General features: G+C 41.3%; 1 protein-coding gene across 2 annotated transcripts; it reads right to left on the bottom strand.

Annotated features, from left to right (window-relative positions):
• Positions 1 to 48,394: 48,394 nt before the first annotated feature.
• Positions 48,395 to 71,819, bottom strand: LOC132896424 (histone-lysine N-methyltransferase PRDM9-like). 2 transcript variants are annotated; one of them, XM_060937241.1, is made up of 7 exons: positions 71,634 to 71,819; positions 71,149 to 71,224; positions 70,836 to 71,022; positions 63,959 to 64,230; positions 63,400 to 63,467; positions 63,055 to 63,245; positions 48,395 to 51,148 (listed from the first exon to the last, which is right to left on the bottom strand). In XM_060937241.1, exons 2-7 carry the CDS (start codon positions 71,215 to 71,217, stop codon positions 50,070 to 50,072), a joined length of 1,866 nt encoding a protein of 621 aa, XP_060793224.1. In that variant the 5' UTR covers positions 71,218 to 71,224; positions 71,634 to 71,819; the 3' UTR covers positions 48,395 to 50,069. The 2 variants fall into 2 exon arrangements, with proteins under 2 accessions (XP_060793224.1, XP_060793225.1); XM_060937242.1 differs by having other exon boundaries at positions 70,857 to 71,022.
• Positions 71,820 to 72,089: the final 270 nt, after the last annotated feature.

The following is a 72,089-nucleotide window of genomic DNA, read 5'->3' as shown; positions in this document are numbered from 1 at the left end:
AAGAGGCTGCTATCCAAGAAATAACCCCCTGCTCCAAAATTGACACCTTCAAGCTTAACTAAAGTTTGAAGCTGACCACACAGACAAAGAAAAGGCCTTTTGGAGTATAGCTGTATGGTCAGATGAGACAAAAATTGGGCTGTTTGGCCACAATGACCACGATGTACAGAGGGACACTGTACTAGCTGGTGGTGGTGGTAGGATCATCATGCTCTGGGGCTGTTTTGCTGCCAGTGGAACTAGTTCATTGCACAAAGTGGATGGAATAATGAAGGAGGACTACCTCAGAATTATTCAGCATAAACCATCAGAAACTTGAACATGACTTGGGAGTTACAACAGGACAATGAACCCAAACACACATCAGAGCTGGTTGTGGAGGATAAAGCAGGCTAATATTAAGCTTCAAACAAGTCCTGACTTCAGCCCTATTAAAAATATATGGACCATGCTTATAAGTCGAGTCCATGGCAAGAAAAAAGAAATAAATGTAATTGAACTCTACCAGTTCTTCCATGAAGAATTCAATGAATTTTTTTCTTGGCATGGACTCGACCAACTGTCTGCTAGCTGCACAGAGTCGTCACTCAGGGTCCACTACATCGAGACTGTGTCTGTTCCCCGAGCTAAACAAAAAAGTAGAAATGCCCAGAGAGTTTGTTCCAGTAACCTAATCAATATAAAATTAGATCATACTGACTGTACAGCTGCTGGCAGCACCTTTGATCTAAAGGTGGGGCTATGAAATATTAGATCTCTTACATCTAAAGCGCTAATGGTTAATGAACTTATTACTGATCAGGAGTTTAATGTACTGTGTTTAACAGAAACATGGATTAAGCCAAATGAATATATAGCATTCAATGAAGCTAGTCCTCCTGGATACAGTTACATACACCAGCCTCGTCTAACTGGCAGAGGAGGAGGCGTCGCGGTTATTGATAATGATTATCTAGGTGTAACACACAAACCTGGTTATAAATTTAATACATTTGAAGTTCTTCATACTAATATAATGTATGTAGCCTCGAAAAATAGGTCTACCGAGTTAATTACGTTACTTATTATTTACAGGCCCCTGGGGCCATATTCTGAGTTTCTTTCTGAATTTGCAGATTTTATCTCAGACCTGGTTATTTCCTTAGACAAAGCTTTAGTTGTCGGAGATTTTAATATTCACTTCGATAACCCAGAAGACCCTTTGAAAACAGCATTTGTGTCCATTTTAGATTCAGTAGGGGTTAATCAGAATGTCATAGGACCAACCCATAATGGTGGTCACACCCTCGATCTAATACTAATATTCAGGATAAACATAGAAAATATTGTCACACTTCCACAGTCTGAAGTTATCTCAGATCATTATCTCATCTCATTCAAAATATGTCTGAGTAATAATATATACACCTCACCACACTACTGTATTAAACGTACATTCACATCAACTACTGCACAGAGCTTTATAAATGATCTCCCAGAGTTATCAACTTTGATTGGGTCACTGTCAGCCCCTGCAGAACTTGAGCAGGCAACTGAATGCTTAGAGTCAACATTCCGCTATACTTTAGATCAGGGATGGGCAACTTGCATGATAAAGAGGGCCACAATTTTTCATCACCACCATCAGAGGGCCACATGACCACACACTTCAACTAATCAGATATGAGAGAAGTTACAAAAGAATTTTAAATAAGAACAAAATATTTGTATATTCTTATATCTGTATGTTTATTTAACCAACATACATTTATTTAATATTTTCCACACTGAAATGCATTAACATAATGCTCATCTTGTTAAACGACAAACACAAGTTTGTTATAAAAGAAACAAGGTGCAAAGGGCTCACATTCAATGAGGCACAAAACTAAAAAAACAGCGGCCCAACATTAAGTGCAACTCAATGAGATAGGCGCACAATAGACTGGATATCAATGTCAATCTTTGTGCATCCAATCCTCATCAAATGAAAAAGAGTATCATCCGTGAATCTGTTCCTCTCTTTTGACTTAATGTGCTTCATTGTTAAAAAGCTGCTCTCACAAATGTAAGTGCTCCCAAACATGCTGGCCATTGACAGAGCAAAATCTCTGAGGAGTGGAAAACGTGCCTCTGGTAGCAGTCTCCAAAATGAAATTCCCCTCTCATTGCGCTTTGCTTGAAAATATGGATCTGACTGCAACTCGCAGAGTTCGAGCTGCAGTTCTGATGGTTGCTCGCTGACAGCAGCAGAGACGGGGTCCGTGAATAGCATAATGCGTGGTTTCATCACATGAAAATCTTGGAAACGATCATTAAACTGCTCCTGCAATTTTTCGATGTCGGCCCTATACTTCTGAAGTAGTTTCTCGCACCTGGGGTTATCTTTTCGCATCTCCTCACAAGCGGGAAAGTGTGCCAAATTTGGACGATTGGAAGAAAATCCTTCTATGAATAGGTCGAGTTTACACTGGAATGCGGTTATGTGTGCATACAGATTGCAAACAGTTTGGTCTCTCCCCTGCAAGTATGTGTTAAGGTGGTTGAGATGTGAGGTGATGTCTGTCAGAAAGGCCATGTCGCAAATAAACTGTGTGTCTTTGAGTTTTCTGCAGTAGGTGTTTATATCACCACTAACACTGTTCTCCAAAAACACTGGTAGTTCAGAGCGCAGCGCAAAAAAATGCTCCAGACACTTTCCTCAACTCATCCATCTTATCTCAGCGTGCATTTGTAAATCCCCATATGCGGCGTCCACTTCATCCAAAAAGGCAATAAACCTCCTGTGACAAAGGGACCTGTTCCCCCCTCTGATGAGATTTGTTACTTTGGTCACTAAATCCATAACGTGGCTAAAGTTCAGTGGCTTCACGCAGAGAGCTTCCTGGAGAGATAAAATGCATGGCATGTTAAAAAAATATTTTTGTCCTGCCATGTCAAACTCAGGCCTACATCTCACAGTTAATATGAGGCTACTCACCTGATGTATGATACAGTGCAGTATAGGGCAGTTTACCCCGCTCTGTCGGAAGAGCCCTGCGAAACCTCTGTGTCTTCCCTGCATCGCGGGTGCGCCATCCGTAACAACAGTTGACAGCTTGTCAAAGCCACCATATCCACTTGCAACACTGTCAGCGGCGTTGAATATATCGGTGCCCTTAGTCGTATCATGCAGAGAAACCAATTTTAATAGCTTCTTCTGCACTTCAAATGAACTGTCAATAGTTCTCGTAAAAATCAGTAGCTGGCTAACATCCATCACATCTGTACTCTCATCCAAAGCCAAGGAGAAGTACTTGCAGTCATGCATGACTTTTCTCAGCTTAATTTCGACATGATCGGGAATGTCAAAAATTCTGCGCGTCACTGTGCGTCAGGGCAAAGAGATCGTTTCAAAGTGTTTAACCATCTTATCGTCACCAAAAGCTGATTCCTGCGTAGTTGTGGCTCTGTTGTTGGTTTACTTTTGATTTGAGGTCGGCTACGACAGCGGCCCTTGCAGCTCCAGTGTACTTCTCATATTTAACTTTGTGCAAGGTGTTGTAGTGGCGATTTAAGTTGAAATCTTTCATGACTGCTATGGTTTCTAAGCAAACCAGACACATGGGTTTGCCTTTGAATTCTATGAAGAGATCATCTGCTTCCCATCTTGACTGAAAGGTATGGTTGTCTTGATCGAGTTGTCTTTTTTTTGCACTCTCTCGTCTCTCTTCCTCGCTGAAGGGGGTAAGGCCCAGGGCCCCGATATTGTTTGCATAGGAAGCGCCCTCTATCGGTCAACAGTGTAATTACAACTGTAAAAAAAAAAAGGCTGCAGTTATTTTTTTTTCCTGATAATTAATAAATGATCTACGGGCCGCACTGAGTAAGGAGGCGGGCCGCATGCGGCCCACGGGCTGCCAGTTGCCCATCCCTGCTTTAGATAATGTAGCTCCTCTTAAAAGGAAAATGATCAGAGAGAAAAAATTAGCACCCTGGCATAATGATGACACTCGCATGTTAAAACAGACCACTCAAAAATTGGAACGTAAATGGTATCAAACAAAATTGGTAGTGTTCAAATTAGTATGGAAGGAGAGCTTTCTGAAGTATAGAAAATCTCTTAGTGCTGCTAGATCAACATAGCTCTCCTCCCTAATAGAAGATAACAAAAATAATCCTAGATTCCTATTTAATACTGTAGCAAAATTAACCAGGAATAAATCCACTGTAGACACATGCACACCTGCAGTATGTAGTAGCAACGACTTCATGAATTTTTTTAATGACAAAATTGAGAATATCCGGCAAAAAATGCAAACTCCTAATTTAAGGTCAGACAATGTAAGTGACCCTGTATTTAACAATATAACTGTATCACAGGGGGGGGCACGGTGGTGTAGTGGTTAGCGATGTTGCCTCACAGCAAGAAAGTCTGGGTTCAAGCCCCGTGGCCGGCGAGGGCCTTTCTGTGTGGAGTTTGCATGTTCTCCCTGCGTCCGTGTGGGTTTCCTCCGGGTGCTCCGGTTTCCCCCACAGTCCAAAGACATGCAGGTTAGGTTAACTGGTGACTCTAAATTGACTGTAGGTGTGAATGGTTGTCTGTGTCTATGTGTCAACCCTGTGATGACCTTTGCGACTTGTCCAGGGTGTACCCCGCCTTTCGCCCATAGTCAGCTGGGATAGGCTCCAGCTTGCCTGTGACCCTGTAGAACAGGATAAAGCAGCTAGAGATAATGAGATGAGATGAACTGTATCAGATCAGCAATTAGAATGGTTTACTCCCCTGAGAGAAATTGAATTACTTTAATTAATTTCCGCATCAAAAGCCTCAACTTGTGTACTTGATCCCTTACCTACACATCTATTCAAACAGATAATACCTGAAGTAATTGAACCACTTCTAAAAATAATAAATTCTTCTCTTAGGATTGGCTATTTACCCAAATCCTTTAAACTAGCAATTATCAAACCCCTGATTTAAAAAACCTGACCTTGATCCCTGTCAGCTGTCCAATTATCAGCCAATATCAAACCTCCCCTTTATCTCCAAGATCCTTGAAAAAGCTGTGGCACAGCAGTTATGCTTATATTTACATAGGAATAACATCCATGAAATGTATCAGTCAGGATTTAGACCTCATCATAGCACAGAGACAGCTCTAGTTAAAGTAGTAAACGACCTACTGTTGGCGTCTGATCAGGGCTGTGACTCGCTGCTTGTGTTGCTTGATCTTAGTGCAGCATTTGATACCACTGATCATTCCATTCTTCTGGATAGACTAGAAAATGTTGTAGGAGTTAAGGGAATGGCCCTCTCTTGGCTCAGGTCTTATTTAACTGATCACTATCAGTATGTTGATGTAAATGGTGATTTTTCTAGACATACTGAGGTAAAGTTTGGTGTTCCACAAGGTTCTGTCTTGGGTCCACTGCTTTTTTCTTTATATATGTTACCTCTAGGTGATATTATTCATAAGCATGGTATTAGTTTCCACTGTTATGCTGATGACACAGTTGTATGTTTCTGCAAAACCAGATAAGAGACACCAGCTTAATAGAATTGAGGAATGTGTAAAGGACATTAGACACTGGATGCTTATTAACTTCCTTCTGCTTAACTCTGACAAGACTGAAGTACTTGTACTAGGACCACACACAGCCAGAAGTAAGTTTTCTGATTACATAGTAACTCTGGATGGCCTTTCTGTTTCTTCACATGCAGCAGTAAAAGACCTTGGAGTGATTATTGACCCCAGTCTTTCATTCGAAAGTCACATTGATAACATTACCCAGATAGCTTTACTTCATCTCAGAAATACTGCTAAGATAAGAAATTTAATGTCACGATATGACACAGAAAAACTAGTTCATGCTTTCGTTACCTCCAGGTTGGATTATTGTAATGCCTTACTGTCTAGATGTTCCAATAAGTGCATAAACAAGCTCCAGTTAGTTCAAAATGCAGCAGCAAGAGTCCTTATTAGAACTAGAAAATATGACCACATCACCCGTCTTATCCACACTGCATTGGCTCCCAATCAAATTTCGTATTGATTATAAAATCCTACTATTGACCTTTAAAGCACTGAATGGTCTCACACCACAGTACCTGAGCGAACTTCTGGTCCTTTATGACCCGCCACGCCTACTTAGATCAAAAGGTGCAGGCTATCTGCTGGTACCTCATATAGTGAAGGCTACATCAGGGCGCAGAGCCTTTTCTTACAAAGCCCCACAGTTATGGAACAGCCTTCCATGTAGTGTTTGGGAATCAGACACAGTCTCAGCGTTTAAGTCTAGGCTGAAAACATATCTGTTTAGTCAAGCCTTTTGTTAATGGTGTTTATGAGGTAAAGGTGTAGATCTGGAGGGTCCTCAGACATAGTGTTTTGGTAAACTGGGATGTATGGATGCTGTCAGTCCCCCACTCACTTGCTCACTTGAGTTTGTTGACGGTGTAGTGGCTGGCTACTTTATGTCCCAGGGCTCCCTCATGCCTGTGTTACCTTCTGGCTCTCCCCTTTTAGTTATGCTGTCATCATTAGTTTTGCCAAAGTCCTTGCTTGTACTCAGCGCAAAATGTACAGCGCAAAAATACCTAAAAACCTGTGTTTTCTCTCTCTCTCTCTCTCTCTCTCTCCCCCCCCAAAAAAAATCTGTCCCACTGAGTTACATGTCAATCCTGGGATCGAGGTGCTGACCTCTTCTGTTCCTCAAGGCCTCTGCATGCTCTTGCGACAAGGCTTTTGCAGATAGCTTTTCGCAGACAGTTGTAATTTATCGTTGAGCGGGGAGTAATAGGCATGCACGATGTTATTCACCGCTACAACGCAAGGGGGTGCGAAGTCGCGAAATCGCTAGGAGTAGTTGGTGGGTGTGGTTAGTGGAGTGTTTATCCTCCGGTTACTTATAATGACTAGAACTGGAGTCGTATAGATGTACGTACTTCCTCACTTCCTCGATCAACCGCTCTTCGTGCTGCTCCATCTTCGCTCATGTTTTTAAAAATGGCGGTAGTGAAAACAAAACAAACCAGGAAAGTAGGGAAGCGGAAGTGCGTGTACAGCGGATGTAGAGTGGACCAATCAGAGCCCTCTTGTCTGCGACGCTGTCTGCGGTGGTCACAATTTTTGGGAGGTGCGCGCAGAGCGTCTGCGAAGGGGAGGGGCTTCGCAGACGCCATCTGAGATGCCATCTGCGAGGACTGGGTTGTCAGCATAAATTGGCCTTCAGACCTGCCTGATCCATCCTGATGCCCTATGTCTGGTTGGAGTATCATCACATCACTCCTGTGGAGGAAGTCCCCATATGGACAGTTGGAAGTCACACTTGGAAGATGCTCTGGATACTTACAGTAATGTTTTTATGGCTGAGGACTACAGTTGACTTGCTAACTTTAGGACTCCAGTTGTCATGAACAGTTTTGCACTCAAGTTTCCATTAATGAAGAGTTATAACATCAACGAAACTGATTTCATGTTAAAACTGTTAATGTTATAGTCATGTTGTCTGTTGTTGTCCAGGAGAGGATGGGTTCCCTTTTGAGTTTGGTTCCTCTCGAGGTTTCTTCCTCGTGTCATCTGGGGGAGGTTTTCCTTGCCACCGTCACCATGGACTTGCTCATTGGGGATAGATTAGGGATAAAATTGGCTCATGTCTTGGGTCATTTAGATTCTGTAATGCTGCTTTGGGACAATGTCTATTGTTAAAAGTACTATACAAACAAACTTGACTTGACTTGACCACCATCAGCTGGTACAGTGTTCCTCTGTATATGGTGGTCATTGTAGCCAAACAACTCAATTTTTGTCTCATCTGACCATACAGCTGTCCTCCAGAAGGAATTTTCTTTGTCCGTGCGGTCAGCTTCAAATTTTAGTTTAGCTTGAAGGTGTCAATTTTGGAGCAGGGAGTTATTTCTTGGATAGCAGCCTCTTAGTCCATGGTGATGTAAAACTCATTGAATTGTAGACAGTGATCCATCAGCTTCCAGTTCATGGCAGGGCTGTGCCATGGTGGTTCCCAGGTTGTTCCTGACCAACCAAACCAATTTCATTTCAGCCAAGGGTGACAGTTTGGGTTTTCTTGAAGCAAAGTGGCTTGGCAAAATGACTACACCTCACAATAACTTGCATACAATTGTTTGAACTGATCTTGGAATTTGCAGTTGTTTAGAAATGTCTCCAAGAGACATTCCAGAGTTGTGTACATCTGCAATCCTCTTTCTCAGATCCACACTGAGCTCCTTGGACTTTCCCATTGTATTGTGTGTTGGTGAATCCAATGAGTACTGTAAACAAACCCTTTTTATGAAGGCACAGAGAAGCTACCAGCTGTAGTCAATCATGATCGCTAACAGGAAGTTAAGAGACCTCGGCCATGGCAAGATAAAAGACATTTTGGAAGTTTCAGCACCTTTGAATTAATAATCTAAGTGAGGGTATGTACATTTTTGACCCTGTATGTATAATTTTGACACTGTGTTGATTTCAGAAAACCCAAAGAAAATTAAAAAATGTGCACCAAATTCTAGTGTTTTTTTATTAAAGATGTATGCTGTACAATCATTCTGCCACAGAAAAAGAACAGTTAAAAGAAATTACTGAAAGCCCAAATATAGCCATAACATTCACATCCAAGATGGCATTCATGTCACTGTATGTAAACTTCTGACCAGAGCTGTAAATATAATATGTAATTCTCAAATGTAAAAATGCTACAAGATATAAATAATTACAAATAATAAATATAGCTGCAAGCGGCGATGAGGGACCCTCGCACCTCCGGTTCAGCGACCCATCAGATATGGTCATCATACAGTGCACTGTATGTATGCACATATCTGAGATATGTAACAAAAGCCTGGGTATCTGATGTGTGCACCACCAGTGATGAGATTTTAGGCAATGGAGTTATTTCTGTCCTGTCTAGGACAAATGCATGTGCAAAGTTCCATAAGTTTTTAGCCATAATGAGCCCCGCAAAACAACAAGGGAAAGTTTAAAAATCCCACATTCTATCCAGCATGACTGACTTCCTGTTGGCCGGAGTCAAATACAGCCAAGTGAACTTTGTTCTGTATCACAAGAGTATCAGTCACACCAAATCTTGTGGCCATCCGAGCAACTTCATCTCAACCATGGCTTGTTATTGGGGGTGTGAAAGAACAAGGGACTGGATCAAGCCCAGCCCCTTGCTCAATGTACCTTTGTGCTTTTACGCACATTTGATCAGTGTACCAAAATTATTGAGTTTGCAAGCATCAGAAGTGCCTCAAAAATGAGTTGGCATGTGGAGAAAACAATAATAATAATAATAATAATAAGAGGAAGAAGAAACCTGCTGAAAACAATAGGGCTCTTCACCTGGGGCCAAGCCTCTATCCCTCAGTAGCAGTGGCCAGGATTGATGTGTGTACCAAGTTTCATGAGTCAGAGTTTTTCGGCAATGGAATCATTACTGTCCAGGTCCAAACAGTGGCACTACACGAGAGGCTCACTATGGGCATGGGGATATCATCAGAACCCTGATGTCTTACAACCTGTGAAGTTTTAGCTCTATCAGGCAATGCATGGTGAATTTATGACACACTTCCTGTTTGCAAGGTGAAACATACAAATTTATTGGTTTACCATTTCAACATCATGCAAGATATCGCAAATCCTGTTGCAAGTCGATTAGCTAAAACAATGTGCATTTCAGTTTTGTTCACCTTGGGACACCCTACACACCTAAAAATTTTGATGCAGATAGGTATATATACTGGGCAGAAGAAGTCTCAGTGACATGTGGGGGTGCTATGGAGTCCTCTGGACACACCTGGTGTCAAGCCTCTATCCCTGAGTAGCAGTGGCTAGGACTGATGTGAGAACCAAATTTCATGAGTCAAAGTTTTTGGGCAAAGGAATCATTACTGTCCAGGTCCAAATGGTGGCGCTATACCAGAGGGTCAAATTGGGTATGTGGATATCATCAGAGCCATCATATCCTATAACCTGTGAATTTTTGCCATATAAGGCAATGCATGGTGAATTTATGACACGCTTCCTGCTTATGTGGTGTAACAAATTTATTGGTTTGCCATTTCAACATCTTGCAAGAAATTCCAAATCCCTTCAAAATTTAAAATCAGCAACATCTTGACATGAGGTAGACCAAATATGGCATGAATCCAACAAACCACCTACGAAGAGTACATCAAAATGTAACAGGTATTTTGGCAATGGAGTCATTCCTGTCCATGTCCAAATGGTGGCACTATACCAGAGGGTGTGTTTGGGCACATGGATATCTTCAGAACCATGATATCCTATAACCTGTGAAGTTTGAGCCATATTAGGCAATGTGTGGTGAATTTATGACTCACTTCCTTTTTGCGTGGCATAACGTATAAATGTATTGTTTCGCCATTTTAACATCTTACGATATATTGCGAATCCCTTTGGAATTTAACATCAGCTCAATTTCCTTTTTCTTTGGAAATTGAGTTGCACATTTGGGTCAGCACCCTTACATTAGGAATTATTTAAGAGTGAAGCCTGCTCCAAGTAGAAAAAATAATTTAACATCAGCAACATCTTGACATGATGGAAACCAAACAATCCAACAAACCGCCAAGGAGGAGTTTGTTAAAACATAACACGTGTCGAAACGCACAAAACCAAAAATACCTTACTTCCTGTTGAGTATGGCTGATGCAATGTATATTGCAATTTTGTTCGTCTAGGGGCACTCCACACACCTAACAAATTTGATATGGACTGATATGTATACCAAATTTCATGAGTTTTTGAATATTTCTAAGGTGTCAAATCTGTAATTATAGAAGAAGAAGAAGAAGAAGAAAACCATGCCGAAAACAAGACAGCACAATCCCTTCGCAATTTAAAATCAACATCTTGACATGATGTGCACAAAATATGGCATGGATCCAACAAACCACCTAGGAGGAGTTCGTTAAAATGCACAATGTGTCAAAACGCACAAAACCAAAAATATCTCACTTCCTTTTGAGTTTGGCTGAAACAATGTACAGGCAATTTTGTTCGACTAGGGGCACTCCACACACCTACCAAATTTGACACGGATAGGTGAAACTGTATACCAGGTAGGAGTCTCAATGTGGCATCCAAAGCTATAAATTTGAATCTAACATTTTAGGGGACGCTATGGTGTCTTCTAGCCTCACCCAAGGCAAATAACCCAAGAATAATAAACTTTTACCCTATTTTCACGAGTGCACAAAATTTTTGAGTTTTCGAATATTTCCAAGGTGTCGAATCTGTAATTACAGAAAAAGAAAAATAATAATAAGAAAAACACATATTTGGTATATGTGATATCAAGATCTTGCTGACTTTGAATTGCGAAGGGATATGGGAAAACTGGCAAGCTCTTGAAATGGCGAACCAATAAATTTGTTTCACCACGCAAACAGGAAGTGTGCCATAAATTCACTGTGCATTGCCTGATATGGCTAAAACTTCACAGATTATAGGATATAATGTTTTTGATGACATCCTCATTCCCAATTTGATCGTCTGGTATAGTGCCACCATATGGACCTGGACAGTAATGATTCCATTGCCTAAAATCTCTGATTCTTGAAATTTGATACACACATCAGTCCTGGCCACTGCTATTCAGGCATAGTCTGGCTAACGCAACAAAGCTCTACGAGCTATTGGTCTGGCCAAGATATTAAGCCCAACCGTTTCTCAAAGTGCGTGCTTGACCCGCCTCCCTGAAATGCCTCAGTTTGCTACTGGTCGAAGCCAGAAAAGGCTGTGACAAAGCTTAAACCAATCACATCACTCTTTCCTCTGACGTATGTGACGCGACGGGGCTAACTGGTAGATTAAACTCTTACCGAAGCCGGTCGGGAGCAAGGCGAAAGCGTCCTTCCTTTCAATAAATACCTCCAGGGCTGCTCTTTGCTCCGTTTTCAATGAGAACGTCCCGTTGAATGCTTTCAATACAGCATCTACCGCTGTGTTAAAGGCTTGCCGCTGCTCCATGTTCGTGATGTGAATGAAGCGCTTCCGGCATAGATTCTGTAAACAATCTATGGCTTCCGGTCGCAGTTCTACTACGTCAGTGCCTTGAACATGCCTCTACCCAGGGCCGTTGGAGATGCTCAAAGTTGATTGGTTCCCGATTTTTCGGGAACTTGGAAGAGCTGTAGATAGCTTGCCTGGCCAGACTAAGCTTGCAACAGGCCCTCGTGTTGCGTCACGCTTAGGATGGGCAGGCCCAGGCTAATTCAGGCATAGAGGCTTGGCCCCCACATGACACTGAGACTTCTTCCCAATATATAGTTTCAGCTACCTGCTTCAAATTTGGTAGGTGTGTGGGGTGAACCAAGATGAACAAAACTCCAGGATTCATTCTATTAGCCATCCTCAAGAGGAAATGAGTTATTTTTGGTTTTGTGCATTTTGACGTGTTACATTTTGACATACCAAACTGCTTTGGAAGCATGTGTTCATGCCGTATTTGGTGTACATGATGTCGAGATGTTGCTGACTTTGAGTTGTGAAGGGATTTGTGATACCTTGCAAGATGCTGAAATGGTGAAACAATAAATTTATATGTTACACCACGCAAACAGGAAGTGTGTCATAAATTCACCATGCATTGCCTGATACGACTCAATCTTCACAGGTTATAGGATATAATGTTTCTGATGATATGCACATGCACAAAGTGACCTCTGGTATAGCGCCACCACTTGGACATGGACAGTAATGACTCCATTGCCAAAAAATTCATCACCGGTGGCACATATATTAGATACCCAGGCTTTTGTTTCACATCTCAGATGCATGTGCATTGTTTGATGAGCAAATGTAATGGGTTGCGAACCCAGATGTGCGAGGGCCCCTCATTGCCGCTTGTGGCTATATTTATTACAGCCCGAGCACCATTTGGTGCAAAGACTCTATTGTTTTTCGAAGGATTATTAGGGCCTGAGCACTGTTCGGTGCGAAGACCCTATTGTTTTTCAAAGGATTTTTTTTTCTGTCGCGCATGTCTTTTTTTGAGGCAATTCCCATGCATGAAAACTCATGAAATTTGATACACACATCAGTCATTGTAACCGTTTCTCAGCCACAGATGTTTGGCCCCGGGCATGGCCCAGGGACTTCATAGTGCCCCCTAATGTCATAGAGTCCTTGGATTGGCATATACAGTGGGGCAAAAAAGTATTTAGTCAGTCACCAATTGTGCAAGTTCTCCCACTTAAAAAGATGAGAGAGGCCTGTAATTTTCATCATAGGTACACTTCAACTATGAGAGACAAAATGACGAAAAAAAATCCAGAAAATCACATTGTCTGATTTTTAAAGAATTTATTTGCAATTTATATGAATTTATATGGTGGAAAATAAGTATGTGGTCAATAACAAAAGTTCATCTCAATACTTTGTTATATACCATTTGTTGGCAATGACAGAGGTCAAATGTTTTCTGTAAGTCTTCACAAGGTTTTCACACACTGTTGCTGGTATTTTGGCCCATTCCTCCATGCAGATCTCCTCTAGAGCAGTGATGTTTTGGGGCTGTCGCTGGGCAACACAGACTTTCAACTCCCTCCAAAGATTTTCTATGGGGTTGAGATCTGGAGACTGGCTAGGCCACTCCAGGACCTTGAAATGCTTCTTACGAAGCCACTCCTTCATTGCCCGGGCGGTGTGTTTGGGATCATTGTCATGCTAAAAGACCCAGCCACGTTTCATCTTCAATGCCCTTGCTAATGGAAGGAGGTTCATCTCATCTCATCTCATTATCTCTAGCCGCTTTATCCTTCTACAGGGTCGCAGGCAAGCTGGAGCCCATCCCAGCTGACTATGGGCAAAAGGCGGGGTACACCCTGGACAAGTCGCCAGGTCATCACAGGGCTGACACATAGACACAGACAACCATTCACACCTACGGTCAATTTAGAGTCACCAGTTAACCTAACCTGCATGTCTTTGGACTGTGGGGGAAACCGGAGCACCCGGAGGAAACCCACGCGGACAACATGCAAACTCCGCACAGAAAGGCCCTCGCCGGCCCCGGGGCTCGAACCCAGGACCTTCTTGCTGTGAGGCAACAGCGCTAACCACTACACCACCGTGCCGCCCTGGAAGGAGGTTTTCACTCAAAATCTCACGATACATGGCCCCATTCATTCTTTCCTTTACACGGATCAGTCGTCCTAGTCCCTTTGCAGAAAAACAGCCCCAAAGCATGGCGTTTCCACCCCCATGCTTCACAATAGGTATGGTGTTCTTTGGATGCAACTCAGCATTCTTTCTCCTCCAAACACGACAAGTTGAGTTTTTACCAAAAAAGTTCTATTTTGGTTTCATCTGACCATATGACATTCTCCCAATCCTCTTCTGGATCATCCAAATGCTCTCTAGCAAACTTCAGATGGGTCTGGACATGTACTGGCTTAAGCAGGGGGACACGTCTGGCACTGCAGGATTTGAGTCCCTGGCGGCATAGTGTGTTACTGATGGTAGCCTTTGTTACTTTGGTCCCAGCTCTCTGCAGGTCATTCACTAGGTCCCCCCATGTGGTTCTGGGATTTTTGCTCACCGTTCTTGTGGTCATTTTGACCCCACGGGGTGAGATCTTGCATGGAGCCCCAGATCGAGGGAGATTATCAGTGGTCTTGTATGTCTTCCATTTTCTAATAATTGCTCCCACAGTTGATTTCTTCACACCAAGCTGCTTACCTATTGCAGATTCAGTCTTCCCAGCCTGGTGCAGGACTACAATTTTGTTTCTGGTGTCCTTTGACAGCTCTTTGGTCTTGGCCATAGTGGAGTTTGGAGTGTGACTGTTTGTTTGAGGTTGTGGACAGGTGTCTTTTATACTGATAACCAGTTCAAACAGGTGCCATTAATACAGGTAACGAGTGGAGGACAGAGGAGCCTCTTAAAGAAGTTGTTAGAGGTCTGTGAGAGCCAGAAATCTTGCTTGTTTGTAGGTGACCAAATACTTATTTTACAGAGGAATTTACCAATTAATTCATTAAAAATCATACAATGTGATTTCCTGGATTCTTTCCCCCCATTCTGTCTCTCATAGTTGAAGTGCACCTATGATGAAAATTACAGGCCTCTCTCATCTTTTTAAGTGGGAGAACTTGCACAATTGGTGGCTGACTAAATACTTTTTTGCCCCACTGTAGTTTCAGCTACGCATACCAAATTCGGGACGTATGTAGTTCGTCCCAAGATGAACAACTGTCATATATACATTGCATTAGCCATGCCCAACAGGAAGTGAGGTAATTGGGCTTATATGCGTTTGGACACATGGTCATTTTTAACGTACTCCTCCTAGACGGTTCATCACATTCAAGTCAAACTTGGCAAACATGATGCCAAGATATTGCTGATATTGAATTTTGAAGGGATTTTTGATATGTTGTAATATGTTGAAATGGCAATATTATGAATTTTAATACTCACCACATAAACAGGAAATGTGTCATGAAGTCATAATACATTTAATGATTTGGCTGAAATCTTTCAGGTTATTAGAGAATATGATTATTATGACATCTAGATGCCCAATATGCCTGTCTGGTATAGCACCACCAACTGGCCAAGGAAAGAATAGGGTTTTGAATATGTGTGTTTTGACACATGATGAATTTTAACATACTCCTCCTAGATGGTTCATGAGATTCATGTGAAATTTGTTATACGTGATGCCAAGATGTCACTGATATTAAATTGCGAAGGGATTTTTGATATCTTGTAATATGTTGAAATGTCCTTATGATTTTAATATCTTGCCACATAAACAGGAAACGTGTCAGAAAGCCTCAGTGCATTGACTGTATGGTCAGACACTTCTTACTTCAATAGACATTATGATTATTATGATAACCTGACGCCCAATGGGCCTGCCTGTTATAGCGCCACCACCTGGCCAAGCAGGAAACGTGCCAGAAATTGGCAATGCCCTAACTGATTGATCTGACACTTTACAAAATATTGTGTATTATGCTTGTGATGATATTCACATGTGTAATTCAGATGCCTAGCAGAGTGCCACCATCTGGCCAAGCAGGAAATGGGGAAAAATGTTCAATTCATTGATGGATTGATCTGAAACTTTACAAAATATTGGATATCGTGAGTCTGATGATATAGCATATACAATTCTGTGCACACTCATACACACACTCACAGTCATATGCATATTTATGCATACACTCTCTCACAAGTATACACTCACATGCGCACACACATCTATGAGCACACGCTCTCTTTCACACACACACCTTCTCTCTCTCTCTCTCTCCCTCTGACAAACACACACACACACACACACACACACACACACACACACACAGGAAAGCTAAGATGACTTAAGATTACAGTGTGAGATGGAGATAAGGAGGAGACATATGTATAGATTTGTACATATATAAATGTACATTTTCACACCACAGAAACACACACACACACACACACACACACACACACACAGTCTTTGTCTGTCTATCTCTCATCCGTCAAGCAGTCATGGCATTTGCAACATGCACATCACCTTTGAACATTTGATGAATATATGACATGTGACTGTTTTGTTGGGTGGCGGAATGTCCTGGGTTGCAGAACCACATGTGCAAGGGCCCGTCAAGGCCGCTAGCAGCTTTAATTATTATTCTTATTATTTTTCTGTCGCACTTGGCTTTTTTTGAGGCATTTCCCATGCACGAAAACTCATGAAATTTGATACACACATCAGTCATTGTAACTGCTTCTCAGCCACAGACGTTTGGCCCCGGGCATGGCCCAGGGACTTCATAGCGCCCCCTAATGTCATGGAGTCCTTGGATTGGCATATAGTTTCAGCTACGCATACCAAATTCGGTACCTATGTAGTTCATCCCAAGACGAACAACCTTCATATATACATTGCATTAGCCACGCCCAACAGGAAGTGAGGTAATTGGGCTTATATGCATTTGGACACATGGTCATTTTTAACGTACTCCTCCTAGACAGCTCATCAGATTCATGTCAAACTTGGCAAACATGATGCCAAGATATTGCTGATGTTGAATTGCGAAGGGATTTTTGATATGTTGTAATATGTTGAAATGGCAATATTATGAATTTTAATACTCGCCACATAAACAGGAAATGTGTCATGAAGTCATAATACATTTAATGATTTGGCTGAAACCTTTCAGGTTATTAGAGAATGTGATTATTATGACATCTAGATGCCCAATATGCCTGTCTGGTATAGCGCCACCAACTGGCCAAGGAAAGAAAAGGGTTTTGAATACAACCCCAATTCCAAAAAAGTTGGGACAAAGAACAAATTGTAAATAAAAATGGAATGCAATGATGTGGAAGTTTCAAAATTCCATATTTTATTCAGAATAGAACATAGATGACATATCAAATGTTTAAACTGAGAAAATGTATCATTTAAAGAGAAAAATTAGGTGATTTTAAATTTCATGACAATACCACATCTCAAAAAAGTTGGGATAAGGCCATGTTTACCACTGTGAGACATCCCCTTTTCTCTTTACGACAGTCTGTAAACGTCTGGGGATTGAGGAGACAAGTTGCTCAAGTTTAGGGATAGGAATGTTAACCCATTCTTGTCTAATGTAGGATTCTAGTTGCTCAACTGTCTTAGGTCTTTTTTGTCGTATCTTCCATTTTATGATGCACCAATGTTTTCTATGGGTGAAAGATCTGGACTGCAGGCTGGCCAGTTCAGTACCCGGACCCTTTTTCTACGCAGCCGTGATGCTGTAATTGATGCAGTATGTGGTTTGGCATTGTCATGTTGGAAAATGCAAGGTCTTCCCTGAAAGAGATGTCATCTGGATGGGAGCATATGTTGCTCTAGAACCTGGATATACCTTTCAGCATTGATGGTGTCTTTCCAGATGTGTAAGCTGCCCATGCCACACGCACTAATGCAACCCCATACCATCAGAGATGCAGGCTTCTGAACTGAGCGCTGATAACAACTTGGGTCGTCCTTCTCCTCTTTAGTCCGAATGACACGGCGTCCCTGATTTCCATAAAGAACTTCAAATTTTGATTCGTCTGACCACAGAACAGTTTTCCACTTTGCCACAGTCCATTTTAAATGAGCCTTGGCCCAGAGAAGACGTCTGTGCTTCTGGATCATGTTTAGATACGGCTTCTTCTTTGAACTATAGAGTTTTAGCTGGCAATGGCGGATGGCACGGTGAATTGTGTTCACAGGTAATGTTCTCTGCAAATATTCCTGAGCCCATTTTGTGATTTCCAATACAGAAGCATGCCTGTATGTGATGCAGTGTCGTCTAAGGGTCCGAAGATCACGGGCACCCAGTATGATTTTCTGGCGTTGACCCTTACGCACAGAGATTCTTCCAGATTCTCTGAATCTTTTGGTGATATCATGCACTGTAGATGATGATATGCTCAAACTCTTTGCAATTTTACACTGTCGAACTCCTTTCTGATATTGCTCCACTATTTGTCGGCGCAGAATTAGGGGGATTGGTGATCCTCTTCCCATCTTTACTTCTGAGAGCTGCTGCCACTCCAAGATGCTCTTTTTATACCCAGTCATGTTAATGACCTATTACCAATTGACCTAATGAGTTGCAATTTGGTCCTCCAGCTGTTCCTTTTAGTACCTTTAACTTTTCCAGCCTCTTATTGCCCCGTCCCAACTTTGAGATGTGTTGCTGTCATGAAATTTCAAATGAGCCAATATTTGGCATGAAATTTCAAAATGTCTCACTTTCAACATTTGATATGTTGTCTATGTTCTATTATGAATACAATGTCAGTTTTTGAGATTTGTAAATTATTGCATTCCCTTTTTATTTACAATTTGTACTTTGTCCCAACTTTTTTGGAATCGGGGTTGTATGTGTGTTTTGACACATGATGAATTTTAACATGCTCCTCCTAGACAGTTCATGAGATTCATGTGAAATTTGTTATACGTGATGCCAAGATGTCGCTAATATTAAATTCTGCAGGGATTTTTGATATCTTGTAATATGTAGAAATAGCCTTATGATTTTAATATCTTGCCACATAAACAGGAAACGTGTCAGAAAGCCACAGTGCATTGATTGTATGGTCGGACACTTCTTACTTCAATTGATATTATGATTATTATGATAACCTGACGCCCAATGAGCCTGCCTGTTATAGCGCCACCACCTGGCCAAGCAGGAAATGTGCCAGAAATTGGCAATGCCTTAACTGATTGATCTAACACTTTATAAAATATTGTGTATTTATGATTGTGATGATATTCACATGTGTAATTCAGATGCCTAGCACAGTGCCACCATCTGGCCAAGCAGGAAATGGGGAAAAAATGTTCAATTCATTGATGGATTACTCTGAAACTTTACAAAATATTGGATATCATAATTCTGATGATATTGGCACGTCTAAATCACATGCCTAGCACAGTATCACCATCTGGCCAAGCAGGAAATGTGCCAAAAATTTTCAATGCTTTGATGGATTGATTTATGACATGCCTGACATAGCACCACCAACACACTCACACTCATATACATGTAGCACACACACACACACACACACACAGTTGTAATCATATACACACACATGAATATTCACGAGAATGGGTGACGTATACAATTCTGTGCACACACATACACACACAGTCATATGCATATTTATGCATACACACACTCTCTCAAGTATGCACTCACATGCACACGCAACATCTATGAGCACACTCTCTCTCTTTCACACACACTCTCTCTCTCTCTGACAAACACACACACACACACACACACAGAGTAATAGTGACCTGCCATCATTGTGCATTTTGCTGCAGACATATGAATGTACATGCAGAGTTTTCATATGTCTGCAGCAAAATGCACAATGATGGCAGGTCACTATTATTTTGTGTGTGTGTGTGTGTGTGTGTGTGTACATGCAGAGTTCACACACACACTGCAGACACAGGAAAGCTAAGATGACTTAAGATCACAGCGTGAGATAGACATAAGGAGGAGAAACACATCACCTTTGAACATTTGATGAATATATGACATGTGACTATTTTGTTGGGTGGCGGAATGTCCTGGGTTGCAGAACCACACATGCGAGGGCCTGTCAAGGCCACTAGTGGCTTTATTTTTTTTCTTTTTCTTCCACACTGTGCCATTTTGGAGGTTGTTCCCATTGGTGAAAACTCATGAAATGTGGTCCACAGATCAGTCAAGTGCACCGTTACTCAGCGATAGGGGCTTGACTTCATGTGTCTCTGGGAGACTCCATAGTGCCCCCATATGTCATTGAGACACCTCCCCGGTATATAGTTTTACCTCTCTGTGTCAAATTTGGTAGGTGTGTGGAGTACCCGTAGACGAACAAAATTGCAATATACATTGCATCAGCCATGCTCAACAGGAAGTGAGATATTTTTGGTTTTGTGCATTTTGACACGTGTTACATTTTAACATACTTGTCCTCGGGGGTTTGTTGGATTCGTGCCGTATTTGGTGGACATCATCTCAAGATGTTGGTGATGTTAAATTGCAAAGGGATTTGCGATATCTTGCATGATGTTGAAATGACAAACAGGCAGTGAGTCATAAATTCACCATGAATTCCTTGATATGGCACAAACTTCACAGGTTATAGGATATCATGGTTCTGAAGATATCCACATGCCCAAAGACACCCTCTGGTATAGCGCCACCATTTGGAACTGTACAGTAATGACTCCATTGCCAAAAAACTCAAACTCATGAAATTTGGTACACACATCCGTCCTGGCCACTGGTACTCATGGATAGAGGCTTGACCCCGGGTGTGTTTAGGGTAATCCATAGCATCCCCACATGTCATTGAGACTTCTGCCTGGTATATAGTTTCACCTATCCGTGTTAAAATTGGTAGGTGTGTGGGGTGCCCCAAGATGAACAAAACTGAAATGTACATTGTTTTAGCCAATTGACTTGCAATAGAATTTTTGATATCTTGCATGATGTTGAAATGGCGAACCAATAAATTTATGTTTCGCCATGCAAACAGGAATGTGCCATAAATTCGCCATGCAGTGCCTGATATGGCTAAAACTTCACATGTTATAAGCCATTATGGTTCTGATGACATCCATATGCCCATACTGACCCTCTGGTATAACGCCACCATTTGGACCAGGACAGTAATGACTCCATTGCCAAAAAATTAAAACTCATGAAATTTGTTACACATCAATCCTGGCAACCACTACTCAGGGATAGGGGCATGGCACCAGGTGTATCCGGGGGACTCCATAGCACCCCCATATGGCATTGAGACTCCTCCCCAGTATATCACTTCACCTATCCATGTCAAATGTGGTAGGTGTGTTGAGTGTCCCTAGATGAACAAAATTGCAATATACATTGCATCAGCCATACTCAACAGGAAATAAGATATTTTTGGTTTTATGCATTTTGATGTGTTACATTTTAACATACACCTCCTAGTCGGTTTGTTGGATCCATGCCAAATTTCATGAGTTTTTGCCCATGGGAACCACCTCCAAAATGGCAAAGTTTTGAATAATAATAATAATAATAATAATTACAGAAACAATAGGGGGGGGGCGGCACGGTGGTGTAGTGGTTAGTGCTGTTGCCTCACAGCAAGAAGGTCCAGGTTCGAGCCCCGTGGCCGGCGAGGGCCTTTCTGTGCGGAGTCTGCATGTTCTCCCCGTGTCTGCGTGGGTTTCCTCCGGGTGCTCCAGTTTCCCCCACAGTCCAAAGACATGCAGGTTAGGTTAACTGGTGACTCTAAATTGACCGTAGGTGTGAATGTGAGTGAGAATGGTTGTCTGTGTCTATGTGTCAGCCCTGTGATGACCTGGCGACTTGTTCAGGGTGTACCCCACCTTTCGCCCGTAGTCAGCTGGGATAGGCTCCAGCTTGCCTGCGACCCTATAGAACAGGATAAAGTGGCTAGAGATAATGAGATGAGATGAGAAACAATAGGGCTTTGCACCTATGGTGCAGGCCATAGTCCTGCACTTCGGTGCTCGGGCCTGAAAAAACAGGCCGAAAATAATAGGGCTTTGCACCTATGGTGCAGGCCTACTCCCTGCACGTCTATGCTTGGGCCCTAATAATAATAAGAAGAAGAAGAAGAAGAAGAATCGAAACAGAAACAATAAGGCCTTGCACCTCTGGTGCTCAGGCCCTAACAAAAAATCTTAGCGAATACACTAGGGCCTTGAATAAGAAAAAAAATATGCCAAAAATAATAGGGCTTTGCACCTACAGTGCAGTCCTATGGCCTGCACCTCAGTGCTCGGGCCTTAATAACGAGAAAAAACATGTCAAAAACAATAGGGCTTTGCACCTACAGGCCTGCACCTCTGTGCTTGGGCCCTAATAATAAGAATAAAAATTGATACAGAAACAATAGGGCCTTGCAACCACACCGTTTGACAGTGGCTGTTTTAGCACCATTAACATTAGTTTGTTCTTGAACATGATGTATGAACAGGTGAATGTGCATTCCCTTTGTCAGGGAGTGTGAAATATTCTGTCAGAGATGGTTGGGAGATGAATGTAAGTGCAGAAGGTGTGTTTATTAATACAAGCAAAGACAGGTAAACAATCCAGAATGGTAGGCAAAATCGTAAACCGGTGAAACAGGCAGTAGGTCAAGCGAGGCACAAACAGGCTATCGTAGACTAGTGAGAATCAAAGACAAGAAACTATAAATCAGGGATCAGGAAACCAAACAAGGAAATAAGGCTCAGTAATGTGTCAGCAACGCAACTCAATACTTTGCAAAGTAAGTGTGTTTTTATATAGGGGTGCTGATTGCACCTTAACCCAGTGCAGGTGCGAGTCGATTACAGTGTGTGCACAAGAGTCTGTTTGGTGTGCACGCTGTCCAGAGTGCACCTGAGAGTCTATCTGATGCATTCGCCAAGGCGTGCAGATGTGACACTCTTACATGAAATTAGTGAGCCTTATTTCCTATTTATTACGCCAAATTATTATGGCATGTTACTCAAAAAATACGGAAAAAAATCTGATTCCTCATCTCCATTTTCTGAGTCCTAATGCAGCTAATTCACGAGTCTGAGTCCAAGTCATCAGTGCTCAAGACCAAGTTGAGTCACGAGTCCTTAAAATTAGGGCACAAGTCGGACTCGAGTCAGAGTCTTGAACTCGAGTACTACAAGCCTGTCATGCTTGAATACAGTTTTTTTACTTTTCCTAAAACACAGTTTTTGAAACTATGGCCCTTTTATCAAAACAAAACACACAAAAACCAAAAACATATATACAAAATTTCAGACATCTCTTTCAAAAGCAAACACTAAATTCAAAACTATATAAACGCTTCTAAAAATGGTATTTTTCCATCACAACTTTACACACAAACAGCAAATAAATAGGTTTTTTCGCATGCCATTTGTACACTGATGTGCCAAGTATAAGATATTATTATCTAGAGTCTTGCATTTTCATTTGTAGCATGCTGTAAATAAGACTATGAACACAAATGCAATGGGGAAACAAAGTTGTTTTTATTTTTTTTTAAATCAGAGACATTTACAGGGCGGCACGGTGATGTAGTGGTCAGCACTGTCGCCTCACAGCAAGAAGGTCCAGGTTCGAGCCCTGTGGCCGGCGAGGGCCTTTCTGTGCAGAGTTTGCATGTTCTCCCCGTGTCCGCGTGGGTTTCCTCCGGGTGGTCTGGTTTGTCCAAAGACATGCAGGTTAGGTTAACTGGTGACTCTAAATTGACCGTAGGTGTGAATGGTTGTCTATGTGTCAGCCTTGTGATGACCTGGTGACTTGTCCAGGGTGTACCCTGCCTTTTGCTCGTAGTCAGCTGGGATAGGCTCCAGCTTGCCTGCGACCCTGTAGAACAGGATAAAGTGGCTAGACATAATGAGATGAGGCACATTTACATTAACTGAAATTACAGTATGTTGCAATTACTGTCTATCCCGTCTTCTGCGTGCATCCAGCCACAGCACCTCATCAACATCACAAAGGATGTCCTCTCTGGTCAAGCATCAGGGGAAGTAACGTCTTGAATGGCGTATCCAGCCCTGGCATGCCTCCACATCGACATCACCACAGGCCTCTTCCATTGCCTGAAGGAGAGTTGCACATTGGTATGGTTGTCTGTCATATACCTTCAGGGGTTACAATAAAGCAAGAAAGATTTGTGAGCCTGAATAGTTGTCTAGGAGGAAATGTGTACAATGTATTGAATTACAGTAAGTATTATATGAATTTGAAACTGATTGTTTGTGAACTTTAAGTCCTTTACCTTCCAACGCCATGCAGAAAAGAACTCCTCAATAGGGTTTAGGAAAGGAGAGTATGGTGGAAGCGGGAGAACCTGAAACCTTGGGTGATTGGTGAATCAATTGTGGACCTCAGCAGATCGATGAAAACTTACATTTTCCCATGTGACAACAAATGTGGATTTCCCTGCCACATCGCATTGGTCATTAGGGATGACGATGCCATGCAGGATGTCAAGGAATTCAATGATGTGAACAGTGTTATATGGGCCAAGAGTGGCATGGTGGTGAAGGACACCATTTTGGCCAATTGCAGCACACATTGTAATGTTCCCACCACGCTGCCCAGGAACACTGACAGTGGCCCACTGCCCAATGATGTTTCTCCCCCGGCATCTGCTTTTGGCAAGATTGAAGCCAACCTCATCAATGTATATAAAAACATGTGGGTCTGCAGCAGCATCTAGCTCCATAACTCTCTGAAACAGTCAGGAAAAAGCATATGACAGAAAGGATACAGATATCAGTCCATATAGTGTAGCAAAGTAATACAGTAAACTGGAATACAATACCAATTATTGTAATGGGCTAATACATAAAATGCAACTTCCTGGCACATATTCATAGTGCAGTTGTTTCACTCTCTCAGAGTTTCTCTCAAATGGCACTCTGTACAGCTGTTTCATCCGGATTTGATGACGCGTCAGTCGACGGCCCAGTATGGATAAACTTAACCTGTCGATGTTATTGAATGTTGTGTTGTCATTAATGATGTGGCGTAGCAGTTGTCTCAAAAGTATATTGTTGTTTGCAATGACCATGTTGATAATTTGTTGTTCCTGTTCTTCTCTGGGCGGCACGGTGGTGTAGTGGTTAGCGCTGTCGCCTCACAGCAAGAAGGTCCTGGGTTCGAGCCCCGGGGCCGGCGAGGGCCTTTCTGTGTGGAGTTTGCATGTTCTCCCCGTGTCCGCGTGGGTTTCCTCCGGGTGCTCCGGGTTTCCCCCACAGTCCAAAGACATGCAGGTTAGGTTAACTGGTGACTCTAAATTGACCGTGAGTGTGAATGGTTGTCTGTGTTTATGTGTCAGCCCTGTGATGACCTGGCGACTTGTCCAGGGTGTACCCCGCCTTTCGCCCATAGTCAGCTGGGATAGGCTCCAGCTTGCCTGCAACCCTGTAGAAGGATAAAGCGGCTAGAGATAATGAGATGAGAATGAATGTTCTTCTCTGAACAAGCAATTTCTTCCTCCTGCAGGGGGTCACCTTGTAATTCTACAAAAACAGTATGCAAAAGTTTATGGTCCTTATGAAATACTGTAAAATCACATTACAGTAAATCATATGAGGTTAGGATTTCCTACCTATTCTCATTTCGAAAAGTCCTGATGATACCTGCTACAGTGTAGCGGCTCAAATTAGTTTGGACCCTCTGATCAGCCTCCTGCAGACTCAACCCACGGTTGATAACATGGTCAATTAGTGTTGCCCAGATCTCATTTGTGACATTTCTCCTATTTTGTCCTTTTGCTAATCCTCGTCCTCTTTGTCCTCCTACTCTTGCGCCTTCTCCCTGTCCTCCTCTTACACAAACACCTCTGCCTCTGATTCTGTCTCCAACATGGGCCTCCATTGTTATGCAAGCCAAAGAGCAAACCTGAATCCTATGTATAGTGTTGAAGTTGTGATTTTCAAGTGATCTCATTGGTTACAGGTGTTTTCACAGGTGCATTCTGTTTACAGGTGATTGATAATTGAGTTTGTATTTCAGTGGCAGTGTTTAGCAAACAACACACACAGGCTTGTAGTTTTGAATAATGTGATAACCATGTGTAGTCATTTGCAAAAAGTGTGTTTTAGAATTTCAAACTCAGTGTAAAGCAGACAGTGTGCTTATGGTTCAGCATATCTGGTCAATAGATCAGCTACATGAGTTAGTGGTTTCAATAATTGTGCCACAAGCACCAGTTTTTGTGTCTTATCAATTGCAAAAAACTGTAATAATAAAAAAAAATCTGTACAGAAACAAATGGGCCTTGCACCTCTGTTGCAGTGGCCTCTGGTCGACACCAGAGGCCTTGTACCTCTGGTGCTCGGGCCCTAATAATAATAATAATAATTATAATAATAATAATAATAAGAAGAAGAAGAATCAATACAGAAACAATAGAGCCTTGCACCTCTGGTGCAACGGCATATGGTGGACACCAGAGGCCTTGCACCTCCTGTGCTTGGGCCCTAATAATAATAGCAAAAACTCTGTACAGAAACAAAAGGGCCTCTGGTGCTCGGGCCCTAATAATAATAAGAAGAATCTGTACAGAAACAATTGGGCTTGTACCTCCAGTGTAGCGGCCTCTGGTGGACACCAGAAGCCTTGCACATCTGGTGCTCTGGCCCTAATAAGACCACCACAGATACAACCCCGATTCCAAAAAAGTTGGGACAAAGTACAAATTGTAAATAAAAACGGTATGCAATAATTTACAAATCTCAAAAAATGATATTGCATTCACAATAGAACATAGACAACATATCAAAGGTCGAAAGTGAGACATTTTGAAATTTCATGCCAAATATTGGCTCATTTGAAATTTCATGACAGCAACACATCTCAAAAAAGTTGGGACAGGGGCAATAAGAGGCTGGAAAAGTTAAAGGTACAAAAAGGAACAGCTGGAGGACCAAATTGCAACTCATTAGGTCAATTGGCAATAGGTCATTAACATGACTGGGTATAAAAAGAGCATCTTGGAGTGGCAGCGGCTCTCAGAAGTAAAGATGGGAAGAGGATCACCAATCCCCCTAATTCTGCGCCAACAAATAGTGGAGCAATATCAGAAAGGAGTTCGACAGTGTAAAATTGCAAAGAGTTTGAACATATCATCATCTACAGTGCATAATATCATCAAAAGATTCAGAGAATCTGGAAGAATCTCTGTGCGTAAGGGTCAAGGCCGGAAAACCATACTGGGTGCCCATGATCTTCGGGCCCTTAGACGGCACTGCATCACATACAGGCATGCTTCTGTATTGGAAATCACAAAATGGGCTCAGGAATATTTCCAGAGAACATTATCTGTGAACACAATTCACCGTGCCATCCGCCGTTGTCAGCTAAAACTCTATAGTTCAAAGAAGAAGCCGTATCTAAACATGATCCAGAAGCGCAGGTGTCTTCTCTGGGCCAAGGCTCATTTAAAATGGACTGTGGCAAAGTGGAAAACTGTTCTGTGGTCAGACGAATCAAAATTTGAAGTTCTTTATGGAAATCAGGGACGCCATGTCATTCGGACTAAAGAGGAGAAGGACGACCCAAGTTGTTATCAGCGCTCAGTTCAGAAGCCTGCATCTCTGATGGTATGGGGTTGCATTAGTGCGTGTGGCATGGGCAGCTAACACATCTGGAAAGACACCATCAATGCTGAAAGGTATATCCAGGTTCTAGAGCAACATATGCTCCCATCCAGACGACATCTCTTTCAGGGAAGACCTTGCATTTTCCAACATGACAATGCCAAACCACATACTGTATCAATTACAGTATCATGGCTGCATAGAAGAAGGGTCTGGGTACTGAACTGGCCAGCCTGCAGTCCAGATCTTTCACCCACAGAAAACATTTGGTGCATCATAAAACGGAAGATACGACAAAATAGACTTAAGACAGTTGAGCAACTAGAATCCTACATTAGACAAGAATGGGTTAACATTCCTATCCCTTAACTTGAGCAACTTGTCTCCTCAGTCCCCAGACATTTACAGACTGTTGTAAAGAGAAAAGGGGATGTCTCACAGTGGTAAACATGGCCTTGTCCCAACTTTTTTGAGATGTGTTGTTGTCATGAAATTTAAAATCACCTAATTTTTCTCTTTAAATGATACATTTTCTCAGTTTAAACATTTGATATATCATCTATGTTCTATTCTGAATAAAATATGGAATTTTGAAACTTCCACATCATTGTATTCCGTTTTTATTTACAATGTGTACTTTGTCCCAACTTTTTTGGAATCGGGGTTGTACATACACACTTTCAGTATGTAGTCACAACAACTGCATGCATATTTTTGATGTCAAAATTGAAAATATCAGACAAACAATTCAAACTATTAATTTAAAACCAGACAATTTGATAAGTAACCCTTTAGATAACAAAATAACTGTATCAGATCAGCAATTCATGTTTTACTCACCTTAGAGAAATTGAACTAACTTCACTAATTTTCTCATCAAAATCTTCAGCTTGTGTTCCAGATCCCTTACCTTCATGATTCTTCAAACAGATAATACCAGAAGCAATTGAACCTCTTCTAAAAAAGAATCAATTCTGACTGTGGACCCAAATCTTTTAAATTGGCAGTTATCAGACCCCTAATTAAAAAAAAAAAGATCCTAGCCTTGACCTCTATCAGCTGTCCAATTACAGGCCAATATCTAACCTCCCCTTTATCTCCAAGATCCTAGAAAAGACTGTGGTACAGCAGTCATGCTCATATTTACATAGGAATAACATCCCTTAAATGTATCAGTCAGGATTTAGACTTTTTCATGGAACAGAGACAGCAATGGTTCATGAACCCAGTGGTGTGTGTGTGTGTGTGTGTGTGTGTGTGTGTGTGTGTGAAATGGTTAGTGCGAAGAGATTAGCAGCAATAGTGGTCAGTCCCCTGGGTCTATTAAATATGAGTGAATATACCATCAAAGGGAATATATATGATGACTCAGAACAATTCCTTCAGTGGTAAAAGTTTAAATCCTTGCTTTCGATTGGGTTATGGTTTTTAACAGAATGTTCCACAAGGATATAAAGGCCATCAAGTAAAGGGAGCAGCGCGTGCGCCCCGAACCATTCTTTATTCTGTGTTTCATTAGCATTGAGAAACCAACAGTAAAGATTCTTTTTCTCTGCTTGGATCCAAGTGAGTGAGAGTTTTTCTTTTTCCCACCACAATTTGGCGTAGTCGGCAGGATCCCATGCGCGGCAGGGAATTTTTTTTCCTGTTTTAGAGGCGATCTGAAAAAGCGCTACAGAGACAGATCTGCATTTGCAGTCCATACACTGAGTGAGGCGAAGGACACAAAAAGGAAGTTCACCGCTGCCACTAGGACTGAACGATTTAGTGAGAGAAAAGTGCTATTTTTGACTAAAATTACTAATTTATTAATCAGCTGATCTGGAATGGTGAAAGATCATAGTGTGGACTCTTGAATTGCGTAGCGATTCATGTAAACATATATATGAATGTGTGTGTGTATATACAGTGGTACTTGAAAGTTTGTGAACCCTTTAGAATATTCTATAATTCTGCATAAATAGGACCTGAAACATCATCAGATTTTCACACAAGTCCTAAAAGTAGATAAAGAGAACCCAGTTAAACAAATGAGACAAAAATATAATACTTGGTCATTTATTTATTGAGCAAAATGATCCAATATTACATGTCTGTGAGTGGCAAAAGTATGTGAACCTCTAGGATTAGCAGTTAATTTGAAGATGAAATTAGAGTCAGGTGTTTTCAATCAATGGGATGACAATCAGGTGTGAATGGGCACCCTGTTTTATTTAAAGAACAGGGATCTATCAAAGTCTGATCTTCACAACACATGTTTCTGGAAGTGTATCATGGCATGAACAAAGGAGATTTCCGAGGACCTCAGAAAAAGCGTTGTTGATGCTCATCAGGCTGGAAAAGGTTACATAACCATCTCTAAAGAGTTTGGACTCCACCAATCCACAGTCAGACAGATTGTGTACAAATGGAGGAAATTCAAGACCATTGTTACCCTCCCCAGGATTGGTAGACTAACAAAGGTCACTCCAAGAGCATGGCATGTAATAGTCGGTGAGGTCACAAAGGACCCCAGAATAACTTCTAAGCAACTGAAGGCCTCTCTCACACTGGCAAATGTTAATGTTCATGAGTCCACCATCAGGAGAACACTGAACAACAATGGTGTGCATGACAGGGTTGCAAGGAGAAAGGCACTGCTCTCCATAAAGAACATTGCAGCTCGTCTGCAGTTTGCTAAAGATCATGTGGACAAGCCAGAAGCCTATTGGAAAAAAAAAGTTTTGTGGACAGATGAGACCAAAATAGAACTTTTTGGTTTAAATGAGGAGCGTTATGTTTGGAGAAAGGAAAACACTGCATTCCAGCATAAGAACCGTATCCCGTCTGTGAAACATGTTGGTGGCAGTATCATGGTTTGGGCCTGTTTTGCTGCATCTGGGCCAGGATGGCTTGCCATCATTGATGGAACAATGAATTCTGAATTATACGAGCGAATTCTAAAGGAAAATGTCAGGACATCTGTCCATGAACTGAATCTCAAGAGAAGGTGGGTCATGCAGCAAGACAATGACCCTAAGCACACAAGTTGTTCTACCAAAGAATGTTTAAAGAAGAATAAAGTTAATGTTTTGGAATGGCCAAGTCAAAGTCCTGGCCTTAATCCAATCGAAATGTTGTGGAAGGACCTGAAGCGAGCAGTTCATGTGAGGAAACCCACCAACATCCCAGAGTTGAAGCTGTTCTATATGGAGGATTGGGCTAAAATTCCTCCAAGCCGGTGTGCAGGACTGATCAACAGTTACTGGAAACATTTAGTTGCAGTTATTGCTGCACAAGGGGGTCACACCAGATACCAAAAGCAAAGGTTCACATACTTTTGCCACTCACAGATATGTAATATTGGATCATTTTCCTCAATAAATAAATGACCAAGAATAATATTTTTGTCTCATTTGTTTTATATTTTTGTCTCATCAGATTTTTACACAAGTCCTCAAAGTAGATAAAGAGAACCCAGTTGGGTTCTCTTTATCTACTTTGAGGACTTGTGTAAAAATCTGATTATCATATTTATGCAGAAATATAGAAAATTCTAAAGGGTTCACAAACTTTCAAGCACCACTGTGTATATATATATATATATATATATATATATATATATATATATATATATATATATATATATATATAAAGTGAAAAAAGGTCCGCTGTTCTTTAAGCTAAGGTTTGTGGAAATCTTGCCAGTATTTTGACAAAGATACAGTATTTGTGTGGGATGTGCACGTGTCTGGGACATGGTATGGAGAATAAACTTTCACATTCCAGATAGCAGATAACAAAAGTAGAGTATTATTGGATTGACATAATATAAAATGGGACAGAAGGAGTCCAAGAAGGTTCTGGGTTCAAACCTAGCGGCTGGCAAGGGCCTTCCTGTGTGGAGTTTGCATGTTCTCCCCGTGTATGTGTGGGTTTCCTCTGGGTGCTCCAGTTTCTCCCACAGTCCAAAGACATGCGGTTAGGTTAATATGGGACGGCCTTGGGCTGAGGTGCCCTTGAGCGAGGCACCTAACTCCCAACTGCTCCCCGGGCACTGTTAGCATGGCTGCCCACTGCTCTGGGTATGTGTGTGTGCTCATTGCTCACGTGTATGCATGTGTGTGTTCACTACTTCAGATGGGTTAAATGCAGAGAGGAAATTTCACAAGTGTGTGATGAATAAACTTGTGCTTTCTTTCTTCTTTTCTTTCTTAGAAGGAGTCCAAGCAAGAGACAGGTTTGGTTCCACTACCATGGTCAGCCAATTTTATTTTTATGACCACCAATCACGGCCCGGTGTTGTGTTCCCAGTTCAGATTCTGGGTAGAGAAATGTGGGTTCCCTGAAGGGGGAATGTGGCAATGGAGGTGTGGTCAAGCATCAGTCTGTGAATGGAGGGCGGAGTCAGGGAAGGTAAGTGGCAGAATCACTGCACCTGATGTAAATAAACCTGTTTGTGTGTCTCCCCCAGTGACCGCGCCCGATAAAAGGAGAGAGAGAGAGCAGAGAAAGGGAGCTCTCCCTAACCTGGACACTTGTGTGCATGCGTGTGTGTGTGTGTGTGTGTGTGTGCGCGCTGAAAAGCGCAAATGAAAGTTTCTGTAACACTCAGTTCTGGCCTGCCGTGCTTCTGTGCTCCACCCACCTTCAACGATTCTTATAGGGAAGTTTTAGTTTGAAGCAATTAAATGCACTCAGAAATAGATTAAAGCAAGTTGAACAAGATAATGAGAAATGTAATAATAATAATTTTAATTTATATAGCGCCTTTCACAAACCCAAGGACGCTTTACACAGGAGTTACCAAAAAAAAAAAGGCCACACTAGGAAGAGTAGTGTGAGGTAAAGAGGAAAGTTTTCAAATTAGCTTTGAAGGAAGAGAGAGTAGAAGTCACGAAGCGATTGTGGTAATGAGTTCCAAAGTTTAGGAGCAGCAACACTGAATGATCTGCCACCCATAGATGCCAGTTTAAAACATGGGACAGTCAAAAGTCCACAGACAGAAGATCTGAGGGAGCAGGAGGGACAGTACAAATGAATTAGCTCACAGACATAGGAAGGGGCAAAACCATGAAGAGCTTTATAGGTTAAAAGCGAGATTTTGTATTTAATCCGAGAGATAACTGGCAACCAATGCAGTTGCTGTAAAACAGGAGTAATGTGAGCAGTGCGCATGGTGAGTGTGAGGACTCTAGCTGCTGAGTTTTGGATGTACTGCAGGCGATTGAGCAATGTGGCAGGGAGACCATAAAAGAGAGAATTGCAATAGTCAAGACGAGAAAAGATAAAAGCATTGACCAACATTTTGGCATCAGTTTCCAAGAGAAGAGGGCAAAGACGTGCAATATTGCGGAGGTGAAAGAAAGCATTCTTAGTAATGAGTTTAAAATGGGGTTCAAACGTAAGGGTGGAGTCAAAGAGAACTCCAAGGTTTTTTATAACTTGGGAAGGACTAATAGACACACCATCAACATCAATAGTGAAATTGGAGAAGTTCAGAACCTGTCTTTTGGTACCTACAAATAGAACCTCCATTTTGCTAGCATTAAGTGTAAGGCAGTTCTTATGCAGCCATTGCTTAAGGTCAGTGATGCAAGTCCTTAGCAGCTGGACAGAGGCTATGGAAGGGGTGATAGTGATGTAGATTTGAATGTCATCAGCATAACAATGAAAGTTAAGGCCATGGTTACGAATGATCTGGCCTATAGGAGAAACATATAAAAAGAAGGACAGAACCCTGAGGCACACCTTGAGCAACAGTAACAGTGGATGATTTATGAACACCAGTAGAGATGAACTGTTGCCTGTTTGCTAGATATGACTGAAACCAGGCTAAAGCTAAGCCAGTAATACCAAAAGAAGATAGTCTGGAAATGAGTATCTCATGATGTACAGTGTCAAAGGCAGCTGTGAGGTCCAAGAGAACAAGGACATTGAGATGACCAGCATCAGTTGAGAGCAGGAGGTCATTAACAACTCCTAAGAGAGCAGATTCAGTGCTATGCAGATTGCGAAAGCCTGACTGAAAGGGTTCATAGAGATCATTATGAGCAAGGAAAGTATGAAGCTAAGGGGCTACAACTTGCTCCATTACTTTAGCTAGGAAAGGGAGATTTGAAATGGGTCTGTAATTGGACAGTGAAAGAGAATCTAGACCAGGTTTCTTTAGTATTGGTGTAACAGAAGCAATTTGAGGGAGATGGGAACAGTGCCTAAAGCAAAACACTGATTAATCATATAAGCAATATAAGGGGAGATAGCAGATACACAGGATTTAAGAAGTGCAGTGGGTGCAGGGTCCAGCAGACATGAGGAGGAGGACTTAGTCATAATGTCCGATACTTTAGAAGAATCAACAGGAGAGAAAGCAGAGAGACAGCAGTCAGCTTTATGAGAAAGGGCTACTTGCGGGACAGAAGAATGAATTTCAGAATGAAAGTGTTGGTAAATACTGTCAATCTTATCCTTGAAAAAAGTCCAAAAAATCCTGACACTGAGCAGGGGAACTGGGAGTGGTTGAGGAAGGAGGCTGAAGAAGTTTATTTACTGTATCAAACAGAGTTTTGGGTCTATAGTTGCCACTCTTAATGATGTTAGTGTCGTAAGAGGAACAGGCAGCATTAAGAGCATCCTTATACTTTGCGATGTGTTCAGAGAAGAGTGAAAGATGAATAGTAAGGCCAGTTTTCTTATAAAGGCTCTCTAGCTGCCTTCCTATGGCCTTCATGGCCCTAAGCTCAGAGGTGCACTAAGGAAGAAGAAGAAGAAACCTTTATTTGTCACATGCACACTTCAAACACCGTGAAATTCATCCTCTGCATTTAACCCATCTGAAGCAGTGAACACACGCACACACCCAGAGCAGTGGGCAGCCACACTAGAGCACCCAGGGAGCAGTCAGGGGTAAGGTACCTTGCTCAAGGGCACTTCAGCCCAAGACCGCCCCACGTTAACCTAACTGCATGTCTTTGGACTACAGGGGAAACCGGAGCACCCAGAGGGAACCCATGCAGACACGGGGAGAACATGCAAACTCCACACAGATAGGCCCTCACCGGCCGCTGGGTTTGAACCAAGAACCTTCTTGCTGTGAGGCGACAGTGCTAACCACTACACCACCGTGCCACCATGTGTTAGATATAGTATTATTTTAAATAGAAACTGTGTCATCAGGAGAGGAAACCTCAGCAAGTTTACAAAAAGAAGAGAGGAGAGAGGCAGAGAAAGAATGCACATCAATAGAAGAAAGATTATGGAAAGAGACAGTAGAACGCAGAGGAAGTTTAGAAGCAGGCACACCGAGACAACACTCAATCAACTTGTGGTCAGTAAAACCTACATCAGAACCCGATACAGATACAATTTTTATACCAGTCAAGTACAACCCCGATTCCAAAAAAGTTGGGACAAAGTACAAATTGTAAATAAAAATGGAATGCAATGATGTGGAAGTTTCAAAATTCCATATTTTATTCAGAATAGAACATAGATGACATATCAAATGTTTAAACTGAGAAAATGTATCATTTAAAGAGAAAAATTAGGTGATTTTAAATTTCATGACAATACCACATCTCAAAAAAGTTGGGACAAGGCCATGTTTACCACTGTGAGACATCCCCTTTTCTCTTTACAACAGTCTGTAAATGTCTGGGGACTGAGGAGACAAGTTGCTCAAGTTTAGGGATAGGAATGTTAACCCATTCTTGTCTAATGTAGGATTCTAGTTGTTCAACTGTCTTAGGTCTTTTTTGTCGTATCTTCCATTTTATGATGCGCCAAATGTTTTTTCTATGGGTGAAAGATCTGGACTGCAGGCTGGCCAGTTCAGTACCCGGACCCTTCTTCTACGCAGCCATGATGCTGTGATTGATGCAGTATGTGGTTTGGCATTGTCATGTTGGAAAATGCAAGGTCTTTCCTGAAAGAGACGTCGTCTGGATGGGAGCATATGTTGCTCTAGAACCTGGATATACCTTTCAGCATTGATGGTGTCTTTCCAGATGTGTAAGCTGCCCATGCCACACGCACTAATGCAACCCCATACCATCAGAGATGCAGGCTTCTGAACTGAGCGCTGATAACAACTTGGGTCGTCCTTCTCCTCTTTAGTCCGAATGACACGGCGTCCCTGATTTCCATAAAGAACTTCAAATTTTGATTCGTCTGACCACAGAACAGTTTTCCACTTTGCCACAGTCCATTTTAAATGAGCCTTGGCCCAGAGAAGACGTCTGCGCTTCTGGATCATGTTTACATACGGCTTCTTCTTTGAACTATAGAGTTTTAGCTGACAACGGCGGATGGCACGGTGAATTGTGTTCACAGATAATGTTCTCTGGAAATATTCCTGAGCCCATTTTGTGATTTCCAATACAGAAACATGCCTGTATGTGATGTAGTGCCGTCTAAGGGCCCGAAGATCACGGGCACCCAGTATGGTTTTCCGGCCTTGACCCTTACGCACAGAGATTCTTCCAGATTCTCTGAATCTTTTGATGATATTATGCACTGTAGATGATGATATGTTCAAACTCTTTGCAATTTTACACTGTTGAACTCCTTTCTGATATTGCTCCACTATTTGTTGGCGCAGAATTAGAGGGATTGGCGATCCTCTTCCCATCTTTACTTCTGAGAGCTGCTGCCACTCCAAGATGCTCTTTTTATACCCAGTCATGTTAATGACCTATTGCCAATTGACCTAATGAGTTGCAATTTGGTCCTCCAGCTGTTCCTTTTTGTACCTTTAACTTTTCCAGCCTCTTATTGCCCCTGTCCCAACTTTTTTGAGATGTGTTGCTGTCATGAAATTTCAAATGAGCCAATATTTGGCATGAAATATCAAAATGTCTCACTTTCGACATTTGATATGTTGTCTATGTTCTATTGTGAATGCAATATCAGTTTTTGAGATTTGTAAATTATTGCATTCCGTTTTTATTTACAATTTGTACTTTGTCCCAACTTTTTTGGAATCGGGGTTGTATATGACCATGATTATGTGTGGGAAAGTCAACATCTCATCTCATTATCTCTAGCTGCTTTATCCTGTTCTACAGGGTTGCAGGCAAGCTGGAGCCTATCCCAGCTGACTACGGGCGAAAGGCGGGGTACACCCTGGACAAGTCGCCAGGTCATCACAGGGCTGACACATAGACATAGACAACCATTCACACTCACGGTCAATTTAGAGTCACCAGTTAACCTAACCTGCATGTCTTTGGACTGTGGGGGAAACCGGAGCACCCGGAGGAAACCCACGCGGACACAGGGAGAACATGCAAACTCCACACAGAAAGGCCCTCGCCGGCCACGGGGCTCGAACCCGGACCTTCTTGCTGTGAGGCGACAGTGCTAACCACTACACCACCATGCCGCCCCGAAAGTCAACATGCTGAGTTAAACCAAAACATTCAAAGACAGTCAAGAGCTCATCAGTAAGGGAGCAACTAGTGTCAACATGAATATTCAAGTCACCCAGAAGAATGATAGCAGTACAGACAGATGAGGCTACAGTTAGCAGTTCATTCAGTTCAGACAGAAAAAGAGATGGTGATGATTTGGGAGGTCGATAGATTAAGAGCAGCAACATCAGTGTGGGAATGGAGGTTTTCAAAGCCAGATATTCACAAGATGTAACATCATGAAAAACAATCTCTTTAAGTTTCAAACCACATTGGAAAACTGCAGATAGACCTCCACCCTTCCCTGTGAGACGTGGCTTTGATATATATGTGTATCCAGCTGGTGAAGACATATTTAAATGTAGATAGTCCTCAGCCTGTTGCCATGTTTCCACCAGCAGAAGTATGTCCAGGGTCTTTTGGATAATTAGGTCATTAATGAGTGACGCTTTGTTGGTGATGGAGCGGGAGTTTAGAAGGCTACTCTTCACAGGCAACACAGGTGACAATCCAGAGACAGCAGAACATTGCAGTTTCCCAAGTGAGCGAAGAACACCGTGATTAACTCCATGAGCGTTCTTGTTGACCTTGGCAATCCGATTGTGAGTCCATATGATGAGTATGGAAGACTCCGAAGCATAATGAGCAGTCGGAAAGCGCGGAGACTGGTGAATGTACCGAGGGCGGCGCGTGATTCCAATAGAGCAGCACAGGTTAAATACCGCAGAATCCAAGCGGTGCCGCGCACTAAGGCTTTTTAATTCCTCCAGCGAGTAGGTGCAAAACATGGGTAAAAGCCCGGGCCACAAAACCAATACCCAGACCCACAGTCACAATCCAAAAAACAGATGAATAGATGCAGTCCAATGATAAGCATAGTGGTTTGTTGAAACAAATCCATTGAGCATATCAGGATCACCACACTGCAAAGCCACCTTACCCTAACACCGCTCATAAACATAGCCAAAACACCAGCGGTACCACACCCAGAGTACAGTGCAGGGAAGCAATTTGACTAACCAGCATATAAAACAAGGCAACAGTGTAGTAAATATTGGAAACTCACTCACCACTGCTGAAGTCAAGTGGGTGGAAAGAAAGAGGGGGCTCGCAGGCTGGTTAGCTACAGGTGATTGCAAAAAACTGGTGTCAAAACCAAGCAAGAAGAGTCTGAAATTAACCAAAAAGAAACAAAATGGATTTGCAACATGTTGCCAAAAATCAGAAGCACAGTAAAGAAAACAAAAAAAGAAAGAAAACACCGGGGAGAAGAGGCAGCAAACTCACGCACTACGTACTCTCAACCGGAAATGGAAATGATTGAATCATGAATTGATTCAATCGTAGGAAAAAGGATAAAGTACTTCTAAATTGGTCCGCCTTTGACATGTGGATGGCAGAAGTACAGACAAGAAATAGATGCTCACAATCACCAGAGAAAGGGGGAAGTGAGAAAGGGGTCACTGGTGCTACTGCTGCTTCTGCTCTTGCGTTGTCCTCTCCCTTCTTTTTCCTCTATGTTGTGTGTCAAGCAGGTTTCATCCTCAAGACTGTATCTAGATTTAGAATCATTAGACCCATGCCCACCTCAGGCCCCTCCCTAGCAGGAAAATGTAGAAGTGTCACCAGAACAAGACCCACCACCATATCCAGCAGAGGCTGGAACAGCTTTTTCTCCTGGGGTAAACCGCACCCACAGCAAAAAGGGACTCAGAGCCATGGGAGGAGAGAAGGCTGAAGAGCAGGTGTGAGTCTTCTGTGCTGAATTCAAGCCCATGTCCTTTGAGCTCCAGTGCATCTATGCATTGCAACTGGACCTGGACATGCATAAAATAGCAAGTGCCTTCAAGGCCAACAACTTGCAAGCTATGCACCTGAACCCAGAAGCCATGGCCAATAACATATACCAGCTGTTCATCAACAGACTGTATGAGGCACTCAGAAAATGCATTCCCAGTCTGAATGGACATAAATCAGGCATCCGCATGCAAGCAGTGAGATGATGAAACTGTGACGAAACTCCTGAGTGAAGGTATCAATGCGCTGTCGAAGCGCGCAGAAGGTGTTAGTACGCCTGTCATTATAGTGCGGACTTTCCATAGCATAGAAAATCGCCACGTTTCAATTTGTGTAACTGAACTTTATTTCATGTCACTGGTCATATAAACCTATGTAAACAGGAAAAACGTGGAAGAGTTTGGTCGCATCTAACTACAGCCCCAAAAAATACCATTGGCCATGCTGAGCCTAGCTACATTGCTAACAGGAGTAACAGCGCGTCTGACTGACTGGGAGGTTGCACAGAGCTCGGAGAGGTACGGATCAGCTCATCTCAATTCAGAGAACATATATATTTCATTATGGAAGTACGGTGGACTGTTCTTTTAAAGCTAAGTTAAAAGATATTTAGTTAAAGAAGATTTAATGCTCATTAGTTCAAGCAGTCTTGCCATACAGTTGTTATTTCCAAAAACAGACGACAAAGTACAACATACATTAAAGGTAGAGATACCACTTTATTTAAAGAACTCAGGATAGCCACCCCTATTAATGCCTGTACAGCAAAGGGGTGCTACAAAAAGGATTCATGAATTTTGCCCAAAAATTTTGTGAGAAGTCTGTCACTTGCATATATATATATATATATATATATATATATATATATATATATATATATATATATATACACGCCTAATCCCGAAAACGGGTATAACACAATTAACAAAAAGATACAGTAAATTATAAGTTCATAAGTTTATGAGATTGTATCTGATTCATTTCCTTTCCTTCTCCTCTTGTCCCTCTGTTTTTCATATACATGAACTCTTTTCTCGTTGACTTTGTCAGATATTTGACGAATCATCTTTCTCCATTCAGTTCGATTCTCTATTTTTGTCTTCCATTGGTCGAGAACATCACCACATTTCAACACACTTTTACACGTGTCTTTATATCTGAGCTTTGAACGACCAACAGGACGTTTTCCTTCAGTTAATTCACCATATAGTCAGGATTTCACTGGATGATCATCCTCCATTCTGGACACATGGCCTAGCCAGCATAGTCAACTTCTTACCAATAATATTTCTATGTCTTCCACACATGCTATTGCGAGGACTTCTTCGTTGCTGATATAATGGTCCCATTTTATCTTCAGTATTCTCCTTAAATGACGCTGTTGAACTGTACGGAGTTGCCTAACTTATTGATGGTTCAAATCCATGTTTCACTGCCATACATTAGTAGCGGCATAAGGCATTGATTGTAGACCTTTACTTTAGTGGTATAGGTTAGGTCATGCGAGTCAAAAACTCGATGACGCAATCTTCCAAAAGCACACGAATTTGCTTGGATTCGTGCTGTTAATTCTTCCTTTATTGAACAGTCATTTGTTATGTAGCTACCAAGATACTTAAAGCTGCTGACATTCTTTAATTTGGTGTGATCGATGAAAAATTCGGCTTCTGGTCCAATGCACATTGTTTCAGTTTTTGTGGTGTTAATGCATAGACCCATCTTTTTTAGCTAGATCATTGTAGGCAGTGAGAAGGATTTGTAAACCATCAGGTATGTCACTGAAAATTGCTATATCATCTGCATATTGTACCTCTCTGATGTATACGGCAAGGACTTTGGTCTTACTCTTTAGTCTTCTGAGGTCAAATAAGTCACCATCATATCGAAACCTGACTTGGATGCTGTGAGTGTGCTTGATCTCCTTGCATGCAAGCCATAGTAAAACAGCTGCGTATATGCCATAGAGTGTAGGAGCTAGTTTACAGCCTTGTTTAACACCACTGTTGTATTCAAAAGGATTTGTGAGTTCACCGTCAACGATGAGTCTTGCACGTACATTTGTGTATAACTTCTTGATAATTCTGATGAATTTCGCTGGACAACCGAGTTTGCCTAAGATGGCATAAAGGAGGTCACGGTTCACTGTGTCGAAGGCTTTGGTGAAATCAACGAAGGCTATATACATGTTCCTTCGCTGTTCCCTTGACTTTTCCATCAGCTGTCTAAGTGTGAAAATACCGTCGATAGTACTTCTGCCACTACGATATCCAGATTGAGATAGTGCGTAGATAAGTTCTGCCAGCTTTTTGAGTCTTTGTAGAATAATATCAGCGAAGACTTTTCCAACAACGCTGAGAAGGGAAATCCCTCTGTAATTGCCGCATTGACTTCTGTCTCCTTTTTTGTAAAGTATCGTTATATTAGGGTCAATCAAATCGGTTGGAATATTTTCTGTTGACCAAAAAAGGGTAGCCATTGTTAAGAGAAAGGCTCTCAATCGGACACCTCCATTCACAAGGACTTCTGCTAACACGCCATCTGAACCAGGACTTTTCCCTAGCTTGGTATTTTTGAGCGCTTGGTCCAGCTCACTTTCAGTGATTAGGTCATCTAATGAGTCATTCACTTGATGTTGTTCAATATTCTCCACAATATTTAGATCTACTTCTGTATGATGATTTAGGAGTTCACTGAAGTGTTCTACCCATCTATATTTGATTTCCTCCGATGATGTAAGAAGGACTCCATCTTTGGATCTTACAGGGTGTGAGTTTTTTTATTTTTGGACCATAAACCTCATTTAATATGGCTTAAAATTTACGATGGTTCTTTTCTTGTGAATATTGCTCTGCCTGTTCAGCTTTTTTCTGAAACCACATGTTTTTCATTGTTCTAATGCGTTCTCTAAGAGCGTTCCTGTTCAGCTTCTTATCCTTGAGCAACATTTGTATTTCCTCGTCCTGATCGTCAAACCAGTCGTTCGAAACCACTTTTTTCTTTCCAAATGTGTGATCAGCTGCCTCCTGAAGGAGCTGCTTAAAATCTTCCCAATCGAGACTGCATTCAGGCAATATTTCGTTCAAAAAGCGTTCAAGTTTTTCTCTTCTTTCACTGTTCATATTAGTATTGAGCTTTTTAGGTGGGTTCACACCCTTTTTCTTTGGGCTGATAGAAAATCAGCATTTGCAAACAAGCAACTTGTGATCTGTAAAGCAGTCAGCTGTTAACTTTACTTTAGTAACTGTGATATATTGTTTAGCTTCTTTGTTGGTTATCGCATGATCAAGTTGATGCCAATGCTTCGAACGTAAAAGCTGCCATGTGCACTTAAGGCTATTTCTCAGTTGAAACATTGTACCCATGATAGATAGTTGAAATCTGGTACATAATTCTAGTAACATGAGCCCATTTGAATTCATTTTTCCCACTCCATGCTTTCCAATTACAGATGGCCAAGTTTTCCAGTCTTTCCCAGCGCGGGCGTTAAAATCACCTAAGATTATGGTGTTATCAGACTTTGCCTCTTCTAAGCAATCACCAAGCTTTTCATAAAACTGTTCTTTTTCTTCTTGTGTGCGTTGCATTGTGGGTGCATAAGCGCTAATCAGCGTTAAGTGGGCACCATTCCTAAGTTGGATCCTTAGTGTCATGAGTCTATCATTGATTGAGTTGGGATTCATTCCCTGAGTGACTAGTTTATTATTGATAGCAAAACCAACACCTGCTTCTTTCTTTTCGCCGCCACTCCAAAATATTGTATGGCTTCTTTCAATTACGTTACCTGAGCCAGGTCGCCTAACTTCACTCAGTGCGCAAATGTTAATTTGTGCTTTCTCAAGCTCTCTGCAGATGATTGCTGTTGCACGTTCAGGTCTTATAGAGTCCGCATTATCATTTGTTGTTCGTACATTCCATGCACCGAGAATTAAAGGATGATATCTTCGAGATTCTTCTGCTCTCTTGTACGGTCTTCGCATATTTCTCACCACTGCCATACGATGTGGCGCATCAGTTGCCCCGTATGCAGTAGCCTGATCTCCACAACTATCATTTACTGTATCCATATTAAAAAAGTGAGGCTGCACCATAGATGACAACACTAATCGGTGCTATTTAGTGTCCCTTGGCAGGAATCTTCTGTAGTTCGGTGGCACAGCATAGCTGAGACGACCGCAGAATAAAAACCTGTTGCTTTTTGCCAAGACTGCTGCCAAGTTGACAAACAGAACTGCCATTTGCCGGAAACCGCTGTCGATCTGACACCACTGAACCGCTACTATTTACCCATAGCTGACGGGTGCTACCATCCCGGGCCAGGATGGACCCGAGAGCAATGGTGACTAAGGGGTAGCTCCACACATCCCCAGAACTTCAGGACCCCCGAACTGAAGCCTCACCACCGGATGCAGTTTTCAGTCATACCCAGGACCATGTCACTTGCACCACACACAACAAAGGTCGGGGCTACAGGTAGCACAGGCTGCACACCCACAACTACAGAGACCGTTTAAACATTTGCAGATGGATTTTATTGAATTGACACCAGTGGCGGCTGCTGGTTTTTAAAACAGGGGAAGCCCATTTTACGCATTCATCGTAAAACCTGTAGGCCGGATATCAAAGCATAGAAAGGTGTGCCCCATTAGCATAGTGAACTAGACAACCCTACCTAGTGGCAGAAAGTATTTTTGCTTGTACATTTCATGTTATAGTCTGGCTTGCCAGGCTAGTGCCTCATATCCTTAATCAAAAATATCAAACATCCAAAAATCACTGGCTATTCAATGAAGAGCCTTGAACATCATACCCTGATATGCAACACAGAGTCTTTAACACAACACCCAGCTGTGCAACACATCCTTGAACATCTTCTGCAACACAGTCTGGAAATTCATAACCAGGTAGGCTATGCAACACACAGAACCTTGAATATTATACCCAGGTATAACCTATAACACAGAGCCCACCATTCTCTTAACATTACTGAACAATATACACACTTCAGATTCATGAACATGAACACTATTTATACACAAATTCTGCCCTCCGCTCCTTTTCCAGAAAATGGTCTGTGACCCTGTCATACCAGCTGGTTGTGCTTTCCAGAGACTTTACCAATTTCTGTTACCAGCTAGCACTGCAGATCCCAATAAGGCTCAAGCTAGCTTACAACCAGATTGAACTACAAATTAAATAAACGAGTGAATTCACGAATGATCAAACTGATAGAATGGATGAAAGTTAACGGAGCACAACGAGTAATATTTACATTTATTTACAGAGTAATGTACAGAGACATCAATGAGAAGAACCGTTTATATGAAAAGAAATTCGGACCGCACTTTAGCACACGACTACACTTTCTCGACATCTGCTAGGGACTGACTGATCATACTTCCGTGTTCCTCGCCGAAGTACCGCCCTCCTCATGTCTTTCAAACACTACCTCCAATAATCCTTTATCAGCCCGGCTTCTTGTCCCTCCCACTGTCTCGTTTAGTCCCAGAGAAGTCCGGCTTCCCTGGAAGTGACGATTTTGTTGATTTTAACCAATAACAACTAGCCGAAATTGGCTGTTCAGAGCCGTCTCGTAGACTGCAATGGATACCCGGCTGCCAGTCAGTGTTGCCAGATACTGCTGACGTTTTCCATCCCAAAATATGTTCAAAACCCACCAAAATGCACTTAAAACCGCCCAATCTGGCAACACTGCTGCCAGTCCATAGAGCCCATTCAAATAAGAAAGGTTACAGCCTGGCAGCAAAGGTGATTCTCGTAGCGAACTGCAAGTTCGTCAGACATCACTCAAATAAGTTACAGGATAGTTATGAACATAAATATAATCTTGGGCATATATTATGTTATGCAAGTTATTGTTTTAATGAGAATTCAACGTCGTAGACGCCGCAGTTTGGGGAGAGAATTTTAGGGGAAGCTTGGCTTCCCTTGTTGTCTCTGAGAAATCGCCCCTGATTGACACCCATAGAAGGGAAAAAATACTGTCTGCTATTAGTAGATATGTTCTTTAAATGGGTAGAGGCAATCCCCACTTCCAAACAAGATGCAGGAGCTGTAGCAAAAGCTCTGCTAACTGAAATCATTCCCAGATGGGGTATTCCTGGGAAGATTAGTAGTGATAACAGAACTCCATTTGTAAATCAGGTGTTGAAACAGGTGGAAGAAACATTGGGAATTGACCTGAAACAACATTGTGCATATCACCCAGCTAGTGGGGGCACAGTAAAGTAGGAAAATGGGACGCTCATTAACAAATTGGCTAAATGTTGCAAAGATACGGGCCTCAATTGGGTTAAGGACCTGCCCATTGTACTCTTGTATATGCGCACAAGAGTCAGAGCAAGAACGTACTTGAGCCCATTTGAAATACTCTTTGGCAGACCACCAAATACTGGGATAGGCCCCCAACAAATTCCACAGCTGACAATGGGCCTATGCAAAGATCAAATGTTGCGTTATTGTGCAGAACTCTCTTCTGTATTATGTCTCACCCATGATCAGGTAAAGGAGGCACTACCAAGGACAGCTGAGACCACACAACATGATCTGAAGCCTGGAGATTGGATAGCAGTGAAAGATTTCAGGAGAAAATGCTGGAGAGACTGAAGGTGGCTAGGACCATATCATGTGCTGCTCATGACTCAGACAGCTGTGAAGTGAAGGAAAGAGCCATGTGGATACATGCCACACTGTAAAAAAAAAATCCGTTGTTTTTACGGAAAAACACTGGCAGCTGTGGTTGCCAGAATAATCCTGTTAAAAATACAGTGAAATGTAAACAACATTACAGAATAACTTGTACATTTCATAACTTGTACATAACTGTTAATTTTACGGATATTCATTGTACAATAAACAATGATTCAAAATGGTTACAAGCAATGATCTACTAGACAGATTTTTTTGGGGGGCTTTTTTCACCTTTATTGGATAGGACAGTGTAGAGACAGGAAATGAGCTAGAGAGAGATCGGGAAATGACCTTGGGTTGGAATCGAACCCAGGTCCCCGGATTCATGGCATGGCACCTTAGTCGACTGAGCCACAACGGTGGCTGTTTTTTAATTTTTTTTAACAGAGCAATGATGTAATTTTAACTATCACATTCTGTTTTAGCATTACAGTTTGTCTGTGTTTAAACTACAACAATTTGTAAATTCTACAAAAAAAAATGATCAATTCAACATATTCTTACTGTTAAATTAACAGTGGTTAGGTTAGGAGTTTTACAGTATATTGATTTAAATTACACACTGCTTCATTGTTTTTGTATTTACAGTTTTTTTATGTCATGATTTTACATAAATTCACTGTTAATTCTACGGACATTTTTTTACAGTGCAGCCGCTGCAAGAAAGCACCACCCCTAGAAGGAGAGGACAAGACACAGGCAGTGAGTTAGTGACTGCATAGAGTATTACTGTGCCTCACTGACCATGGGAAGAGTGTGTAAACAGGCGTGCCTGTACTCGGTGCACCAGTCAGTGCCAGCTATAGGCAAGGTTTTACTGTATGGAGCCTCTCCTTACATGTCTGACATCATGAAGAATCCATTCCAGTACCACGTAAAAGCTGTATGGGCTGTGCTAATCATGCTTGGGGTTGCAGTGATCTTATCCTGCTTGTTCCCAGTTCCTTGTTCCATCTGTTATTTGCATTGATTTTTCCTTACTATCTGGTTGCAGAAACCAGAGGTGTCTATGCCTCACCAAAAAAAAAAAGTATAATCATTTTCAAAGTTTAATGATATCCCTGCTAAAACAAGATTGTAGGGTGTAGGAATTGATGTCTAATTTTGATATCTTTGTCTTGAACAAGGTGTTAATGAAATTATCAGAGGGGGGAAATGTAATGGGATTTTTAGTATAGCCCTGTGTGTGCGCGCGTGCATGTTAGGGGTTCATGACCCATTCATGAACCTGGCACTCTGTGTGTGTGTGTGTGTGTGTGTGTGTGAGAAATAGTTAGCATGTTTAAGAAGAGATTAGTAGCAATGGTGGCCGGTCACCTGGGTCTACTAAATATTAGGGAATATACCGTCAAAGGGAATATATATGATGACTAAGGACAATTCCTTCTATGGTAAGAGTTTAAATCCTTGCTTTCGATTGGGTTATGGTTTTTAACAGAATGTTCCACAAGGATATAAAGGCCATCAAGATAAGGGAGTGGCACACGCCCCCAAAACATTCTTTGTTCTGCATTTCTTTTGCATTGAGAAACCAACAATAAAGATTCTTTTTCTCTGCTTGGATCCAAACAAGTGAGAGTTTTTCTTTTTCCCACCACAGACCACTAATTTTTTTTTCTTTATATATGCTACCTCTGGGTAATATTATTTATAAGCATGTTATTAGCTTCCACTGATGTGTTGATGACACAGTTGCATGTTTCTGCAAAGCCAGATGAGAGACACTAGCTTAATAAAACTAAGAAATGTGTAAAGGACATTAGACACTGGATGCTTATCAACTTCCTTCTACTTAATACTGACAAGACATAAATACTTGTACAAGGACCACATGCAGCTAGAAGTAAGCTTTTGTACCACATCGCAATTCTGGATGGCTTTTTTGGTTCATCTTGTGCAGCAATAAAAGACCTTGGTGTGATTGTTGACTCTCATCTTTCATTTGAAGCTCATATAGACAATGTTACTCGGATATCCTTTTCTCATCTCAGAAACTTTTCTAAGATAAGAAATATAAAGTCACTATGGAAAAAAAACTACTTCATGCTTTTATTACCTCTAGGTTGGATTATTGTAATGTCTTACTGTCTTGATATTATATTAGGTGCATCAACAAGCTCCAATTATTCCAGAATGCACCAGTAAGAGTTCTGACTAGAAGATATATCATCCCTATCTTATCCACATTATATTGGCTCCCAATCAAATTTCATATTGATTAAAAAAAATACTACTATTGACCTAGAAAGCACTGGATGGTCTCGTGTCACAATACTTGAGTGAACTTCTGATTTTTATTACTGGCCATGCCTACTTAGATCAAAAGGTACAGGCTATTTGTTAATACCTCAAATAGTGAAGGCTATAGCAAGGGGCAGAGCTTTTTCTTATAAAGCCTCACAGTTATGGAACAGCCTTCCAAGTAGTATTCGGGACTCATGCACAGTTTCAGTGTTAGTTAAGCCTTTTGTTAATAGCTTTTTATTTGGTAAAGGAGCAAATCTAGTGGGTTTTCATAGAACTGGTGGATCTGGTGGGCAGAGAGTATTTTGGTAAACAGATATGTTTGTATGTTGTCCCCCCATTCACAGGTATTCAATAATCTTTGTTGTCAGTGGAGTGGCTGGCCGATTTATGTCCCAGGGGAACCTCATGTCTGTTATCTTCTGGCTCTCCCTTATATTTAGGCTATCATAGTTATTCTTGTCAAAGTCCCTGCTTGCACTCAGCACACAATGTACAATCAATATCAATTGTATTGGACAATCAATACAAACAAGTTTTGCTACGATAACTTTAGGACTGCAGTTGTCATGAACTAGCAATGACAAGTGCAATTAAAACACATGTTTAGTAACATTACTTTTTATTTCATCAAAACTGTACAATTGGATGAAGAGATATAATTTAAATGTAAGCAATCAGAAGGCTTCTGTGGAAATGTGACTTGGTACATTTATATGCATGCATGTATCACAAAATGGAACCCCTTTTTGTGTATTTACAGAGGTTTCTGCAAATAACCACAACTTTATCATCATCTCTCTTCATACCATGGAATTTTGTGCAATAGCACAGTGAAGGTAGAATTTAATTAATTTCCAATTTAATGACATTACCAAATTTGCATATTAAGTTACCTAATTAGCACAAAATGACAGCCATTTTGAATTCTATAATTTTGGCTAAATCCAACACATTATTATTATTATTATTATTATTAATTATCTTCAAACTATGGAACTTTGTCCAATAACACATTGAAGGTTGTAGATTTAAATTTTAGTCAAATGTCCTAATTTGCATATTAAGTCACCTAATTAGTATGCTAGCCATTTTGAATTTCTATAATTTCAGCTAAATCCAATGATGCAAACACCCAAAGTGCATAGTAATTACATAAAAATGGCACAATAGTTATTTCTGCTGACGCTTGCTGTTGACTCTTTCTATAATTATACCTAATACTTTGTGCTAAAAGATACGCTTTTATTCCGAGTTTTATATGTCCCATTTCCTGCTGTTAGCCACAGTATCAAAAGTATAGTCATTGGGAGGAAAGGTTAGACTCTTCCAGGTCATGCCAGTCTGGTAAGGAAAAGAGCCATCCACTGATTTGATGTATAGGAGGTGTGATTATTCCAGCAAAAATGTACTTCAGTTCAGCATCAGACTTATCCTTCATCATGAAGGACTCGGCTCAACAGCCAGCAAGGGCACATACAGATACCCGGACATGCATTTCATGGAAAACACTGCATTCTAGCATAAGAACCTTATCCCATTTGTGAAACATGGTGGGGGTAGTATCATGGTTTGCTGCATCTGTGCCAGGATGGCTTGCCATCATTGATAGAACAATAAAGTCGAATTTTACGAGTAAATTATAAAGGAAAATGTTGGGACATACATCCGTGAACTGAACCTCAAGTGAAAGTGGGTCATGCAGTAAGACAACTATTAGCAGCACAAACTAACTGTACTAGCTACAGACACTCTCCAGTGTCACCAATTATTTCTGCTACTTCCTTTCAAGCTTTAAGTTATATATGACAGGACAAGGTGAAAACAGTTGTGAGTGAAGAATGGAGGAGAGAAAAAAAAAGTTGTACCATACACACTATACATTTGTTCCAAGGAACCATTTGAGTTAATCATTTGAATTTGTCACTTTACTGCCATACCTAATTCACATCAAGTTTAGAAAATCTCAATTCACATGTTGCTAGTTGTACTGTCACTTTATCACTCACCACTGATGTTAAAACAATGGTTCCATGGCACATGCATGCACAGAAAATTCATGGTCAGCTGACATATTGCTTGCTAGTGCGAATGCTGTTATGCTGCGTTGTGTAGAGTGTACTGTAGTGAAAATAATGTTGCACTTAAATGATCACAGAATTTATGAATTTTTTGTTATGACTTAAATGTAAACATGAAAATAAAAACATGAATCTTTGAAATGACATGCTTTGCCTTCCACAGAAAGTCAAGATAAATAAAATGGAAAATACAGTTTACACAGACAATTGTAAACCAAGTAAGTGATGATAATCATATTCAATTTGACAAATAATTCAATGCCTCTGTGTTGGTGCACTTATGGGATTTAAACGTAAGTGAATAAGTAAATCTTTTTCCACACTGTAAGCAGTGATATGGCTTCTCTCCTGTATGAATGCGCTGATGTAGTTGGAGAGTACTTTGTTGAGAGAAACTCTTCCCACAGTGTGAGCAGTGATACGGTTTCTCTCCTGTGTGAGTGCGCTGGTGTCGTTGGAGATGACTCTGATGGTTAAAACTCTTCTCACACTGTGAGCAGTGATACGGCTTCTCTCCTGTGTGAGTACGTTGATGTCGTTGGAGATGACTCTGATGAGTAAAGCTCTTCCCACACTGTGAGCAGTGATACGGTTTCTCTCCTGTGTGAATGCGCTGGTGGACATGGAGATGACTCTGTAGAGTAAAACTCTTTCCACACTGTAAGCAGTGATATGGCTTCTCTCCTGTGTGAATGCGTTGGTGGACATGGAGATTACTCTTTTGATTGAAACGCTTTCCACACTCTGAACAGTGATATGGTTTCTCTCCTGTGTGAATGCGCTGGTGTAGTTGGAGATGACTCTGATGAGTAAAACTTTTTCCACACTGTGAGCAGTGATACGGCTTCTCTCCTGTGTGAATTCGCTGGTGTTGCCGGAGATCACTTTTTTGAATAAAACTCTTTTCGCATTGTGAGCAGTGATACGGCTTCTCTCCTGTGTGAATGCGCTGGTGTTTTCGGAGATTACTCTTTTTATTGAAATTCTTTCCACACTGTAAGCAGTGATATAGCATCTCACCAATTTGGCTGCACCGATATGTTTTGAGAGTACTCTGATGAGTAAAACTGTTTCCACTAGCTGAGGAAATGTGAATTTTCTTCTGCATTTCTTTCTGAGAGGTGTTAAAACTAAGAATACCAGATGTTTGACTGTTACTGGAGCTTTTTGTGGGCATCTGATGTTCTCCTGATTCCTGCTGTCTCATATACTCCTCATAGTGATAGCTCTGGATGTGTTTGTTGAGGTAAATTTGAGATGTATAATAAAGTGGACACAATGAGCAGGAGAAAAGTTGAAATGGTGCCTTCTTTATTTCTAGATCAGACAAAGAAAAAAATAGAAAAAAAAAATTAGTAACCAGTTATATAAAAATATAATTATCCCTGTGTAAATGAGGGTTAAAATGATCTGAAGTAAAATAAATAAATTAATTAATAATAATAATAATAATAATAATAATAAGTAGTAGTAGTAGTAGTAGTAGTATCAATAATAAACCCAAGAAGCACTCAGAGTTAAGGTAAGGTAGGCTCAGGTAGAGCACCAAACATACTCCTTAGCCAGGCTTAATTGGTAGTACCTGTAATAATGAGCAGGCTGATGATCAAACACCAAAAGTACTCTTCATATTCTTACATAGTGAGAAAACCAGTTTCAAAATAGGAACATCAGCACTGTAATTAAGCTAAATACACCTATTAGGCATAACATTAAGACTATTGATAGGCGAAGTGAATAACGCTGATTATAACAAGATAATGACACCTATTAAAGGATGGGATACATTAGGCAACATGTGAACAGTTAGTTGTCAAAGTACACGTGATGGGAGCAGGAAAAATGGACAAGTGGAAGGATTTGAGCTACTTTGACAAAAGGCCAAAGTCATACTAGTGAACCGCTGACAGTGTCATGGATGCCCAAGGCTCACTGATGCAAATGGGGGAGAAGGGGACGAAGGCTAGCTCTTCTGGTCTGATCCTACAGAAGAGCTACTGTAGCATAAATTGCTGGGGGAGGGGGAGCTAATGCTAGCTATAACAGAAAGATTTCAGAACATGCAGTACATCGCAGCTTGCTGCATATAGGGCTGCATAGGTGTGGACTGGTCAGAGTACCCATGTTAGGCCTTGTTCACTGCCAAAAGGGCCTACAATGGGCACATGAGCATCAGAACTGAACCATGGAGCAGTGGAAGAAGGCGGCCTGGTCTTATGAATCATATTTTCTTTTACATCATCTGGAGGGCTGGATGCATGTGTGCGTCACTTGCCTGGGGAAGAAATGGTACCAGGATGCACTATGGGGAGAAGCCAAGCTAGCAGAGGCAGTGTAATGCTCTGTGCAATATTCTATTGGCAAACCCTGGGTCCTGGAATTCATGTGGATGTTATTTTGACATGCATCACCTACCTAAACATTGCCACACACCAAGTACAGCCCTTCATGGCAATCATATTTTCTCATTTCAGTAGCATCTTTCAGCAGGACAATGCATCCTGCAACACTGCAAAAATTATTCAGGAATGGTTTGAGGAACATAATCAAGAATTTGGTCATCATCCCCACACTCCGAGATCAAGACTGAGAACAGGGCTCGAAATTCGCAGTGGTCCGGTCACCCAAGGCGACTTAATTTGTCATTTGGTGGGTAATTCCTGTCACTAGCCAGCCCGGCTGGCTAGTTGAAAAAAAAAAAAAAAAATAAAAATATATATATATATATATATATATATATATAAATATATATATATATATATAAAAATATATATATTATACACACACATTATATATATATATATATATATATATATATATATATATATATATATATATATATATATATATATATATACACACACACACACACACTATATATCAGGGCTTTGAACCAGAATTTTTTTCCTATTGGTTCGTTCCGAACAGAAACGGAATTTTAACGTTTCCGGTTTTGGGTTCCACCATTAAATAGACGTTCCCGAACCGGTTAGAACAAAAAAATTTCGTTCCCGGAACGGTTAATTACGTTCCCTGTCAGCTGTTTAACAAATGGCTATAAAATTATGTCTCTGTCTCATCCAGCTTAAGCCAAATGTAAGCTAATTCTATTACAACCTTCATTAAATAAGACAAGAAATAATTCAAAACAATTATTATTTCAAATGTTGGCGATTTGGATTCTCAGTATGTCTTCCCATCTACACAAACAGAAAAAGTGCCAAAAATGAAAGATAATTCGTTTAGTGTGTCACCAAAGGCTAGTCAGGCCCTATAGAGGGCTACCGCATGACGTCACCGCGCCGCGAGATTTTGTTAGGTGCCATATTGGAAGACCAAGTACACATCTATGCAAGTACATACATACATAAAACAAACTACACCTGAAATGTAGCCAGGGCCGGTTCTGCCCTAATCTGGACCCGGGTGCAACATCGCGCAAACCCCCCCCCCCAAAAAAAAGTCTAAATCAGGACAACCATCACATAACTATAACGATAAACATTTTATATTAACTATTTTAACTAAATGGGCTATAATAAATAAGCCTGCAGGCAGCCACGGCGGGCTGCCTCAGAAAAGTAACCATTCAATGACACAACTGAAAGCCTGCAGCCACGGCGGGCTGCCTTAAAAAGTAACCATTTGTCCTACCTTAAAACTCGTTTTGCATTTTCTGCCTCCTTTTTTGCATTTTCGACCCTCCGTTTATTTTATTTCCTTTTCTGAAAACCCGATTTATGTCCAGACATTTTGTTCTGCTACCAACGAACTAACTCGTCAGGTCTCGTCTCTCGAGCCCGCGATGATTCCCGTGGGAAGGGCAACAATTGATACATTATTACAAACAGCCAATAGGGAGGTTGCAACGTTCAGGCTCTTCTTTGCTCAGACACTCAGTAATGCACTTACTCACTTATTATCACGTGGAGACGTGATAGTAGACCACCTTCCCGCTCTCTCCATTCAGTCAGCGAACGTCACACAGGAAGTGAACCCCAGCGGGTCATAGAAACTTGCGCAGGAGAAGAATGACTTTATTTGTAAGCTACGGAAACTTTGAGGAATGAAATAAAAACCGGTATTAACCGGTTACCACTATTTTTAATAAGCGTTTCTGTTCCAGAACATAAAAAAATAATAAAGTTTCTGGTTTCGTTTCTGTTCCATGTGAAATAGAAAAAGTTCCCGGTTTTCGTTCCTTGAACCGGTTCAAAGCCCTGATATATATATATATATATATATATATATATATATATATATATATATATATATATACACACACACACACACACGAAGCAAAGATTCACACACACACACACACACATGAAGCAAAGATTCAGACACACCGTCAACTAAAGCCGCCACATATTAAGCGTGTGCCGTGTCTGTGTTAATCAATGTGTTTATCAGCAGGACGGAAAATACCGAAGAATTCCGAATTATATCGTGTACAAGTCAGGTTGTCGGTTTTTTCACTATTGCGCATGCATATAACGCATCTCGTTTGAATATCACTGTCATGGGCTGAGCAGTGATGCTGACATAGCATGCAGCGCGCAGGCAGCCATTTGCCGGCATTTTTAAAAATCACTGCTATCCTGTCCCGTCGCTATTCTCATTGCAACCACCATATGCACTGTTTAAGATCTCTTTCATATTGTCATTAATCGCCATTTGTCATAGATTAATTATGCAGGGCCAAACTTAGTGTTTAGAGTGCAGGGAAAGGCCTACCGGCACTTCTAGATAGCTATTGTTTGTGCATCTGACTCATTCAAAATATTCGCTTGAAACATATTGTCATTTTCATTCTTCATCTGTATAATCTTTGTCTAGTATCTAAAAGTAAAATAATTCACACTGGCTGTTAAAAACTTCATTTATTGGTTAAAACTTATTACAACTCCGGTAGCAATTCACTCACCGGCATTCAAAACGTTCTTCCGTGTCTTGTTTGGGGAAACAGATGGACTGTTCCACCGGGGGGGGGATAGAGGGGTTTCCCGGGTTCTTTGTGGGGCAGCCCATTGTGATGGGGGCGTTTTAGGGGTAATGACTTAAAAGCCATTTGGAGGGTTCAATAAGGTAGTTTTGTGCATGTCAGTTATTGTATGTATTTTTGTGTTATACATTTTCTCTCATCTCATCTCATTATCTCTAGCCGCTTTATCCTTCTACAGGGTCGCAGGCAAGCTGGAGCCTATCCCAGCTGACTACGGGCGAAAGGCAGGGTACACCCTGGACAAGTCGCCAGGTCATCACAGGGCTGACACATAGACACAGACAACCATTCATTCTCACACCTACGGTCAATTTAGAGTCACCAGTTAATCTAACCTGCATGTCTTTGGACTGTGGGGGAAACCGGAGCACCCGGAGGAAACCCACGCGGACACGGGGAGAACATGCAAACTCCGCACAGAAAGGCCCTCGCCGGCCACGAACCCAGGACCTTCTTGCTGTGAGGCGACAGCGCTAACCACTACACCACCGTGCCGCCACGTTTTCTTATTTGATTTATTATTTGGTAATAATTATGTTGTTTAGTTAATTGATTATTTTTGACAGTGGGGCTATCCAGTGGGTGGGGCTACAGTTAGCAATGCTCTATATTAGGCCCAAGAGCCTCAGTAGGTGAGGGTTGGTGGTGAAGTGAACGTATCTTGTTAACTGAAGTTGCTCTTGATAGTAGTTCAGGGTCAGCGGACTTAGCCTGGCTATTTATGCTTGTTTATTTTCATTTTGTACAGTTTGGTTTTGTATATTTTTTTCATGCACGCTTGTCATTGTAAATATTTGCACATTTGTAAAAAAAGAAAAAAGAAAGAAAAAAATAAACGAAGCCTTTTCGTTGAAAACTATTTGGTCTCCTCTGTCTTCTCCACTGCTGTGGCTATCCTGTCACAATCGCGGTAATCACGTTATCAAATTCAATAGATGTGGCCACATTATCGCCCATTTAAACACGTGTTTTTGTTGTTGTTTACATCTACATCTGCCAAAGCTATGCTGCGATGTGGAATTTTCTGAAAGGTGTACAGAAACCGCCAGAGACGGGGACAAAGCGACCTTGGTCTGAAGAGGAGAAAAAGGCCACCGATAAAGCATACGAGAAGGAGAAACGACAAAGGACTTATACGCAAACGTGGGAGCAGGGTAAGCCTTGGCTGCGATACAATTTTTATGGCATAATTAATTTTTTTCAAGTTGATTCCTAGTCAATATGAAGCTCCTAATGCTTTCTCTCTCATAAATGGTCAAATACAGAAAGAATGTTAGACATATTTTGGGTGCTATAGTCATGATGGTAAGTATATTTGTTTTCAATACTCATACACCAAGTTGCCAAGTTTTCCAATATATTATTATTTGTTGATATTATATTATGGAGCTCTGTGTTGTTCTCATTTATGTATTTAACAACAGTATCAAAATACTTGGGTCTTGAAATAAATGCACATTAGTCATGAACAATGGTAACTACTCTCTTTTGTGTTATTTTTGACAGAAGTAAAATTCACACATGAACAAATTTTGGCTAGTTGATTTTCTGTTTGGCTAGTTACTTTGGAAGGTAACTAGTCCAGCTGACTGGTGAAAAAAATATATGAATTTCTAGGCCTGGAGAACCCCCCCAGCAACAAACCCTTGCAAGCAAGAGCTTAATGCACAAGCAGTTGACCTGAAATTGAAGACAGTAACAATGCTGAACACCTGGAACCACCATGCCCAACTACCAAGACTGAGTGAAGTACCTCCTGAAAGTCTCCTGGAAGATGTGAATGCAATACGAAAGATCCCTTCTGAGTAGGGATGGCGAAAACTAAAAAAAAATCTTGGCCGACCACCGAGCCTCATTAGCCGGTTAAAGTCGGTTAACCTATGAGTTTAAAATTCTAGAATTGGAATTATTACAGGGATGCAAACGGCGCGCCTTTTGGCGGATGCCGCCCTCTCCACAGCTGAATCGCGCAGATCCGAGCTTCCTTTCCCAAGGGGGGGCGTTGGAGCGTCCGACCACAACTTCATCAAAGCAAATTCTGCATATAAGCAAATGCCGCCACAGTCCACGAAACACAGGAAGTACAAGCACGAGAAGAAAACAGCAAATCAGAAAGCCGCGCAAAATTTAATGTACAGTTTAATAAACTGATTGCGCAGCTTCCGCACAAACGCGCGCAGCCCCCCGATCCACTGCCCTCCTCCCACACACCCCACACCTCATAGACTGCAACGGCACCCGCCTATTTAGTAATTTTAATACAGAATCCACCTTGAAATTACAATCAGACACTCCAACGCCCCCCCCCCCCCCAAAAAAAAAAAACGGATCTGCGCGATTCAAAAAAAAAAGTCGGCATCTGCACCTTTAGTTTGTGTGGAGAGATATGATCTGCAATAACATGCATTGTTGGCTACAGACTGAAACATACTTTCAGAATGCACTGGCCAAGGCAGGACTAAACTCGATGTGCCTTCTAATAATAATTAAAAAAAAAACAGAATAGTAATTTGTAAGCGAAAAAGCCTGTGTCTACACTTTTCTTTCGCTGAGTGGCAGCTGGGCAGGACATGACTGAATGGGTGTTTCTGATTTGTCAGCTGTCTTTAACTGGGGCAGGAGGGCAGGACATGACTGAATGGGTGTTTCTGATTTGTCAGCTGTCGTCCTTATGGCATGCCCCAAGCGTTTACAACACGGAATTCCAGGTTCTCCGCTCCAAAATCGGCAGCTTCAAAACGACTGATTTTTTTTTTTTAACCGACAACCAAAAAAAAGTTAACCGGTTGACGTTGATTCGGTCAACCACCGGTCAAAAGGTCATCGGTTAACATCCCTACTTCTGAGACCAACAAGCTGATATCCATCACAGTAACAGTGATCCTGGAAATGCTTGACTATAAGATGGACCCTAACTAAGGTGTAATATCCACTATGGAAGAGAAGGTTAGAGGCTAAGATAAAGGTGACCCAGAAAGAAGTTAGCCAGTGATCAGAACTCCAGAAAGGTATGACTAGGAAAGGGCTACCTAAGAAATATAGCAAGCTGTCCATACTTGAGGCCCTAGAGACTGCCAAACAAAGACTCTCACCCTCCTAAGGAGGTACACACACAAAGATGAAGCTAGGAGAATAAATCAGATGTTCTCCACTCAACCATCAAAGGTGTACTCCCAGTGGCAGGGTAATAACATGGTTCCAGATCCACCAAGCCAGGAGACTGAACAATATTGGAAAAGGATATGGGGGGGGGAAATCACATAACAGTGCTCAGTGGCTAAGAGACCTGAAAACCAAAACACAGCAATCTCCCTGAACAAGACCCAGTAACCATCGCCGTGGCAGACATCCAAGTAAGAGTCTCGAAAATGAAGAAGTGGATAGCACCAGGCCTACTGGCTAAAGAAGCTAACCTCATTACATGAGCACTTGGCAGCACAGATGAACCAGCTGCTAGTGGATGGGACTCACCCAGAATGGCTGACTGAGGGTCAGACAGTCCTGATCCTGAAGGACCCATAGAAGGGAGCAGTCCCATCCAACTACCACCAGATAACCTGCCTCTGCACAACATGGAAGCTTCTGTCAGGCATGATAACGGATGAGTAGGCACATGACTCAATACATGAGCAAGGCCCAGAAAGGAATTGGTAAGAACACCAGAGGAGCAAAACATTAGCTACTTGTAGACAGTGCAGTAGCTCAAGACTGCAGAATCAGACATACCAATCTGTGCACCACCTGGACTGATTACAAGAAAGCCTATGACTCAATGCCCCACACATGGATCCTGGAATGCTTGAAAGTGTACAACATCAACAGGACTCTCAGAACCTTCATCAAGAACTCAGTGAGGCTGTGGAAGACAACCCTAGAGGCCAACTTCAAGCCAATAACACAGGTCACTATCAAGTGCAGCATTCCTTCTACAATCCACTTTAGTTGTCTCCCATAATCTTTGCACACAAAACGGCATACAGGGAAGCTCTTCTCCTCTCTGCTTCCTCCCACCATATAAACCCTCAGCTGTCACTGCAACACACACACACACACACACACACACACACACACACACACACGTCATTATTACGACACAGATGTGATCACTTTGCCAATCACTTTCCCTGGCCTTGCCCTCCATTCACAAACTGGTGCTCAACCACACCCCTGCTGCCACACAAACCCACTAATTGTTCATCCTAGACACACTTATGATTCATACAAATCTCAGTACACCCTTAGCGAAGAAGCTGAAGTGGGTTTAGTACCCATCCATGCATCCTTATTACAGAAAGGCACCATCATGTCTTGTCTTGCTACCATTCTTTCATAAGAGCACTTTGGTACAGCATTGTTCACTGCTGTAACAATTTGGCAAATGCCTTCTTCAGCATCACAGTCCACCTTGATTCTCAATGTGAATGATTCTAATACCTAAGAGAATGATTCTCAATGAGGTAATTCTAATACCTCCAAGTTGGTATGAGATAACTGGTATACAGCTGACTGTCCTCTTGCTCCAGGAGGTTTTGGCATTGGTTGCATGAGCTTAGATCAGTGGGACAGCAAGGGATGGAAGCATACTCTCCAGTTCTATAGTGCCAATAACAGAGTCTGACCTGGAGTGAGCCACTAGCAAGATGCCAAACAATAGCATGGGTATCGCAGACCTCACAAAGTGTAAGCTAACATGCCAGGCTAGCAGCAGAAATGATAGCAATTTATGGCCAATACTTCACCAGAAAAAGGAATAGATGCGCACGTCATGGTGGGTGAGACTGAAGAGAAACAAATGAGAGAAATGGGGGGGGGGAGAAATACAGCCCCACTTGAAGTCACAAGCTTCACTGGATAGCTCTGAACAAGTGGTCCCAGCATGGATGAGACAAGTAGAGAAAAGAAACTGTAGTGACATTTACATGGGTACATAATACTATACCACCATCAAGAATAAAATACTGGATACATGTATACCTAGGTGCAGTGGCGGGCCGTGCATTTCACACATGGGCCTTCAGTACTGCTCTGTCTGAATTAAATCCACCCCTCAATAATGCCTATAAAACTTCTACTGCAGCTACAGCTGCAACATTCATAAAAACATCAACAACAACCTCATATTGCAATGTTATTTCGCAAAATAGCAACATTTTATTTTATCGATGTGTTCGCAAAATAGCAACATTTTATTTTATCGATGTGTGCGTTTATGTGCCTTATGAGACCTTGTGTGCATGTATGCGAATGAGGTCAGTCAGTATAGGCGAAGTAGATGACATCACTCACCAATACGGAGATTATCTGAACTGAAAATCCATCCTCCTTTCTTTCCTCAAGAAAACATCAATAACTCTATCGTAGAAGTCGTTTGTTCTTTTCAGTCCCATCAAAAAGTCCCGTTCGATGGCCATCGAGGCCAATGCAGACAGTCGAGCCTGTCCTGTCATGTTTCTCGCATACGTTTTGATTCTCTTGAGGGCTGAAAATGTCCGTTCGACAGAAGCAGTGGATACGGGGATGGTCACAGCCAAACACACCAGTTTGTACAGCTGCCCCATGCTCTCACTCAGCTGTTTCTGCTGAAGAAAGTCAAGCAGATCAGTGGGGGATTTTCCGGCGAAATCATCCATGCCATACATGACGGTCAGTTCTGTTCTTAACCGAGAAAGGTCAAAAAGTGTTCCGTGACTCTGTGTCAAGCTGGAGAAGGCTGCATGTGGGAAATCCTTCTGGTAGTCTTTAAACTTCTGGGGGTCAAGGAGAGTGGCAAACAACAGTTTTTCGTGGTCTTGAAATCTGCTCTGTGTCTGGCAAATAATGTTATCCAGAATCCTGCCGTGGAGTTGGTGGTAGTGCGCGCGAGGATCTTGCGCTGGGCCTCTTCGTGCGCTCGGAGCACCTGCAGTGTGTTCAGTGACCTCGTAGATGTCATTGTATCGGCTCCTCTCTCGCTCAACGGTGGTACAGAACTCCTTCACCCTTGCCAGACAAAACTGTACATCCAGTTTTTTGTCTTGCAGTATTGAAAAGAGCACGTCTGAATACTCGAAAATGCCATTAAAGGTGTGAAGCAAGAAACAAAACTCAAAATCATCCAGACGTGCTTTAAATCCATCAGCAGCTCGCACAGACTCCTCGTCAAACTCGTCATAATTATCCAGAATGTGATCAAACAGTTCCTTTAGAGCATCTCTCTTTTCAAAGACTGTATTGACCACTCTGGATGTGTACTGCCAACGTGTTGGTGCCACCCGTGGGAGACATCGCTGGCAGATTTTGTCCAGTAGTTGGGTGCGCCGAGGTGACCTCGAAAAAAATGCAGCAAGGCCGTTGAGGTGGGCAAAAAAAGATCTTGCACTCTTTAAGCTTTGATGCCCCTTGAGTCAGCACTAAATTGAGCCGATGTGCATAGCAGTGTACAAAGCCAAAGGTGCGCTCTCCTTAACTTTAGCCTGCACTCCATTTAATCCAGAGGACATCACCGCTGCGCCGTCAAAACACTGTGCCACCACTTTATCCAAACATCCATTTTCCTCCAAAAATTGGATGATAAGGCGTGCAATGTCATTGGCTCGCTTCCCACTGGTGACATCTTCAAATCGGACAAACCGCTCCTTGACACCTGTGCCTGTTACGTGACGCAGAACCAGTGCCAGCTGCGCTGCATTACTGGCATCTGGCGTCTCATCCACCATAACAGAGACAAATGGTGCTTCATTGATTTCCCTTCTGATCTCTTCCCCCATCACTTCAGCGATCGCTGCGATCAGGTCGTTCTGTATTTTACCAGAAGTCCCAGTAAAAACTTTGTTGGTGGACAGATGGTACTGCAAATCTGTGTTGCTCTCGGCAATGAGAGAAAGAAGCTCCACATAATTCCCTTTATTGTTTGACCCAGCGCTTTCGTCGTGTCCCCAAAATGAAAGTTCCTGCTTGCCCCAAAAAATTACACAGTCCACCAGTCTTTTTAAAATTTCCCTATTCTTCTTCACCTTTTCATTGTGGAGCTCCGTTTCTCTGCGTGCTTGCTCGCTCAGCTGAAGATCCACTCTTTTTTCCCCAAAAGGTTTTTGACAGCACCGTTGCTCGCAGGTGACCGGCAGTGCTTTTGTGTCTCGCTGCCGCCTTGGTTAGGCAAGCCAAATTAGAAAATCCACTATGGCTCCAGACACCATGGCGATCAGTAGCAAATAACAAACACTCCCAACAATATAGTTTGCAGTGTTCCTCGGAGCCTGTGAGCCAGGAGTACCGCTCGTAATTAGCGGGCTGAAAGTGGCGAACAAATCCTTTTCCAGGCTGTGTCAGGTTGGCTAGCTTTGGCTAGCTTTGGCGTTGACCGCCCTTTCTGAACGATGTCCAGCTTTTCTGGAAAAGTCCTCCGGGAAAATGGTTGTGACAATAAATTTGCCACCATATCAACTTCTCCCCCTCCTTCGGCCATTTTGGGTTGATAAAACAGATATTTATATTATTTAACTATTAAAAATTGAAGCTCGTTAATGCAGTTAAAATTGCTAAGTTGACTAGCACTCAATGACTTTTTGTAGCATTCGCGTCATTGCAACTCCAGTGGAAATCTACCCAATCAAATGGTGAGAATACAATGACGTTTCCTTATGCATGCTTTGAGCCAATCAGAGCATATACGCCTGCAATGGGCTGTTGGGGCTCATCAGAGACGGCCTAATACAACTGGTTCTGGGCTTGCTAACTTGAATCTACAGTCTATGACACAGACAGGCCAGCAGAACTGATTGTACTGGCCTCCAGGCAGATTTATTTGCCTGGCAACAAATGATGGTTGAAATGTGATTGGTTAAAAATGCTTCAACATGAAAAATACAGGTCTGGCAGCAGCGCAGCCACGGGAAAGGAAACAGCCAGACCATTTGGAATTATTTAATAGTTATGAAATGAAATAAAAATAATAAACAAAAAATTAACATCAATCAGTCTGTCTGTGATTTTTTTTTCGATATTTTCAGGCCAGCAGAGAAGGCCTTGCAGGCCCTGACGGCCCACCACTGCCTAGGTGTTTATCACCACCCCTGACCATTAAGAGAGGTGAAAAATAATCATGAAGTACACAGCTCTCTTAATCTCATCCACTATTCGGTTGAAGATGACAGTGACCTGACATAATACTCTGAGATTTTAAATCAAGTTTGTTTTATGCCCAAATATTTATCATAAAGTCACTAGGGTTAGACTTTACCATTTGCAGAGGACTTTCTGTTCCAGAGATCATCAAACGTCTGGCCAAGATCTTTAGCATATTCCTCTCCATACCACACCAAGAGCTCCTGCCCTGGCTTGATGGGTCGACAGCAACGGTACAGAATCCCCCCTCGATACTTAAAGGCCACGAGATTCTGCTCTATTTCATCACGAGTACAATTAACATACCTATGAGAAAGGCAAAGAGGAAGAAAGTGTTAAAAAATTAGCTCAGAAGTCAGAGATAGAGTGAGAGAAGGCATAGGAGATAACAATGACAGATGAAAAACAAATTGCCAACAAATAAAGAATTGTAAAAACAAAGTCCCAACAACTGGCTCACCGCATCCAGTTAGCATTCAGCTCTCTCTTGGCATCTATGTGTTCCTCACACTGCTCGCTTCTGTCTATCTGGAAAATTTTTTACATTTTATCCATTAATTAAAACATTTTCTCTGTTTTGTCTAAGCACTCCTGTCTAAGAGAGTGGTGTAAATCAATAGGGTTTTTTTTTCTTGTGATCATTAAAAATGGCACTTTTGTATCACAAGTCCAACGTAAAGGAAAGTATAGGGGTGGTATAGGATAAACAATAATATTTTTCCATGTTTAACATGATATAGCAGTCAACAAAATTCAAGCGAACAGCAAACAGAAAATGTGCTAAATTTTAAGGAAAAAACAAAAAACAAAACACTTACAATAACCTGGTTGCAAATGTGTGCACACCATTTTATAATGGGGCATGTGACTGTGCTCAGAATGAATCAATCACATTCAAAAGTAATGATCATACAAAGTAAAAGTAAACTAGTGAGAGAAAATAGTAGGTAACTAATAGACTGCATTCTCCACAAAACAACAAACCTTTTAATATTTATAATAAATGCATAATAACTCACCACCCAGGAGTATCCACTGTTCATAGCTTCTTCTCTGTCTACCAGCTCTCCCTGGTAGGGTCCAAAGTGTGCACCAACTGGAACAGTCTCCCCCTTATTAAACACTCCCAGGCCTGCATTTGGAATACTGGACTTCCGAATCTCTAGTCCGGGAGGAAGAGTTTGTTTGGCTCGGTCTGTAACCCCCATGGGAACAGGGGTATCAGTGATGAAGACTGCAGGACCGTGAACCTCACACTTGTTGAAGTAGTAAGATTTGCAAACTTCACAGTCTGAAAGGAGAGAAAACATAATGGGAAGAAATGATGCCCCAAAATTATTTTTAATAAACTGTAACCACTGTTCCAGCCAGTTTATTTTAGCAGGGTGCTACACCCTGCTCTCCAGAACTTAGGCTTTGCCCTCAAATACCAATGCCATGCCCAAATTTATATGCGTATGACTCATAAAAGCAGCCTTGACATACTTTCCACCACAGAAAGAAAATATGCCCTCACTGGTACTAATGCCAACTTTCAGTGGAAGTAACGCATGTTGTCCAATCACAGTACGCTATTAGCATAGTTCATAGTCATGATCTGTCTTATTAGCAGAGCTCCCCACTATTTTTTTTAATAACATTTGATTATTTGCCAACACATTTTACGGAAAATATTCACAAAAGTTTCAGTTTTTCTTCACAAATTTCCAAGATGATATGCTAGTGGAAAAAATAAAACTCAAGAGCCTGTGGTTTTGGTGGGATTTCCCAATGCATGCATGCATCCAGGTCACTAACACAATTAGTTTTGAACGTTTCTGCTACTGTTTGTTTTCATACTGATAAGCTTGGTACTAAAATACTTGGAGTATCTTGCCTTCTTACAATCACAATGATATAACAGATTGAAAATCCATAACGATTTTTTAATTGCTTCAGGAAGTCACAACAAAATGGTGAGTTGCATGACTTGTTATCCTTTAAAACTGCAATGCGAGAATTCTCAATGCCTGCGAATGAATTAAGCTTACCTTTCAAGTCTTACAAAGAAACTGGATTATTTATTAACTTTTTTTAAATTATTCTATTCAGGTTGATCTCCCTCTTTCTCATTCATTACACACACACACACACACACACACACACACACACACACACACACAATGTATATATGGATACATACATATGATAGATCCCTGTTCTTTCAATAAAACAGGGTGCCCACTCACACCTGATTGTCATCCCATTGATTGAAAACACCTGACTAATTTCATCTTCAAATGAACTGCTAATCCTAGAGGTTCACATACTTTTGCTACTCAGAGATATGTAATATTGGATCATTTTCCTCAATAAATAAATGACCAAACTCCCCCGACACATCAAGCTGAGCTTCTTCCAGGCGACTGTTGAGTCTGTCCTCCTATATGGCTGTGAGAGCTGGACTCTGAAGCCTTCCATGCAGAAGTCCCTGGATGGGTGCTACACCAGAATGCTGCGTGCAGTACTAAACAAACAAACATCGACCAGAACCAGCATATCACCAACAAGCAGCTGTATGGAGGGCTACCAAAGCTCAGCGAGAAAGTGGCATCAAGGAGGATGAAGCTCGCTGGCCACTGCCATAGACATCGAGAGCTCCCAGCCAGTAGACTGGTGCTATGGGAGCCAACACATGGGCGGCGGGCACGAGGACATCCCACCCCAAAATATGTGGATGTGCTGAGGAGAGACGCAGGAGTGGAGAGTTCTGGGGAACTGGCTGGATGTATGGAGGCTCAAGACGACTGGAGACTCTGCTATCAAGCTCGTCTGAGGACGACTTAATGAATGAAGTATAATATTTTTGTCTCATTTGTTTAACTGGGTTCTCTTTATCTACTTTTAGGACTTGTGTGAAAATCTGATGATGTTTTAGGTCATATTTATGCAGAAATATAGAAAATTCTAAAGGGTTCACAAGCTTTCAAGCACCACTCTCTGTGTGTGTGTGTGTGTGTGTGTGTGTGTTATACACACACACACACACACACACACACACACAGTGCTTTTAAAAAGTATTCATACCCCTTGAACTTTTTCACATTTTTCCACCTTACAACCACGAACTTAAAAGTTTTTTATTGAGATTTTATGTGATAGACCAACACAGAGTAGCATCACCCTGCACACACCATCCCCACTGTGAAACGTGGTGGCAGCATCATGCTATGGGGATGCTTTTCTTCAGCAGGGACAGGGAAGCTGATCAGAGTTGATGGGAAGATGGATGGAGCTAAATACAGGGCAATCCTGGAAGAAAACCTGTTGGAGGCTGCAAAAAGACTTGAGACTGGGAAGGAGATTCACCTTCCTGCAAGACAATGACCCTAAACATACAGCCAGAGCTACAATGGAATGGTTTAGATCAAAGAATGTTCATGTGTTAGAATGGCCCAGTCAAAGTCCAGACCTAAATCCCATTGAGCATCTGTGGCAAGACTTGAAAATTGCTGTTCACAGACACTCTCCATCCAATCTGGCTGAGCTTGAGCTATTTTGCAAAGAAGAATGGGCAAAAATTTCAGTGTCTAGATGTGCAAAGCTGGTAGAGACATACCACAAAATACTTGCAGCTGTAATTGCAGCAAAAGGTGGCTCTACAAAGTATTGACGCAGGGGGGCTGAATACTAATGCACACCACATTTTTCAGATTTTTATGTGTTTAAAATTTTGAAGACCATTTATCATTTTCATTTCACTTCACAATTATGTGCTACTCTGTGTTGGTCTATCACATAAAATCTCAATAAAAAACTTTTAAGTTCGTGGTTGTAAGGTGGAAAAATGTGAAAAAGTTCAAGGGGTATGAATACTTTTGCAAGGCACTGTAATACAGCAATAAATCTAAATGTTTGATCTTTACAGTTAAGTTGCTGTATGATAGCCTAACATTACTGGTCTACATTTGGCCCATGAACTTGTTTTAGGTGGTGATGATTTACAGACCTATAATCTCTCATATTTTTGTGGTAAAATTAATTCAAACTAACAATCCCAATGCACCATGTTATTGGCAATTTGTGCAAAATACAGACATATGATCAAAATGTAGCAATGTCTACATTCAGGGTTAGTTAGTTTTCTGGAGAAAATAGCCTGCACTGCTTTGCAAAATTTTATAAAAAGTCAGCCTGTTTTGGAAAAAAAAAAAAAACTCTCATTCATCTGCAGCTGAATGCAGGGATTCTTTAGATTAATAAAATTGATAGCAACAAAGAGAACAGTAGAGAAATTACATTCCTGAATATATGCAGTGTAAAACTTTTACAATCACTTAAAATGCCTTTTTTAGAATTATTAGTCAACTCTGATAATGTCACTTTTAATACGTGTGTGTTTAGTTCTATATACAACCCCTGGCAAAAAAATATGGAATCACTACTCCTGGAGGATGTTAATTCAGCTGTTTTACTCTGTAGCACAAAAAAAAAAAAAAAAACCACATATGACACAAAATTATTTAATTTAACAGCTGAACATTCTGGCTTTGTAAAATATACCTCAAAAAATTAAATTAATTTTTTGTAATTAATGGCACATTTTTTTTAAAGATCAAGTAGAAGAAAAAATTATGGAATCACTCAATGATGAGGAAAAAATTATGGAATCATAAATTTAAAAAAAATCACAATTAGTACTTTGCTGTACCTCCTCTGGCTTTTATGACAGCTTGAATTCTTTGAGGTGTGTACTTCACTAATGAAAAACAATATTCTTTATCAGTCAGGTTCCTACTTTCTTGTATAAGAGTTGACAGATCAGCTTTGCAGGATGGAGCCTTGTCATGGACTTTTTTTTTTCCAATTTCCACCATACATTTTCAATTGGATTGAGATCCAGACTGTTTGCTGGCCATGCCATTGAGTTGATCTGCCTTTCCTGAAGAAAAGTTTTAATGCTCTTTGCTCTGTAGCAAGATGCATCATCATCCTGAAAAATGACTTCACCACCAAAAGTACTTTTGATTGATGGAATGAGAAAAGTGTCCAAAATTTCAATGTACACCTGTGCATTTGTAGAGGTAATGACTGCCATTTGCCCAGGTCCTTTACCTGACATCCAACCCCATATCATCAATGACTGTGGAAATTTGCTTGTTTTCTTCAGGCAGTCATCTTTATATGTTTCATTGGAACAGCACCAAACAAAAGTTCCAGCATCATCTCCTTGGCCAATGCAGATTCATGATTCATCACTGAATATAACTTTCATCCAATCACCCACAGTCCACGACTCCTTCTCTTTAACCCCTTTGTAACCTTGTTTTCGTCTGTTTAGGTGTTAATGATGGTTAACGTTTGGCTTTTCTGTATGTAAATCCCATTTCCTTCAGCCGATTTCTTAAATTTTGGTCACAAACATTGACTCCTGTTTCTGCCCATTTGTTTTTCATTTCTTTTCTTGTGTATTGTCTATTTTCAAGGCATCTTGCTTTGAGTTTCCTGTCCTGACGCTTTGATCTACCTGTATGTTTCCCTTTTACAACCTTCCCATTTTGTTTGTACTTGCTCCAAATTTTAGACACAGCTGACTGGAAATGACCAACATCTTTTACCACACTCCGTGTTGAATTACCTTCTTTAAGGAGTTTTATAATCCTTTCCATTGTTTCAACTGACAGCTCTCTTGTTGGGGCCATGTTTTCTGTCAATCATCCAGGTGCAACAGCTCATTCAGGTCTACAAGCAGTCTCTTTTAACTGCAGACTAATTTGCACATTTAGGCTACATCCACACGACAACAGCAACGAGATGTTATTAAAAAAATTATCGCGTCCACATGGGCAACGGATCAGTAAAATATCAGGTACATATGGCAATGCAACGCTTGCTGAAAACGATGCAATACACATGCCACACCTCTAGGAGCGCTGTAAGACGGTCCCATCAGAGACACCAGGACAATAGAAGTAGTAAGGACGCATGCACATAAACTATTATGCACGAGACTTCATATTAGCCACAAAGTCAGGAAAATCTGTTCGTAAAGTTACGTTATAATGACCAAATACAATGAAAAGTATTTTTCCAGTCTCACCTGTGAAAGGTAATCCCATGTGATCTCGTTTGGATGGTAAACCTGTTGGTACAGTTAAACGCAGCACATGAATGAGGCATCTTTATTCTCCGCTTTGCCCCATCCAATATGGCGGCGAGGATGACGTATGATTCTACGCGGAAGGCAGCATCTTTAATGGTCCGGAATAAATTGAATGCTACACGTTGATGGATTAATTTGTTCTTCTATGCCCTTTTTGAGGAATGTATTGTAGGACTTAAACCAACATCTGAAGAGGTGAGATCGCTCCTTTTTTTCCCTATTTTTGCTGGCAGTATTGACTCTGCCCTAAGGGCAGAGTCTCTCTCTCTCTCTCTCTCTCTCTCTCTCTCTTTGCACCATTACACAATAAATATTCACAGTGAAAATATTTTGTAAGCGCGTTTCATGAACCAAGTTATAGGATTTGTTGACAACTCGCATCGAGTTCGTTACACTTCTACCCGGCGTGAAGCACTGATAGTTATGTGGTTGTGACGTCATCGTAAACAAATCCGTTCTACTCATCCAGACGACTTCGCAACGGCGCCATTGCCAGATCTTTCCACTCTGGAACCTGTTCTCAAAAGATTTCGTTTTGGGGCACCCAAAACGCCGGTGCCGTGTGGACGCCAGGCCAAAACGATAAACAATTTTATCAGATTCACCTGAATCCGTTGCCGTGTGGACAGGGCCTTAGACTTGTGCAGATATTTGTTTTAGAAATGCAAGTTATAGCTTGATTCCATAATTTTTTCCTCATCATTGAGTGATTCCATAATTTTTTCTTCTACTTGATCTTTAAAAAAATGTGCCATTAATTACAACAATTTCATATAATTTTTTGAGGTATATTTTACAAAGCCAGAATGTTCAGCTGTTAAATAAAGCAATTTTGTGTCATGTCTCTGATTTGGTTTTTTTGCTACAAAGTAAAACAGCTGAATGAACATCCTCCAAGAGTAGTGATTCCATATTTTTTGCCAGGGGTTGTAGTATTTATAATGCTACAACACTTATGAAGCATTGTATTAAACTGGTTAATTAAAAGTTTCAGATTTGCTTATTTTAATTCACAAAAGTAATCTACCTTGTATAGTTGCCCAGTATGGCTAATTTTGCATGATAGAGTCTTTGTGATGTGTGCAAAATTGCCTGAGATGCATGCAAAATTGCCCACAATAAATCACTGGCACCCTGCACTCTTGGGAAGCTAGCTGAAATATGCAACAAATACAGCATTTGAGTGTTTTAAATCTAATCATGCATGTCAAATGATGCCCCCCCGATATTCCAGATTTCTTAAGAATGTCAAGTGATAACAATAATATTGCTTGATAAACTTTTCTTTGAATAAATATTATTAATATATTATTTATTAGACCCTGACTTTTATCACACTGTTTTTGTGGCCATTTTATAAGAGTAATAATCCACTTGAGAGTATACATTATAAAAATGTTATCATAGGTAAGCGAGTTTTACTCCACTTCATGCTGTACCTAAGGACCCGTGATCAAATCCACTATAATGAATGCCCTGTCCTGACTCATTACTTTATTTTACAATTGTTTTACAAAATGAGGATGTCAGGTCTGCAGTCCAGTCCATGCTAGTTGCACATGTCTATAATTCTACTGAAAGGTATTTACTGTTGATCAGCTCACTGATTTATAGATCTGAGCAACAGTACAGTATAAAAACTGGTCTTCAAGCTTTTAAAAAACACAATTCACAGAGGATCCATCCCAAATGTTTCCCCAATGGACATTTAGTGCACTAGTGTGTAGGGCAGAATAATCAAAGTGTTACTGAACTCCAGAGGCCTGATGTCTTACAGAGGTAGTCTTCATTGTCAGCTTCTTCCTCTTTAATGGCAATAACTTCAGGTGTGTTGTCGAAATCATCTCCATGGTTGTAGATGTTCAGGTCCAGCGTCTCCTCTTTCTTCACACAGACCTCCATCCCCCCATCTGAAGTTTCTGTTTTCACATCCTCACACAACTTACGATAAAACAACAGTAACACTTACTCAGCAGTACAATAAATTACAAAAGGACAAACTTTGTCATCATGTTCTTGATTTCTCAGACAGATCCTGAAGCTGTTAGACACATCATTAAACTTCACCTGTGAGTGAGCAGGATTAGCATCCTGAGACTTTCTGCAGGAGTGCTGTCTGCTTCCTGCTGAACTCATAACAGGTCTGAAAAGAGAACAACAACAAGTATATAAAAATATAATAAACGATATCTTTCAACTTTTGAAAGAATAAAGAGAAAATTGTAAAGCAGTTCGCATCGCATACATTTCTCTGTTCTTACACATTGTTAAAAGAAAAAAAAATTACTGCTTTATCACTGTAAGCAAAGTGACCCAAGGTTATGTACAAGTTACTTAAAGACTTTCAACATACAAATAATCAGAATAGGTTAATGTTAAAACAATAAAGCTTCTCTAGAAGGCCGAATTAAAAAAAAAATACCTCTATTGGTAGGATAAAAAGTGCACTACATAGAGTGTACACGTCATTATTTCATTCCTAATGTAGTGCACTTAAACGATGAAGTACAGATCAATTTGGGATTCGACTACACAGCTTCTGTTTACCTTACCTCAGGGTTTGAAGCAGGATGACGCTTTAGTTTAAATCCGCAGACACTGACACAATTACGAGATTTTCTTTCTATCTGAATCCAACCTAAAACTCTTTCAGAAATGATGTAATGTAGAAATGATTAGCCTGGTCGCACAACTCAATCATTCAGGCTAAAAATCTGCAGCGTCTTTAACTTTCTTGGTGTTTTCATGAGGTGGGTGAAACAGCTATGGGTGCATTACCGCCACCTCCTGGACTGGAAGGTAGTTCCAGGTGAGAGGAGGCATGGTTCAGAACATCGACTGTATAAAAAATTGGACAGCGCATCTGCTATGAAAAGTGAGGCCACCACAGGTCTCGCACATCTGCTGGCTGGTGGCAGTACACTTCTTGTTTTTTTTTTAGCCCCATCCATTCCCCACGTGTTTCAATGACAAAACAGCCTTTTTCCCATGTCAGTTTTCTTATCTAA

Source organism: Neoarius graeffei, chromosome 13 (genome assembly GCF_027579695.1).
Source record: "Neoarius graeffei isolate fNeoGra1 chromosome 13, fNeoGra1.pri, whole genome shotgun sequence".
NCBI lineage: Eukaryota > Metazoa > Chordata > Actinopteri > Siluriformes > Ariidae > Neoarius > Neoarius graeffei.
This window is presented reverse-complemented; position numbering and strand designations above follow the sequence as displayed.

What these genes read in the sequence shown, in the direction of transcription:
- LOC132896424 (XM_060937241.1), bottom strand. Translation starts at nt 71,217, where the DNA reads ATGAGTTCAGCAGGAAGCAGACAGCACTCCTGCAGAAAGTCTCAGGAT. An exon ending in ACAGTGGATACTCCTGGGTG is followed by an intron (nt 63,468 to 63,958) that starts GTGAGTTATTAT and finishes AAAATTTTCCAG; the next exon opens with ATAGACAGAAGCGAGCAGTG. An exon ending in CTGAATGCTAACTGGATGCG is followed by an intron (nt 63,246 to 63,399) that starts GTGAGCCAGTTG and finishes CCTTTCTCATAG; the next exon opens with GTATGTTAATTGTACTCGTG.